The 72,089-nt window shown below is 41.4% G+C and overlaps 3 protein-coding genes across 5 annotated transcripts in view; 1 reads left to right on the top strand and 2 right to left on the bottom strand.

Moving 5' to 3' along the window:
- igsf5a (immunoglobulin superfamily, member 5a) overlaps positions 1–20,432 on the bottom strand; it is a 21,104-nt gene extending 672 nt beyond the window's left edge. Inside the window, exons 1-9 of one of the 3 annotated variants that reach the window (XM_088088686.1) lie at positions 20,307–20,432; positions 18,669–18,750; positions 14,613–14,927; positions 9,283–9,573; positions 7,777–7,896; positions 7,664–7,688; positions 7,417–7,532; positions 7,181–7,245; positions 1–5,042 (exon numbers count right to left, since the gene is read on the bottom strand). The exon at positions 1–5,042 is cut by the window's left edge and continues 672 nt beyond it. In XM_088088686.1, the coding sequence (XP_087944812.1) occupies positions 4,935–5,042; positions 7,181–7,245; positions 7,417–7,532; positions 7,664–7,688; positions 7,777–7,896; positions 9,283–9,573; positions 14,613–14,927; positions 18,669–18,750; positions 20,307–20,333 (1,149 nt within the window). In that variant the 5' untranslated portion in view covers positions 20,334–20,432 and the 3' untranslated portion in view covers positions 1–4,934. The remainder of the gene's footprint in view (positions 5,043–7,180; positions 7,246–7,416; positions 7,533–7,663; positions 7,689–7,776; positions 7,897–9,282; positions 9,574–14,612; positions 14,928–18,668; positions 18,751–20,306) is intronic. The other 2 variants (XM_088088687.1, XM_088088688.1) reach the window with 2 other exon arrangements.
- Positions 20,433–44,770: 24,338 nt separating this feature from the next.
- hmgn1b (high mobility group nucleosome binding domain 1b) lies at positions 44,771–49,132 on the top strand. Its single transcript, XM_042499685.2, has 6 exons — positions 44,771–44,955; positions 46,389–46,406; positions 46,569–46,601; positions 47,168–47,209; positions 47,305–47,412; positions 48,125–49,132. The coding sequence occupies exons 1-6, from the start codon at positions 44,938–44,940 to the stop codon at positions 48,170–48,172; spliced, it is 267 nt and encodes an 88-aa protein (XP_042355619.1). The 5' UTR covers positions 44,771–44,937; the 3' UTR covers positions 48,173–49,132.
- A 1,303-nt stretch (positions 49,133–50,435) lies between these two features.
- slc37a4b (solute carrier family 37 member 4b) lies at positions 50,436–71,333 on the bottom strand. Its single transcript, XM_042500042.2, has 10 exons — positions 71,198–71,333; positions 66,180–66,635; positions 63,385–63,617; positions 59,739–59,985; positions 52,872–53,024; positions 52,702–52,787; positions 52,494–52,607; positions 52,329–52,394; positions 52,077–52,215; positions 50,436–51,988 (listed from the first exon to the last, which is right to left on the bottom strand). Exons 2-10 carry the CDS (start codon positions 66,325–66,327, stop codon positions 51,822–51,824), a joined length of 1,353 nt encoding a protein of 450 aa, XP_042355976.1. The 5' UTR covers positions 66,328–66,635; positions 71,198–71,333; the 3' UTR covers positions 50,436–51,821.
- Positions 71,334–72,089: the final 756 nt, after the last annotated feature.

The following is a 72,089-nucleotide window of genomic DNA, read 5'->3' as shown; positions in this document are numbered from 1 at the left end:
GTGCTGCCAAATGATGCTGAAAATGTCAAGTAACCAGTATAAATGTATGCACCCATGCAGGACTGGAGCAGTTTGCAGCTGGCATTGCTTTTATTTTATCTGTTGAGTTTAAGGATTTCTTCTCTCCTCTGAAATTATTTTATTGAGTGAATGACAGAAAGTCCTCAGTGATCTCTTCTAGAAATCACCACGTCCTGGGCAAGAACATCCAATGGGGATTCTGGGAAACCAAATGCACGGAGCCCTCCCAAAAAATTTAAATCACAATAAGTATATTTTTGTCTTCTTCAAATCAAGTCATGTATCCATATATTTTTTTAAACCTAAACAGAATGATGTAATTGTTCATATGAAGTAGTCCATGTTACATTTGGCTAATAGTCTCAGGGAGCCAGGCAGGCTGCAGGAGTTCCAAAATTAATGAATCAAGTAGCAGAAATGGGTGCAACCAAAGAAGGCAACAACAATAAAGAGTTCAGAGGGAGGCATTTATTTAATTCAATAAAATTCAGTTTTATTTTCAATGCCTGTTATGACAAACTGCAATTTCAGTCAGAGGGCTTCACAGCATATGTGATCCGTTTAAATGTGGTTTAAGAAGAAATTAAATCGATCCTAAATCCTGCTACAGTTTTTTGGCATTGAAGGAGGAGTTGAGGAGTCTAATAGCCTGGGGAAAGAAGCTGCTCTGTCGTCTGGTGGTTCTGCAGTGGATATTTCTATATCTTTTTCCAGATGTCAGCAGGGTGAACAGACTGTGGCTGGGGTGGCTGCTGTCTTTCAGTATCCTGTGGGCTCTGTGCAGACACCTCACTTCACCAAGGTTCAGTGATGTTCTAGGCAGTTTTAATTATCCACTATAGAGCCTTCCTGTCCTGGGCTGTGCACAAATCATGCCAGATTGTGATGTTTCCAGTCAGTATGCTTTCTTTTGCTCCTCTGTAGAAGTTAACCAGGATCCCGCTCTGGAATTTAGCCTTCCTAAGTTTCCGTAGTTTAATGATAGAAATATTACTATTATTAAATGTAGTTTATGATAGGATGTCCGCTGTCAAGAGGTGGTAAAGACGACTCTCAAGCCTAGCCTGCCTGTAAATAAGGGGGGGGGTGCAAAGGCCTCAACCTTTAAACTACATCAGCAATATACTAAGTGGCTAATATCATAGTCAATACAATGTTTTTACATGATAAATCATTAAATCATTGTAATCATCAATACATGTTTAAAGCTGTCATCAGATGGTACAGTGGAGAGGCCCGCACCATCTGACATCAGGGGTCAGATCAGGGTCAGATGAGCAGCAGAGTACAGAGCTGCATATGCACACTTAACTTAAGAAAGAACACAACAATGGGAGGAGCTGGGGGGCAATGGCCACATTTCTGCTAGCATAAAAACCACTCCCCGGCACAGTGTTTGAGCTCGAGTGGGGATACAGGTCTCAAATGAAACTAGATGATCTAAGACATCAATTGCTACCAACCAAGCTTTCTTTTCGTGAAGAAGGCGAAATAACACTCATAGATTACGCTAAAGACTGGCAATGGAAAAAGAGGTATTGTAATTTTTTGAATGATGTATTTGAATATTTCTGTAATGTTAGTCCCCATGGTAGCCATTTCACTGTAGTAATGCCCCCCATATACATAATTTAGATTTTGTCACTTAATTTTACTGATAACAAAAAAAGGGTGAGAATTAAGATGCTGTGCAACATCTTTCTTTCAACACTCATGTCCTGGCTTGGTTTGGTTTGGTTTGGTTTGGTTTTGCCCATCAGCCAAGCACAGTAGGAATTTGTGTCTCCATTACAACCGGGCTTCCTGCTAGAAGGTGTGTCTTTAACTGATGACTGCTTGTCTTTCGGTTCCATCACAGCACTGAGACTGCACTCATAAAGGTAATCTGATGACATCCGCCTTAACATCAATTCCAGCAAAGTCTCTATTTTAGTGCTACTGGATCTAAGTGCTGCCTTTGACACAGTGGACCACACATTTTATTAGAAAGACTAGAAAACTGGGTCGGACTCTCTGGCACTGTCCTTTAATGGTTCAAGTCATATCTTCATGACAGGAAGTACTTTGTCTCAATAGGGAACTGTAAGTCAGAGAAGATGACTATGACATGTGGGGTCAGGCCAGGTTATGCAAAATAACAAAGAAGCCTATCACAATTATGCAGATGACACACAAATATACATATCACTTTCACCAGGTGATTATGAACCTGCAGAACATCTGTGTCACTGTATTGAGCAAATCGGTGATTGGATGCATCAAAATTTTCTCCAGCTCAATAGAGATAAGACCAATATCATTGTCTTTGGGCCATGTAAAAAAAGGCAGAGTGTCTGCTCTCACCTTGAATCCCTCTCTCTCATAACTCAGAGTCAAGCAAAAAACCCCGGGGTTATCCTGGACTCTGATTTAAATTTCCACAGTCACATCAAATCAGTAACTTCATCTGCCTACTATCATTTAAAAAACATTGCCAGAGTCAGAGGAATAATGTCACAGCAAGACCTTGAAAGCCTCACCCACACCTTTATTTCTAGTAGGTTAGATTACTGCAATGGTCTGTATGTAGGCCTTCCATAACAAGCTGTTCAGCAACTTCAGCTTATTCACAATGCTGCGAGAGTCCTGACAAAAACTAGGACTACATGACCACATTACTCCAGTCCTAAAATCCTTACACTGGCTCCCTGTCACTCAGAGAATTGACTTTAAAATCTTACTGCTTATCTACAAATCAACCTGTGGCTCAGCGCCAAAATATATCTCTGACATGCTTGTGACTTATGAACCCTCAAGGACCCTCAGAACATCAGGCGCCGGCCTACTGAGCGTCCCAAGAATCAGAACTAAACATGGTGAAGCAGCATTTTGTTATTATGCAGCATAAACTCCCAGATAAGGTTCATCAAGCCCAGACTTTTAAGGCAAAGCTAAAAACATTCATTTTTCACACTGCCTACTCCACCTGCTGACTACCAACTTATTATTAAACTTGATTTTAAATCATTTTAAATGATCTTTTTATCTTTGCACCTCTGCACTTTTTTTTAGTAATTGATTTCAACTTTTTATCTTATCTCTTTCTCTTTTATTGTAAATCTGTATCTTTTATTATGTTTTTATATTTTATTACTCTGTAAAACACTTTGAGTTGCCCTGTGTATGAGATGTGCTATACAAATAAAGCTGCCTTGCCTTGCCTTGTCTTAAGTGATGCTTGTGTAAAAGCAGCAGGCTGATCCACAGCTAAAGGTTCTTCATTATTTTTGCTCCATCACACAGCAGGCAGGTAAAGATTTGACCTGGGGGGTGTTCCAGAAAGGGGGTTCAACAAACTGAGTCTAACCATGAACTTTGAGTTGATTTACTCTGAGATGAGAAACTCTGAGTAATCGGTTCCAGAACAGCTGATCTAAAGTAGTTCAACTCTGAGTCCAGCACATGCACGACCTCAATTAAAAAACCAAGCCAGTGACTATTTCAACATGTAGTGATTTAAACCCCCAACAGAATGCTGTTTTAACACATATATGTCCTCTCGCCTAATATCCTGCTGAGTAAATTTGATGACAACATTTGATGTTGATATAAAGCTCACACTGTGAACACAATATTAGCTTTCTTTATGGGACTGAGAATTACTATGATGATTGTGTATTAGATTATGGTGCATACAAATGTGGGGATCATACTTTTATTCAGCGAACTGATATTTGATTTTTTTTATTGTGTTTAGCTACTGTCCTATTAGTATTTTTATCCATACTGGAGTCATTGATTTGTAGACTAAAATTGTGGTATTGTGTATATAAAGTTTCAATAAAATACTAATTATAAAAAAATAACATTTGAGTTTTACTCAGCCAACAGAAAGGCGGTGTGTGAGATTAGATATGTATGGCCAAAGAATGATATTAAGATGAATGATTGAGTGTAAGAAAAAACTGCACCATTATAACAAATATTCATTGGGGAATGAGAGCTGATCCAATCAAGATCTGAAAATCCTCTCCCGATGTAAGGCACTGCATAATAATTCTGCTTTGATATCTATTGGATTGAAAAATACGGACAATCCGTGTCCGACAGCTTGCTTCAGGTGGGAGGAGACAGGTAGAAACTCTGCTTCTTATAGAAAACCTGTCAGCGAGCAGGTCATGTTCACAGAGTCAGTTACCATCGTGATTGACTTAACTCTCTTTCTGGAACAGATAACACAGAGTTTCCCCTCATCTCAGGGTTAACACACTCAGAGTTTTCACATGACCTGCTTTCTGGAATAACCCCCCAGTTGGAGGTGAGCTGTGCGTTTGGCACAGTAGGAGTGTCTTGTCTGCAGGTCTTCATCTACCATCGCCCAGAAAAATTTAGAAATTTAGAAAATTTTCTATAGATTTTTCACAATAGAAGTCCCCCATTATTTTGTTGTGTAAAAGCTTTTATTGTAAAGGAGCAAAATAAGGAAACACTGGGTTTTCATCAGCAGTAAATACAGCTGAAAGCCAACGAGACAGTTAAATAAAGCAGAGATCTACAGTAGCTAAACTACCTCTGTGACTGATTGACTTCAGATTCAATTAGAAGCTACAGAAGTACTGAGAGCTGGACACACAGAGACTTTCAAAAACTTCTTTCTCTCTTCTCACTTGCACAGAGGGGAGAGGAGTCTCACCGCTTGGTTCAGGGGGAGAAGGGGGGTTGCCAAGGGTTGGCATCAGTCCACACTACGTCACTGCTACCTGCTTGGAGGTGGTCAGGCACCCCTCAGGCCCTACTCCAGAAAGGGTTAATCCCTGGCACAGCCCAGCATGGTTTGGCATTTTAAAGCTGAAGAAGGAAATGCAAATTGGCACAGCATGGTTTGACTCGGCAGCCCAAAGTGACAGTAAAAAAGGGCCTGTCATTATCTGTCATTACACAATGGTGACATGTCTGTGCTTCCTGAGGCCTGATTCATCCACAGTGTGGTAGGCACTGTTGTAGTCGTCTCCTGCTCGGTTACTGTTCACAACATCAGGCATCTAAAAATCAAAAGCAAAATGCATTTGACATTTACCATGTGCTTGTAATGCTTTTCAAAGATAGCCAGGACTTGCACTTTAAAAACAGTGTGGACTCATATGTTGCCATTCTCCTCCTCCTTGCTGTTTCCAAACATAGCTCATCATCAACACAAACTGTAAATATATTGCTCCACTGAGCAGCCGATCATCTTTGAATTACTAGCCTTTAGTTGTTAGTTAGTTAATGAGTTACCTTGTTACTTAATTAAATTACTTGAATAATCAATGAATTATATGTAGCATGCCTGATCAATGCCATATAAAATGATTGGCAAAACAAATAAGCAAATTCACATGGCTAGTAATTTATTTTTTACATTTGGAACAGCCATGCAGAGTGATGTGTAAGAACCACCACCTCTCACATCTCTGAAAGGCATGTACGGCATACAGCAAGAGCTGTGAGCAATGATGACTTCTGGTTTATACATGTACATATATATATACATTGCATGTTTGACTTTGCAGAGGTGAACACTGCATGCCCACTGTGTGTCAGCAAATGTAACAAATATCAATGGGGGGTCAGTCTCAAACACGACAGCTGCCTGGAAACTATGTCCTGCTGTGGACAGGGCAGCACCCTTTTTTTTCTAAATGTGCATGTTTATGTTTTTTTCTTGTCATTGGTCTACAAACAGATCACAGCTCTGTCCGTCAGCTGCATCTCAAGCCACTGTTGGGTCCAAGATCGCTAACACTGTTAACGATACTTATTCAGGAGTGCTTACTTTAGATAATGTTTCGTATAATTGTCAGAAGGAGGCACCATTTGGCAGATTAGCATAAATGTGGTCATTTATCGGTACTTGATCATTTGTTTGTCAATAAACTAAGTTAGCATTTGCACTTTGTTTAGCTAACGTTTGCCAGGTATATTCCTGTTGAGGCGTCTTACATTAATTTGGACCGTAAACATTATTAAGTAATAAGTCTCACAAAGGTGCAAAAACAACAGAAAAAAGACATGGATTCATGTTCTCATCCACATATTGCAGCTTTGCAGTGGACCTCTGTATCCTTCTGTATCAGCTCTTTATGCTCCAGGATGTCACTACCATGATGTCAACAACATGATGGGATAATGCTGCAAGTGGTAATGAGACAAAAACAGCACATGGAAACCAATGCTAAATGCACATGCTAGCATGGATAGTTATGATTAGGGGAAGGACGCACAGGGGTAGGTGTAGAAAAAAAAACATCACATTCAGTTGGGAAGCAAAAACCAGACTTCCACATCAAACTCTATTTTAAAATTCTCGTCAGTCCTGTTCAATATCTAGTGGTGAGATGGACTTGCGTATGCAGATCTGATGTTAAAATGTTACAGTGCGCTGTTTTTTAGTTTTTAGATAATTTTACACTGCAGATCACAATTTTTCACTTGAAGCATTCCATCTTTGCAAGGGCAGAGTGTAGTTGCCCTTGCAAGTGTTACGTTGAGCCCTGTGACAAGAAAAAAAAACGTTTTGGTGGACACAACAGTGCGCTGTTGGAGATTTAGATTTAGTTTATCTAGAGATAACGTGTAGATTTTTTACCACATCAACCAGTAGACTGGTTGAAGACAAAGTAGAATTTCAGTCAACCAAGATTTTTGTGTTGGTTGATTTCAGCCCTAATCTCTACATTTCTAAATTTGACTGTCACAAAATGTGTCCGTCTCTACAGTTCTTATTTTTTGTCTGCCCCTTGTTCCCTGCAATACTTCCCCAGGCCCCTTCATTTCCATCCATCCACCAGATGCCCTCAGACTCACCCACCTGTCCCAGGCACCTGACTCTCTCTGGCACCTGCTCACCTGTTTCCACTCTTCCTCATCAGCCCTGCAGTACTAATCACTGCACTTGCATTCTTGTAGCATTAAATTAAATGTTTCATCAACTATAGGATGGTCCCAACAGAATAACTTGTAATCAGTTCAGCATTCCTCTGACCTCTTATCTAGTGCCAAATGCTTATGTGCTCAATACTTTGGTCGTAAGAAAAAATCTTGCCATCATGCCCTAATGGGATGTACACCCCTACATGTCAACATTTCACTGCTACTACTGCTTATCAAGGAGTTCTACTAAACAACATCACAATCCTACCTCAGAAACCTTGGTGCCATTTGCCTGGGAAGGGTAACTCTCATTGAGTTCACTGGGAGTGACACCTGAAACAGAAAAGGGAGATTGTAGAGGGGAGTTTGATTTTATGTCACCAGCAGATAATGGCTTATGGTTTATCTACATGGCCTAGCATGGTAGCATGGTGACAAAGTGCCAGTATGTTGCCATGCCAGAGTGCCAATAAAGATTTTTAAAGCTTGTGTGTGCTTACGTACATATGCACTTTTCAGTCTTACTTGTTTGACCCTCTGGCATATATCCCGCGTTCACCTGACCCTGTGTCAGTCCAGCTGCACTGACACTACTTATTTGGCTCTGTGTCCTCACTCTCCTTCCACACACAAGCATGAATGAGAAAAGAGGATTTTACTGTATGTTGGAATATGTAGAAGCACATGTTGTTATGTAGAGGTCAAATGGTCAGGTAGTGACAAATTGTTTATCATTTTGGTGGTCTCTTACCTCATTTCATCTTGGTAGTTGGGTTCTTAAGAGGATTGGAAGGTAACAAAAGTTTAATTTCATTTATGTAGACCAGTGTAAGCTGTTGTAGACTGATATGATGAGGGCCTTACGTTTCTCTTTTCTGCGTTTGTAGCAGAAGATAATTCCAATGATGAGCAAAACCAGCAGAGCACAACCTCCTATGGACACAACCACGGCTATCAGCACGGTCCAGTCAGGAGGCTTGGTAACTGTTGAAGAAGGGACATCCAGCAGAGTTTATTATTGTAACACAAATTGAAAATATTGAAAACACCCAAATGGGAAAAGCAAGCACCATATTCACTTTATGTAAAAGGAGTCAATCAATTTAAGTCAATTTTATTTTTAATTTTATTCAGACAGGACCACAGAAATGGCAAAACCAAGACCAAAATGAGGGAGGGCCTGAAAATCAAGGCGAGCTAGATATCATTGCAGCAACAGGATCTAGGAAAACTAGGAAACAAGGGAGCATGAATGCTTCGAAGAGGCAACAGAGTTAGTGTAATGCAGTAAAAGACATGAGCCTTCACAGATGGAGGGAGCAAGGAAAAAGGAGCTCAGTGTATCCTCAAGAGTCCCCCAGCAGATTAAACCTATGTCAGCCTAATTAGGGGCCGGTCCAGGCAACCTGAGCCAGTCCTAATTATAAGGTTTTTCAAAGAGGAAGCTCTTAAGTCTACCCTTAAAATGGAGACGGTGTCTGTCTGCCTGACAGAAGGCCTCTCAAGATGACCTGTTCTACCTCTGAGCCACAGCTGTAATTGTAATGCCATTCCCTGTGAAACTGGTACTGGGGGCAAACAACCAGCTACAGTACAGCAGCTAAAAACACTGGGATAACCTGCCAGGGCCCTATCTGCTACCAGACCCTTCATAAATGGAAGGGTTTTTTTCCCCATTAAAATTAGTTTTTTGGGGAAGCTTTTCCTATCTGCTCTGACGGTCCAAAGAAGCAGGGAAGTCACATACCGTAAAGGCAAACTGTGATTTGTAATAATGGGCTATATTAAAAAAATTAATTTGACTGCTGGCCTTCCAATAAACATAGCAGCAGCTGATATTGTATCACTGCATTCAATCCTTCCATCTTTACACAGAGATTGAGCTATAGGGCCCCTACATGGTCTCTTATTTATGCCTCTTTTGCCCACAGAACTAAATGGCAGCAGCATCATGACACTCCAGTGTGTGATTGTAGACTGTATTGGGATTGCAGAACCAATAAAGGCGTGGAAGGCGTGACATGTAATGTAACATTATTGTCTGCCTCTAGTTTGACATATAAGATTCTAGTCATTTTCTAAACATTCTAAACATATTTGTGACCAAATGCATACAAAAGTAATGACACAACACCCCATGGTATAGCAGTAGAATTGGTCTTGATTCTGTCGCCAATGGTCAACCAAAGAACCCCATTTTGACATCCTACACTTGCATTTAATTGGCAACAAACACATCAGCTAAACTGCTGACTTAATCTCACAAGGAATAGCTCACAAGACAGGAAACTGGGAGAAGACTTACAAATACCAAAAAAATACATACAAAGACAGACAGACATACAAAATAAAATAAAGTTGTGTTCTTACCAACCACCAAGAACACAGAGCTGGATTGTGGACTTGTTAGTGTCTGCACAGTTGCTTGACACTCTACTGTGGTGTTGCTGACTGCCTGAAACTTCAAGACACTGGTGGAGTTGAAGGTATCCCCATCAGTCATGTTGGTGGTGGTGTACAGGCTGCTGGCCACAGCTTGACCATTACGGGTCCAACTGATACTTGGTATGGGGAACCAAGCCGAAGTTACACACTGGAACTCCACCTGCTCATCCTGCTCTGCTGTCACATTTCCTCCCATGATGCTGACCGTACCACTTTCTGAGAAATAGAGACAGGCACAGAGGAGAGTCAGGAGTACAGCAAGCTTTAATAATTCTGACCCAGTGGTCAGCTTAGAGCTTAAAGGTATAGGGCTGAAAAACAAGATTGAAGAAAAATAAGGGGAAAATAAATCATCTTAAATTATATACATCACACTACACAGATCACTTTCATGTCAGCATTCCTGAAATCAAGTTAACCAATGAGTCAATACAACATTTTTAAAAACGAGCAGTGTTTGCCATCGAACTTTCAGTGTCCCTAATTACAGTAATTTTGTTTAAAGAAAAGCAATCAGTGTGCTCAGCTGGCAGGTGTGTAAAGTGGATTTATGTCTGTAATCATGGAGGAACTCAGTTCAACTAAAACACAAGAAACTTGTGCTCCAGAAAAGGATAATCACTCAGTGAAGAATCTAGGGTCACTAATCAGCAATTATGGCTTAAATATAAAGGCCAGACAGCAGTAATAGAATAGTCAGAGAGGAGTGAAGACTAACACGTCCTTGGGGTCATCAGGTGGGAACCTCCTTTCATCAGTGTTTTATGTAGTTGGTCCCACAACACCTTCAGGAGGCTAGGCAGTGAACTCTGGCGTCCCAAAGCCACTCCCCTAGTGTCAGTTCTCACTGCTCCTATGAAGCCCAAACAGCCCTGCCACCTTCAACAGACCCAGGCTCTGTTTATGCGAGCTCCAGGTAGTGGCAGTACCACATGGCTATCACAGATACAAGGCTAAGGCTAAGCTAAGCTAGCCCCGCTAGCTAGGCTAGTTATCACATGGCTATCACAGCCCAAACAGCAATGCCTACTTCAACAGACCCAGGCTCCGTTTATGCGAGCTCCCAGTAGTGACCATGCTACTTTCCCTAGCACATCATCACACTTGCTTTACAGTTTGAGTTTGTGCAAGCTTCAGGTAGTGACATTACCACACGGCTATCACAGATGCAAGACTACGCTGCTAGTTGGCTACCACAGATACAAAGCTAAGCTAAGCTAACACATAGCTACCCCCCAGGAGGCTAAGCTAAGCTAGCTAAGCTAGCTAGGCTGGCTATCACATGGCTATCACATACAAGACTCAAGCTAAGGGAAATAAGGATGAATTGGCAGAATCAGCAAACACACTTACTTGGGTGGCAGCATGGTCTCACACAGAGAGACTCAAACAGGCCACACCCACTTCTAAATACCCTCACACTTCCTGTATTTTCTCCTGAGCGGACTGATTGGTAGATCTTTCCACCTGATCTCAAGGAGTTGTCCGTTCAGTGGGTCCCCCTGCTGGTCCCCAATTTCCATTGTTTCTCCTAATCCAAATCCACTGACTGGATTTAACTGCCTCATCTGACATTTCCCCCACTGTCTTCCCCAAACACATCCCATCCCCCTACATCCCACTTCAACTGGGCAAAGCCTAGCTTTCCATCTTTTCTGCTCAGCTTCTGCCTGTAAGTCTGTGTACCTCAGTTTCTTCCTTTCTTAGGCTTCTTCTACTGAGGCTTCCCAAGGGACTTTTAGCTCAATGAGATAAACGATCCGTTGACTCACCGACCACAGCACTGATCCCTTGACTTACCGACCACAGCACTATGTCAGGCCTCAAATTAGTACAGACTATTTCCCGGGGAGTAACAAGCTTTCCTCCTAAATCTACCTGCATTTCCCAATCACAAGCTCCTTCCAGGTAACCACACCCCTGCCTCCTCCCTAATTTACTGCCACCATGTTTCTCCTCCTCACACACAAACTGGACATCTGGACTCCCTTTTTTAAAACCTCGTGAATTCACATGTCTTCTTCTCCCCTTTATACCTTCAGCTAAGCCTCTCAATACCTGATTATGTCGCCACGTATACCGGCTCTGTGATAAACTAATGTTGCAGCTTGACAAAATATGTCTTACTTACCCAGAGCTTCAAGTTCTGGGGGTTGGCAACATATCATATGTAGCCCCTATCAGGAATGTAATGCAGCTCTCCTCCATACTCCACGGGTCCCTCCAGCTAAGCTTCCTCCTCTCTACACTTTCCCAATTCAGCCACTGTCCCTGCTTACCCTGAGCCACTGCCTTAGCACCCCTTACAGTCTCCTCTTGCCTATCAGGACAGACCTACTCAAATATGTGCAGAGTCCAGAGTATGTAGGGAGATGTATCACATAATATTGCATATTTTATTAAATAATATATAATAAAAATTGAAGTTGTTCTACTGTGATGTTGTTGTTTTTTTTGTTTGTTTGTTTGATTGTTTTTTAAATCAAAATATCAACAAATAATCATCTTCAACCTGTCAGGAAAAAAAAAACAAAACTTTCCTTTATAAGTCAGCTTAAATATAAAAGGAGAGTCCTCTCAAAGTAAGTCAAGTCAAGTCAGTTTTATTTATAAAACCCATTATCACAAAACATGGTTTGCCTCAGAGGGCTTTACAGCATACGACATCCCTCTGGCCTTAGACCCTAACGGCACCTAAGGAAAAACTCCCAAAAAAAAAGAACCCCTGTAACAGAGGGGGGGGCGGGGAGGAAGAAACCTCAGGAACAGCAGCAGAGGATGATAAGAGATCCATCTTCCAGGACGGACAGACTTGGAATAGATGTTGTAAATAACAACTTAATTACAATTATGACAAAAAGGAAAGAGAAAGAGAGGGGAAGAGAGGGGGAGAGATGCACAGCAATAATGGAAACAAACGCATGTCATATTACATTAACAATGGTGTAAAAGTGTACTAAATGCACTCTATGATAATATTGTGGGTCCTGATAAGAGTTTCATGCGTATATTGATAGTGGAGGCATGGCTCATAATAATGGCAATTGAAGGTTGCGTCAAGCACGATCACAGCATCGGTGCAACCATGACCCACAACACAGGCGTAGTTTCAGACAGGACCACAGCAATGGCAAAACCAAGACCATGATCAGGGCGAGCCGGGGGTACAGTATCAGTGCAGCCACAGCATGACCATGAGTAAAGGCAGGGTCACAGCACCAGCACAGCTATCACCACGGTCAGGCGCAGCCAAGATTGCAGCCAGGATCCGGAAAAACTAGGAAACAAGGGAGCAGGAATGCTCCAGAGAGGCAACAGAGTTGGCGTAATGCAATAAACAGACATGAGTGTTTTCAAATGGAGGGAGCAAGAGACGTAAAAAGAAGCTCAGTGTATCATAGAAAGTCCCCTGGCAGATTAAACCTATGTCAGCCTTACTAGGGGCTGGTCCAGGTAACCTGAGCCAGCCCTAATTATAAGCTTTATCAAAGAGGAAGGTCTTAAGTCTACCCTTAAAAGTTGAGACAGTGTCTGCCTCCCTGACCGAAACTGGAAGATGGTTCCATAGTAGAGGAGCATGGTAGCTGAAGGCTCTGGTTCCTATCCTACTTTTGGAAACTTTGGGAACCACAAGTAACCCTGCATTTTCAGAGCGCAGTGATCTTGAGGGTTGGTAAGGAACTATGAGCTGTGACAGATAGGATGGAGCCTGACCATTTAGAGCTTTGTAAGTAAGGAGGAGGATTTTAAATTCAATCCTGGATTTTACAGGGAGCCAGTGCAAAGAAGCTAAAACAGGAGAAATATGAACACTTTTCTTGGTCCCCATCAGAACATGTGCAGCAGCGTTCTGCACCAGTTGGAGAGACCTAAGAGATTTGTTGGGGCAACCGAACAATAGGGAGTTACAGTAATCCAGCATAGCAAGTAACAAATGCATGTACTCATTTTTCGGCATCTGTTTGGGACAGGATATGTCTAATTTTTGCAATGTTACGCAAGCGAAAGAAAGCAGTCTTTGAAGTTTGTTTTAAATGGGAGGTAAAAGATAAATCTTGGTCAAATAAAACTCTGAGGTTCCTTACAAATGTGCTGGAGGCCAAGGTAATGCCATCTAGAGAAATTATATTGTTAGAAAGGGAGTTTCTGAGGTGTTTAGGGCCAAGAACAATAAGTTCAGTTTTGTCTGAATTCAACATCAAGAAATTACGGCTCATCCAGGCTTTTATGTCCTTAAGACATGTTTGAAGTCTAGATAACTGATCAGTTTCAGGCTTCATAGATAGATACAGTTGCGTATCATCAGCAGACCTTAGTATGCTCGAAAGGATTGATCATTGATGTGAACAAACTGGGATCAATCTGATAAAGATGATTTAAACCAGGTTAGTGCCGTTCCTTTAAGGGGAATTAAGTTTTCCAGTCTGTGCAGTAAGATTTGATGGTCAGTGGTGTCACATGCGGCACTGAGTTCTAATTAGATTAAAACAGAGACCAGACCTGAATCAGAAGCAATCAATAAGTAGTTACTAATTTTTGCTCTGTACTACTTAGATGCGGAAATCAAATTGGAGAGTCAGTGAAGGTAATTGGGGGGAAAATGGTCCAAATGGTCCAGGTCATGTTGCCTCATCCAAGCTACTTTACCTTACCTTGCGTCATAACACATCATAATTTCTTTGTCTTGGATTTAATTTCATAAATTTCATTTTTTTAGGACTATCCAGCAAACCAAAGAAAGGAAGTGACATAGATCACAGTGCATTTTGGGTAGACAACAATTAGGTTTGAACACTAAAGTAAAAACAAAAACCCCAAGACGGCATAAATTTGGTGTTGTTCCTTTGTTTTTTGTGGTGAACAAGCCAGCTGAAGGAGATGGAAGGTGTGAAATTTTTCGGCATTCCCCGCCCAATCAAACCAAGTCCCCCGAACTATCCTGGTGTGAAAGCGCCCTTAGTTTATCAATGTATTCCATGTTTCATCAAATGTGTTTGTCACAGTCACTACAACTCCTGTACTAGATACTGAGAGCGTTTTTGTAGTGTACATGTAGAGATATTGAGATGGATTTTAAACTCAGTACTGTGGTGCTGGGGTGAGGGTGAGGTATGTGCACATAACTCAGCAATCACTGAGACCCTGAACCCATTAGAGCTCGAAGGACAGCCACAAAACAGCATGTGTCTCCCAAACCCATCTTACCCAGAGTCATGACACAGATATAGCAACCTGATGGATGGTAATGACAATACCTTGTACATTAAGCTGTGCTGTCTTTGATCCATGCTCCCACAGCACGTCGCAAATGACCGGCCCGGACTCCCTGCGAGTGACGTTATGGATGGTGAACTCCACACAGCTGGTGTCACCACTGGAGCAGAATCTAGCAGAGAACTGCTTTGAGGATGCCGTCATGTTTCCAGAGAAAGGGAAAAAGAGAACCGGAGATCCTCTGACAGACCAGCTCATGACGTCCCATTTTCCTTGAACAGTGGCACTGAATTGTGCATCAGAATCTTGTAGCACTGTTAAATTCAGTGGCTCCAGCTGGAACTGTCCTGACACCACTAAATAATATAACACAAATGACATGTCAGGCAGGAATTAGTTCATCACATGAGAAATAGAAAAGAACCCTAACACTTAGGATCTAGTTACTATCTAGCTGTATTGAAAATGTTCATGTTCAATTTGAGGAGTACAGCCTATTGTAAATATACAGGGACAAAAGAGGTTTGGTGCTGCTGAGTATATTATTATAATGGTCTCACAAAACATTTAAATGAAGACATTAATTTTATTCACTCATAAATATTAGTGCCATCTTTATTTTATTGTAACTGTGATGGGATTGACAAAATAAATAGTGACGATGATCATTTAAAGTGATGTGATTGCTGGGATCATTTGTGGTTAATGGTAAATGGACTGCATTTCTGTAGCTCTCATAGCTTTTTTTCTTGTCTGAGCGACCGCTCAGTGCACATGAGCACCATTCACCCATTCACATGCACATTCATACACTGGTGGCTAGGGCTACCATGAAAGGTGCCACCTGCTCATCAGATAAACAAACACACACTCATACACATGGAACAGCCATCAGGAGCGATTTGGGGTTCAGTATCTTGCCCAAGGACACTGACATGTAGACTGCATGGGCCATGAATCAAATAACCATCTCTCCAATTACCTCTTTGTGCAGCCCACACTGACTTTCAGTAGTTGACTATAGGTTTCTGATAATCAGAATCAAAATCAGAATCAGAAAAGGATTTATTGCCAGGTAGGTTTTCAATTAGAAGAGATTTGGCTTGGTTTTTGATGCAAACATAAAACATGCAATAAACATATTAAGAGAAATAAAAAATGTATGGATAGTAATTTAGAAAAAAAGGTCAAGTACTGCAACACCACATTGCAAGTGTTCACATCAAAATAAGCTAGGCCTAATCATGCAATGGAACACAATCATGAGAAAATTAAAATAAATAGAAATATGTAAAATAAAACAAGGGTAACTGACTTAATCAGTCAGGCAACTTTTGATTCAGGACAAAGTAAAGAACTGCTGCATATTAGTCATACCGCTACTATTATCATACATACACATATGATTATTCATGTCACATATATACCATTATATGTTAAGATATAAATATAACATATCACCACCTTAGATTTGTAAGATTCTATTCTGAGCAGTTTTGTGATTTTGAGCTTTAAAGATTTTTCCATTCCAAACAGCAAATATGATACAGACCTTTTTCTTTTCTAAATATGTAAAGGTATTAAAATGCATGTAGCATAAAAAAGACACCTTGCATAATGCTAATAGTTTTACACAGAATAAGAATATATGACTAACTAAATTTTGACAAAAATGTCAGATTGAACCTTATAATTCAAAGATGATGATATACCTGCTGTGATATACTACTATTATGATTCATACTCTTTTATTATTGTTATAGTTGTTAATGTTATTATTGTCATCTGTTTCTTTCTCTGTGTCATTTTGTCATATGGATTACTGTAATTTTATTATGTTAAACTGTTCTGTACACAACATCTATTGCACTTGCACCTTTGTCCATTCTGGAAGAGGGATCCCTAGGTTTTATGTATTTATTTATTTAAACTGAAGTGAACTGAATGTTTTAAAAGCACATAGTGCTCTTTGTTCAAATCCGTTCTTGAGAGAAGTTTGAGTTTGCTCAAGGTACATACTGTAAATACAACAAAGGACATTAGTTCTGTTTCTTTTGTTGGTTTTTCGACAAGTGAAACTCAAACACAACATTAATCTGGATCAATCCTTCACATGTCAAGCTTTAAAGCTGTGATAGACTCTAAGCCTGTGTCCTTGGATGTTTCTTGCTATTGTTGCATCCTTTAAGAGTAAGCTGAAGGAAAACTGCTCTTCTGCCTCCCTCTGCCACCTGTGTCTACACTGAGCAGGACTGTTTACATTTTGATGAGAGTGACTGATTAGATTTGCAACACTTTTTTTAATATACTTTTTTTTTGCATACCATTTCCATACAGCTTTTCAGTTTGCAATATACCACAAATACATTTCCCAATCAAAATATACATCCAAAGACATAAATAACCAACATATCTGCCAAATACATAAATAAATAAATGGATAAATAAAAAAGGTGAAAAACAAGAAAGGGAAGAAAAGAAAATGGAGAAATGTAGACAATTCAACAGAAGCAATGATCACTGTATTCTAGCTGTACACGTTTTTATATATTAAATTGATTAAAATTAATGGTGTCGTTACACTTCCCCATCTTCCAAAATCCACCTTTTCACAAACACATTTTCCATATTCCTTATTTTGTGGGTCACTTTTTCCATAAATTTTACTTCTTGAATCATATTTTTTTCATTTCAATGAGTCTGGCGGGTTGAGTCTGGCAGGTTGAGCCACTTTTTAGTTATTTGTTTCAGTGCAGTGATTCTCAAGATTCTGAACATATCAACATCAACATCTTATTTGAAGATATCTATAAAAATGATTACTTGATATTTTATTATGTTTAGAGATATTTTCGAAAGATTCAACCTAATTTTCCTTGTACATTTGCCGGAATCTTACCAGTCCCCTCTGATTAATGGTGTTCCTCCTTATTGAGATGTGTTTCCTGTAAGAATATTATTCCACCCATTTTTTTCAAATTTTGTAAAAGTTTCTTTCTTTTAATTCCAGTTTAATTAGTATTTTGTGAAACTACTGTTAGCTCACTCATTTCATGCATGGTTTTGTTACTCTTCCTGTTTTTCTATATCTTTCTCTATCTTCTCACTTCAGTTTTTAAGTTGTGGTTAGCAGCAGGCATTCCTCTCCCAAATGTAAAAGAAAATTCCATTTTAGTTTTAACTAGCTTCTTTTTTAATATTTCACACTTATCACACTCTTGTCCATTACTGAAAATGAATAAATAAAGAAATAAAGAAAAATAAAATAAAATAAGAGGAGAGAAGCCTTAAAAAGCTAATACTAGAACAACAACAACAGGCGAATAACCAAATAAATCATCTCTGCCTTTTAAGTTTACATTCACTTCTCCTTTTAATCTCTCCTCAGAGCACTCCTCTCCCCTCTTCTCCTCTCCCCGCCCTCCCCCTTCACTAGTGCAGTCTTTAAAGTGTTTACTGTTCATAATCGCATGGCCTACCCCCCTCGTATTTGTCAGCTGTTGTTTTTGTTCAATGGATCATGTCTTTGCGGTTTTTTGCAACACTTTGATTCAGCTTTTATTCTTCAAGGCAGCACTGAGGGGAATAATGAAGAACTATTCCAGCACAAAAGCCAATTTAGAAAGCCGACTTAGAAAGTTACTCTGCTGGTAATTCACTCTCACTACAAGTCCCTGCTGATGAACAGCTTTGTCCCATTGTTGTGACTTGATTTGCAAAGTCATTTTTCGCATTAACCGACAAAAAAGGTGGGAAACAAATGTCAAGGAAAAACAATGTCTTTTCAAGTCAGTTAACATGTATTACATTGTACTGCTAAAGTCACATTAGTAGGTAGGGATCATTCTCATCTTTAAAGTCACAGTTTTTTTAAATTGCTAATATGGAGGCTCTGCAGGGGTACAATCAAATATATATGTTAAATTGTCAGAAATACTGTGTAGAAAAAAGCCATATTTCTGTGACTGTTTGGACAACAAGTTTCATAGATTACAAGAACCCAGAAAAATTATGCGCTTGTGTTTTTTTTTTTTAATACAATTCAGCAGGTTTGGACAGACCTTATATAATATATATTTGAAAAAATGAATGCTGACCTCCAGGTGCACACAGGAGTAAACAGATGTGGAAGAGATTAGGCCGCGATTTCTGGGAAACAGTCATGTTGGTGCTGTTAGCCTGAAAGACGAAAGAAAGACAGCTGTAAGAATTTTCAACAAGTCCACTCGGCCTGAAAAATGGTCAGAACAGGCTCAAAACAATAACTCCCAAAACAGAATTGACATATTTCTACGCACAGATTCTGGTTTAGATTCGGTCAGGGGATATCTAATGTTAGCACTTAATGGAAAGTAGAGGACTTGATAATGATTTTGCAGGTACAAGAATATAAAGGAGAGGTCTGTCAAGAGGTAGCCTGGTCTCACTGTAAGGACATCAAGATATATTACTTGGCTGCAGTAGCTGTAGCTGTCCTCAGCATGAAATACAGACAGGCAATGCACCCTTTAGTGTCTGTATGACATTAAGGGGAGTTGGTTGGCTCCAGCACACAAAGGACTTTGACCTGGGAGACTGGTGTTTGTGTCCCGTGTGAAACTAAAAGTTACCCTGGCCACTCTGAGACATAAGCATAATTTACACTGAATCCAATTACTCTCCCATTACCCACTTTATTCACCTACCTAGCTTCCTTTTATTCTTCTTTCTTTTTTTTTTGCTTTTTCCTCACACTCTTCCTCACACACAGGACCCCCCAAAAAAGTAGCAGGAAATCTGCTGTTGTCCTGACTTGCTCCAGACCTGTTGCTGTTTCTCTTCAATCTTTTTTTTAATTAACAATCCTGTTTTCTTCATTTGATTTTCTAACTTCCTATTCTGTACCCCCCCCCTTCTTTTTTTTTTTTTCCTGCCAGTACCATCCCACACACACAAACAGAGGCATGCATAATTAGAATAATGTAAACCATCCTTCTTTTGTCTCCCTGTTAGGCTAGCTTCCCTGTTTGTCTTGTATTGTGCTGTTTGTTTTCTTATTGGAAATGTTTGCTTTAATTTGTAAATGACTTAAAAAAAAAACAAAAAGAAAGAAAGAAACTAAAAGTTAATGTTAACTTATTTTGTCAGATCAACCATGATCTTTTCCCAACCCTAAACAGGTGCTGGTTTTGTCACGTTAACACAACCACAGAGCCATAGTGTCATGATCCAACATAAAAGGCTGCTGTCATTAAAGCTAAGTAGGATGAGTTACGATAAAATTAAGTTGTGCTGGAAGTTTAACCTCAAATAAATGGGTCAAAAGTAAAAAGTCCTTTATATCTCTGTCAACAGCGGACAGGGCATTACGGAAGTGTTAATGACGTCCTTATTTAGCAGCTTAGCTTGAATCAAGCTTAAAGGGAGAGAGTTCTTATTCCAGATAGATGCTGATTGATACAATTTCAAGGTTTATTTTAATTACTTTGAAATTGTTTAAATGAAATCAACAAGCTTGTTTTATGTTTCTGTTCTTTCACACACAGTCTTAGCTGACTAGAAGTTTTTATTATTCATTCACAAAAAATTAATGTATCACAAAAATTAGGCAAGCCTATGTTATCCAGTTTTAGCCCTTTATAATTGTTACTTCCTTTATGCAATGCCAAACTATTTAACATAGTATATGCTATCATCACGCTTTTATAGTTTTATACCTTGCTACTGATATCAAAAGATGCAACTCTCATAATCACCTTGGTGGACGAAATCTCTGCCTTCATTTCTAAGTATTCCACAAAAATAACAGCATCTTCAGTTAGACACACTTTCCTGCATAAGAGCCCCAGCTGCAGTGCGTGCAAAGCTTGATTAACTGAAACACCAAGTGAGCAGCAGGACTCCACCTTGGGCTGTGAAACACAAACAGGGAGCAAAGTTCAGGTCCATTGAAACTCAGCTCTTATCAGGTGTGTTTCTGCTGTGCGGCCATGGGCGGGAGACATTTACACCTGCTGGCAGAGCAGACACGTAAGCTGCTTGTCTTATCACAAGATGAATTCCATGGAATATGTTTGTGAGTTTTATTGTGTCATACTCTTGAGTGGTTGAAAAGGTTTCCTTTGTTGCTGTGAGGGTCCAAGGACTGAGGTATGTCATATGACTTGAATTGAATTGAATTGAATTGAATTGAACTGAACTGAATTGAATTGAATTGAATTTGCCTCAACAGACATACTGATTTAGTGACTGATTGAGGACAAAAACAGCAAAACTATGTCAAAACTGCCACATGACTGCAGTATATTCCAAGTCTCATGCAGACCCTTGCATTTTCACAGACACATTACTATTTTAAGGTGATCTAAGAGTGAAACTCTTTGCAGACTTCAAAGCCAGTCTTCAATAGAGTGTCCCAGAGATGATGTCTTTCTGTAAGCCAACCCAGAAACATCAAAAAGCCTATGGAATTTTTTCATTGGATTTTGGATCTCTGGAGAAAATTAGCTCTATGGTAAACAAACATTCATGATACTTACACATCTTGTTCAAAAAGACGATCTTCAAAAATGAATACCATTTATTTATATTTATGATTTTTAAAGCCTAAATGCAATTGTCAGATGTGAAAGGACTACAAACAAATTACACTATGGTCACACAACTTAACATCGTCACCACAGTGAAGCTGTAAAGCTGTGTTTGGCGTGATGACGCCCTGTAGCTCCATTTAACTACTTGTCAGCAACACAAAAGCTTCAAAGTTCACAGTGGGGTATTTGATAATGTATTTTAGGTCATAGAACAAAATGTGAAAGTCTCTTCCACTTGTGTTAACCCTTATTTCAGGTTTCTAACCAAAAACACATTTAAAAAAAAAACATTGACTTTGAGATGAGGGAACTGGAGGTGGTGAAATGTTAACTCATTTACATGTTTTAGGACTAATTTTTGGGGTTCTTTGTACTAAGGTTTACCAGCATTCCAAACATATGAAAAATCCCCACCTACAACTCCATTGAGTTTTGACTTTTTAATTCATTTTGAGTGGTAGACTGTTTACTTTGGGATCATTCCCACCAAAACCTTCTTTTACTCCCTGCTTAAATGTTGATCACAAACACACTCCTCTTCACTCAGAGAGGGAAAGCCAGTCTCCAGTTCATCCTCTGTCCCTGTATCATGTTGATGAAGGTGGAGGTTAGTTTGGGAAGAAGAGTTGAGGAATGAAGATGAAGAGTGGCCTAAAAATCTTGACGCGTGTTGGTCAAATGGCTGCAGTGAGTTCATCAGCGCAGGGTCATTTAAACACTGCCGTTATGCTGTTTGAATGAAGATGTAGATCTGAACCACTTTAAAGCAAAGTGACAAAACACTTTTCCTAAAAAGCTGACTGAGTGTTGTTTTTCATATATATCACTAGAGGCCACTGTTCATTACAAAGTGCTGTGCTTTTTTTTCTTGCAAAAATGTATATTTTAATGGATTACATAATGTTCTTCACAAACAGTCCAGCACCATATCATTCCAAGATTTTGTATAAAATAATAATAATAATAATAATCATTATCATCATCATCACAATAAATAGAAAGACACAAATCTGTGTGCATAATATAATTTAAAAATACATTTAGTGATTTTGTTTCATCGTAACAATAATAGTGAATTACCTGCAGAATGATAAGATTATTGATTTCTTTCCTGTGTCCAAGTAAAAATAAGATAACTTATGTTTGCCTGGTGCTCTGTATATACAGCTAATGATGACATTTTCACCCTATTCCCTGCAGATTTCATTTGTTATGTATTCAAGTAGGTTATCAACCACAGATGTCATACTATCCAGTACCATAAGTTCAATGATTTATCCACATGGCTACTCCTCCTCCACCCTTGTTTTGTCTGTTATTACACCATTAGTACCAAGGTTTAATTGGTGATGATAATTGATTATAACTGTCAGTGTTTTGGCTTACTTTGTTTATCTGTTTAACATTGTAAAAGCCATGTGTTCCTCTGTATTGGTATTCATTTGACTGTTGAATGTTGTATGTACCTCAACACTGTTGAAAATGAGGGTTCTTCCTCAATGTGTTTACCAAGTCTTTAAGTAAGATATATGATAAAGTGTAGTGGAGTCACATTATAGAGAAGCAGTAAGTGAAAATGCTTGGATAAAGAACAATTGCAATTACACATACAGCACATGATTAAATATACTTTGTTACTGTCCACAACTATCTGTATGTTTGAATTAGGTTCCAAAATGAATGTATAATTTTCCGTTTATTCCTGCTGTCTTAAAAATGTTTAAAATCCCATGACACTAGGCCTATTTGTTGTACAATTTAAATATGTAGCGGCAAATGAACTCTATGATATTTAACTACTTGCTTGTAGTTAGCATTTTCACATCCACTGAAGCCGGAGAACTAAATCGCAGCTAATGCATTTCATTAGACTCCTGACTAGCAGATATGATGCAGCAGAGAAGACAGAAATGTGATCTGTCTCTCCACTGCTCTGTTTAAAGACTCCTTTAGCCCACTGTCATTGTTTTATGAGGGCAGCAGTATAGTGTGAGCTGGAATGTCTTCAGGCACCGCTGGTATTGTACAGGCAAGCAGACAACCATAACAAACAGGAAGCATATAGTGGGGGAGGGTCAGCAGTCCCTCTGATCCCTTACATAAGGCCTGCAATGGAAGTCATTCAGAGGCCTCTTCTGCCACCAGAGCCAGAGGTCACCAGTCATAACTCATCATGCATTCCTGTCTTTGTGTCAGCTCTTTGACGTCTCAGGCATCCCATTGTTTCATTTTATTGTTTGTAATCACAGATTAGTTCCTTTCAATTGCCCCATTATCTAAGAAAATAAGATATAGCATACCATACAAAAGGGCATGGCTTCAGAGCATGCATTAATTATCATTGTGAGATTTGTTTTAGTTATATCTGCTGTTGGCTAATCAATGGTTACAGCCAGCTGAGGTTTGTTGTTACTGAGTTTATTAAGTGGTGTTGGGGCAAGCCTCTGCCCTCTCTCTCATGTAAAGTGTGTTGCAGGCTCAGCCCCCATTGACACTCCCCTCTTTAGACTGCAACACATTCCTTTGACTGCTGAGTGCCTGCAACTCAAGATGTTATTTTTAGGAACTGCATGTGACAACAGCGTCTGTGCAAATATATATATAACTTACTTACTATACTTATATATATATATATATATATATATATATATATATATGTGTGTGTGTGTGTGTGTGTGTGTGTGTGTGTGTGTGTGTGCGTGTGTGGGTGTGTATATGTATGTATGTATATAAGTATAACAGAATCAGAATCTAGTTTTATTGCCAAGTACATTTACTTTTTTTTATAATGTACTTTTTATTGGCATTTAGCATGACACACCATCTCTTACATTGGTTTCAAAAGCTTTGTACAACCTTTGTATGTGTCTAAAATGCCACATTTTTAGAAATTATAACAAAAATATAAAGGAACAATAAGAAATGTACAACACGTAGGGAGTGATCTGTTCTTTACCATGTCACTATATGTGTGTAAAAACAAAGTCTGGCCTGTGGGGTGTGACATAGTCAACCCATCTTTCCCAGCGTGACATGAATAATTCCAAATTATAATTGACATGCGCTATGATCTTCTCTATTTTGTAAATGTCCATTGTAATGTCCATCCATGTATTCAAGGTTGGGCTGTCCTGCAATAGCCATTTCCTTGTAAGGGCTTTTTTACCTGCTACCAGCAATATATTAAATAAATATTTGTCTCTTTCCATCCATTCTTGAGGTATAAGTCCAAAAAAAAAGAGTTTTACTCTCCAGGGGCAGCTGACATCTGAAAATGTCTTGTACAGCATTATGTCTTATCTTTTTCCAAACATTTTTAATAACAGGGCAATCTCATAGGACATGATAATGATCTGCATTTAGGTTTCCACATTTTCTCCAGCAGGCTGGTGAGTTATTGTCATAGTGGGATTTCTGGGATGGTGTAATGAAGAACCTTATCAGACATTTCCAACTGAACTCCATTCTTCATCAGATATGAGTACTCCCATTCTGATTTAACGTACATAGTTGAGTGATCTTTAAGGTTCAACAGCCCTTTATACAAACATGAGATAATTCCACCACCAATATTTGAACTGTATGCTTTGTTGAACAAGCTTATCAAGCTTACATTTGGTTCTGTTACAGGTTTCACCTTTCTAGTAACATAATGCCGAATCTGCAGGTACCGATAGAAATCTTGTTTTTCTAATAAAAATGTGTCTTTAAGTGTTTCAAAACTAAACAGTGTCCCATCTTCCATTATACTGAGTAGAACAGTTATTCCTTTAGAAATCCAATCTTTAAATCTGTTATCTAATTTATTTGGAGTAAAATCTGTGTCATATGCACACCATTTAAGAACTGTAATGTCATCCCCTAATTTATATTCTCTTATCACAGTTTTCCATATTTTAAGTGTTAATTTTACCCATGGATTTTCGATAATATTAATGTAGCCCTGTAGGTTGCTGTCAGCTATGATTGCCTGTAAGGGAGTAGAGGATATTTTCTCCTCAATATTTTTCCATTGGGCATCATATAATGGGTTACACCAATATATCATATATCTCAGTTGTGCTGCCCAATAATATTCTTTAAACGAGAGTAGACCCCATCCTCCCTTTTCTTTTGCTAGTTGTAAGGTTTTGAGGCAAATTCTAGGTCTTTTACCTTGCCATATGTACCTTGATAATATTCTATCCAATTCATTAAATTGTTTTTGGATAATTTCTATGGGTAAAGTCTGGAATAAATATAATATTCTTGGAAGTATGTTCATCTTGACAGATTCAATTCTGGAGCTGAGAATTAGAGAAAGGGATAAGGTTCCATCTTGTTATATCCTCCTTGATTCTTTTATGTATAGTTGAATAGTTATGCTCTAATAGCTCTGTAATATCTTTTGATAGTATAATGCCCAGATATTTGAGACACCTTGTTTGCCATATCAAAGGGTATCTACTTCTTACCTCATCTGGTGGACTGTAATTGTATGAAAGCAATTGTGTTTTATTCACGTTTATCTTATATCCTGATAATTGCCCATATTTTCCAAATGACTGCATTAATTTAGGTAGACAATTTGTTGGTTGTCCTAGGTAAATTAGAACATCGTCTGCGTAGCAGGCCAATTTATGTTCTGCCCCATGAATTGTGATACCATTTATTTCTTCATTTTGTCTTATGTATTGTGCTAATGGCTCCAAATATAATGCAAAAATGGTAATGGTGTCATGTTGCTTGAAAGTACTTTGTTAGTTAGTCAGCAGCCTAGTCTCATTTGTTTATATCCGTAACCATAGCAACCTTGAACTAGTGCATTCTGGGAAAACAGGAAATAGGAAGCGGCCATGCAGTGATCAGCCACATGTGATCTCTCAGCAGTCTTCACCTTTCTTTCCTCGCCTTTCTTTATCCCCTTTTGACTCAGGCAACGTCTTTTCACAATATGCTGAGTAAAACTTCATGGAAATGAACCATCGGTCTCCTGGAGTTTCTTCGGTGTGTTTAAGCTGAGTGGAACCTAGTCCATGACAGTGAAAAGACGGCAATACAGCTAACGAGGGACACAAAGATTGCCATTCTACGGAGCAACTCAATAACAAGAGATAAGCAGCTAACACCACAGCTTCGGGACAGCTTCACATTAGCTTTCTTCTCCTGATACTGAAAACGCAGTGAGTCCCTATGTCACAACGTAGCAACAGTAAAAAAGAAAATGAAGATAACCAGTCTGAGGCTGTACGCTCAAGGAGCAGTCGCTCATCTGGTTCATCGTCCAGCACAAAGATTAGCATGGCCATCGCCAAAGCAAAGGCAAAAGCCGAAGCAGCACAAGCTAGAGCGGCACATTCACAAAAGGAAATTGAACTTAAAGTAGAACAAGCACGTATTCAAGCCAATCTTGATGCGTTAAATGATGAAAAAGAAAAAGATGCTGCCATAGCAGAGGCTAATACTCTCGTGGCCAGTTTACAAGATATGGGCTTTGAAGTACGCAGTGAGGCTAACAGCCTGGTTCTCCAATCCGTCAAAGACGAGCGCGTCGCCGCCTACGTGTCGGCACAAGCCAGCCTATGCAGCAGGGGTTTATCAGTTGTAAGAGGGAGCGACAATGCTTCGCTAACACTTCATTCTCCACCTTCTCAACCAACCAATGTTATCCCTCATCCACTCAAGGCAAGTCAAACGCAAGCTGCTGCTCCCGCTGACATTAAGCCACACCAGGTTCCTCAGGCCTTTCAGACCAGTGGAGCACCGCCACAACAAAGGTTCAATCAGCCCCTTAACTCCTTTCCAGATCCTCAGCTTTGTGGAAGACGTCCGCAACAGAACTTCAAACAGGAACCTTCATCTCCTGCGCATCAGCCTGTTCACAGGACGTCTTATGAAGCTAGCCATGACCATTCTGCACCCACTGGAGACCTCATCAAATACCTTGCTCGCAACCGTCTGGTGACATCAGGCCTCACCACATACGATGACCAGCCAATGAACTATTGGGCCTGGAAATCATCATTTCTGAATGCTATCGCCAATTTAGACATGTCCGCCGCAGAAGAACTCGACCTCCTCACCAAGTATCTGGGGAGACAGTCGGCAGAACAAGACGTATAAGAACGGTCAACATCAGAAATCCAGCTACTGGACTGTACATGGCATGGGGGCGCCTCGATGAAATATACGGCTCACCAGAGGCCGTCGAACAAGCTCTGTTCAACAAACTAGAAAACTTTCCAAAGGTCACAACAAAGGATCCACAGAGACTCAGTGAGTTAGCCGATCTCTTGTCAGAGCTACAAGCCGCCAAGGAAGACGGCTACCTCACAGGCTTGTCGTACTTGGATACCTCTAGGGGAATTAGGCCTATCATTGAGAAACTCCCATACAACATACAAGAAAAGTGGCTTTACTTCGGTACAAGATACAAACAAGAACATGCTGTTAGTTTCCCACCTTTCTCTGTGTTGGTAGACTTCCTCTCCTCGGAAGCCAGAGCTCGCTCAGACCCAAGCTTCAACCTCCTCACACAAATTCCTGTAGAAAGAAAGAGTAAGTCGGAGAGGCCCACTAAGACATCTGTGTATGTTCACAAGACGCAGGTCTCAGGTGCTACTAAGGCTGAGTCTAGAGAAAGTACAGAACGAATCGATCCAAACAAACACTGCCCTCTGCATAAAAAGCCCCACCCTTTGAGGAAGTGCAGAGGTTTCCGTGAGAAGAGCATAAATGATCGCAAACAGCTTTTGAAAGAGCATTACATCTGCTTTCGTTGTTGCTCCTCCACAGAGCATCTTGCGAAGAACTGCACCGCAGAGATAAAATGTACAGAGTGTGAGAGCACCACTCATGTGACGGCACTTCACCCCTATCCACCTACCTGGAAATCTAAGTCGTCCCCTTTCACTTCAGAGGATGGCGGGGAGGAGGACAAAGCGGACGACCAGGAGGTCAAGTCGACGTGCACATAAGTATGTGGTGAAGGATTGAGCGCCAGAGCATGCGCAAAGATCTGCCTCGTCAGCGTGTTCCCGAACGGACGCAGGGAAGAGTCCAAGAGAATGTACGCCATACTGGATGAGCAGAGCAATCGCTCCCTGGCACGGTCAGAGTTCTTTGAGGTCTTCAAGATCTCTGGGGGCTCCTACTCGTATACACTCAAGACCTGTGCGGGGCGTACAGAGACGGCGGGGAGGAGAGCAAGCGGTTACACTGTGGAGCCAGTGGATAAGAAAGTAAGCATCCCTCTGCCTACACTCCTCGAGTGCAACCAAATCCCTAACACCCGCACCGAGATCCCTACGCCAGACGCAGCTTACCATCATGCCCACCTGAAGCACATCGCCGACAAGATTCCGCCTCTGGATCTGGACGCCCAAATACTCCTCCTACTGGGCAGGGACATCCTACGGGTCCACAAGGTCCGAGAGCAGATAAGTGGCCCAGGAGATGCACCGTTTGCTCAAAGGCTTGATCTCGGATGGGTCGTCGTCGGTGACGTGTGCCTTGGAGGTGCTCATAGACCACTCGAGGTGAGAAGTTACAAAACAGCCATCCTAGAGAATGGTCGCGCAAGTCATCTTCAGCCATGCAACAACCACATCATAGTGAAAGAGGTATTTGGGCAAGCACCTAAACATCAACATCTTCCAGCACCAACTTCCACCTGCGGCTCGATGACGCTCATTGGAGTCTGCTTGGGGCAGACCGTCTTCGCTCGTACTCCAAACGACCACAGACTCGCTCCATCCATGGAAGATTTGGAGTTTCTAAGGATAATGGAAGCTGGGTGCTATCAGGACGACTCCAAAAGCTGGGTCGCACCATTACCCTTCCGGTCGCCGAGACAGCGGCTGCCTAACAACAGGAAACAAGCGTTCAACCGTCTTGTCTCACTCCAGCGCTCATTGGAAAGACGACCACAGATGAAAGCTGACTTCCTAGAATTTATGGAGAAGATGTTCGAGAAGGCACACGCAGAAGTTGCCCTGCCATTACAGCCTGAACAAGAGTGTTGGTATCTGCCCCTGTTCGGTGTGTATCATCCGAGGAAGCCGGATAAGATCCGTGTAGTCTTCGACAGCAGCGCATCATGTGAGGGAGTATCGCTCAATGATGTTTTGCCCTGACCTTAATAATAGCCTGCTAGGTGTCCTTATGAGGTTCAGGAAGGAGCAGGTGGCGATCACCGCTGACATCGAACACATGTTCCACTGCTTTGTCGTGAAGGAGGACCACCGTGATTTTCTCCGCTTCCTGTGGTATAGGAACAACGACCCTACCTCTGACATCGTGGACTACAGGATGCGGGTCCACCTTTTCGCCCGCCGTTGCAGTGTACGGTTTGCGATGGGCAGCTAAGGAAGCCGAGGCTAACTATGGCAGCGACGCAAGAAGATTCGTCGACCGTGAGTTCTACGTCGACGACGCTTTAAAGTCCTTCAGCACAGAGGAAGAAGCCATCAGCGTCCTTGGGCGAGCGCAGAAGATGCTTGCAGCTTCTAACCTCAGGCTACACAAAATTGCTTCAAATCGACCTGCAGTCATCAAAGCATTCCCATCCGAAGATCGATCCAAGGATGTCAACAGCCTAGATCTCTTCATTGATGATTTGCCCATCCAACGCAGCCTTGGATTGTCCTGGGATATGTGTACAGACACCTTTATGTTTCAGATTGAAGACGACTACAAACCGTTCACCCGCAGAGGGGTACTCTCAACCGTGAACAGCCTCTACGATCCGCTGGGGTTCCTCGCACCCGTCACGGTTCATGGAAGACTGATACTCAGGGAACTTACGCAAGCAGAGGACTGGGACTCGCCTCTTCCCAAAGACATGGAGATCGAGTGGACTAGATGGAAACAGTCACTTCAAGATCTAGAGGGTCTCCAGATACCTCGTCCTTACACGTCTTTCTCCACCTCAGGCGCTCTGAGAACAGAACTCTGTGTCTTCGCAGACGCATCAGTCAAGGCAATAGCAGCTGTGGCCTACATCAAGGTGACAAGCCACCAAGAACAGACCGAGGTTGGCTTCGTCTTCGGGAAGGCGAAGTTGGCCCCTCAGCCTGGCTTGACTATCCCAAGACTCGAGCTCTGTGCGGCAGTACTCGCCGTTGAGATCGCCGAGATGGTAGTCACAGAGATGGACACAGTATTTGACAACATCACCTACTACACAGATAGTAAGGTTGTATTGGGGTACATCCATAACCAGTCAAGGAATTTTCTATGTCTACGTACACAACAGGATCCAGCGAATCCATCAATCACCTTGTTCTGGCCAGTGGAAGTACGTTCCAACGCACCTCAACCCAGCTGATATCGGGTCAAGAACTGTGACACCAGCTCTGCTTAGCAGCACAACTTGGCTCAAAGGACCAGCCTTTCTCCATGATGCATCTTTGCATTCAGCTGAGCTTCAAGAGACTTACAATCTTATTGACCCTGACACCGACTCTGAAGTTCGTCCTCAGGTGGTGACAAGCCTCACTCAGGTTACCAGAGACGTGATACACCCACAATGCTTTGAGCGTTTCTCCAAGTTCAGCACTCTCCTCACAGCCGTAGCGCACCTCATCCACATAGCTCGTTCCTTCGCCCACTCTACCCAAAGAGGATGTCAGGGGTGGCACATCTGTCGTCCTACAGAAGAAGAGCTACTGAAAGCCAAAGTGTGCATCGTGAAGAGCGTCCAGAATGAGTGCTACACAGAGGAGCTGAAATGCATCAACTTGGGAGCCAACATTCCATCCTCAAGCAGCCTGTGGAAATTGCACCCCACCTTGGACCAAGATCATCTCCTTAGAGTAGGAGGCCGGATTGGACAATCAGGTCTGAGCGTGAATGAGATTCACCCCATCATCATTCCTGGCCGCCATTATCTTGCAACCCTGCTTGTGTCACACTATCACGAAGCAGTGAAACACCAAGGGAGACATCTGACAGAAGGTGCCATTGGAGCAGCAGGGTTCTGGCTGGTGGGAGCTAAACGCTGCATCAGCAGTCTGCTTCACAGATGTATCACTTGTAGAAAGCTGAGGGGAAAGACCAAACATCAGCAGATGGCAGCCCTGCCAGCAGAACGGCTACAAGTAGCACCTCCTTTCACCTACGTAGGTGTCGACGTCTTTGGACCATGGGACATCGTCTCACGCCGCACGAGAGGAGGAGTCTCCAACTCTAAACGATGGGCTGTCATGTTCTCATGCATGTGTTCAAGGGCAGTTCACATCGAGGGGATTGAGACAATGAGTTCCAGCAGTTTTATCAACGCCTTGAGGAGGTTCTTTGCAGTCAGGGGCCCCGCGAAGCAGATCCGCTCTGACTGCGGAACTAACTTCATTGGCGCCTCCCGTGAGCTGGAGATGGACAAGGCTAATCCAGGCTTCAACAGTGTGGAAAAGTACCTGGACACACACAGCTGCACCTGGGTATTTAACCCGCCCCACGCGTCTCATATGGGCGGCACGTGGGAACGAATGATCGGCATCGCCCGCCGCATCTTGGACTGCATGCTGCTTGAGCAGAGGAAGTCTCACCTCACACATGAGGTTCTGACTACACTCATGGCCGAGGTAGCTGCGATCATGAATGCTAGACCACTCATCCCTGTGTCATCGGATCCGGAATCGCCTCTCATCCTCACCCCAGCAATGCTCCTGACCCTTAAGACAGGTGCTGCACCTCCCCCTCCACCGGGCAGCTTTGAGGAAGCGGATCTCGTCAGAGAGGAGTGGAAGCGGGTTCAGGGCCTCGCAGACATGTTTTGGAACAAGTGGAAACATGAATACCTCAAAACATTGCAGCTTCGGCACAAGTGGCAAGAAAAACGGCCAAGCCTCCAGGAAGGAGACATTGTTCTCCTGAAAGACAATCAGGCAAAGAGAAATCAATGGCCTATGGGCATCATCGCAAAAACCTTTCCAGGGGAAGATGGATTGGTTCGGAAAGTTGAAGTAGAGGTCGTCAAGGATGACACCAGGAAGACTTTCTCTCGACCTGTTACAGAAGTGGTTCTGCTTCTCTCTCCAAAGACTGATTCCGGTGAGTAATGTGGGTTCTTTAAAGACCCCAGGCGGGGAGTGTCATGTTGCTTGAAAGTACTTTGTTAGTTAGTCAGCAGCCTAGTCTCATTTGTTTATATCTGTAACCATAGCAACCTTGAACTAGTGCATTCTGGGAAAACAGGAAATAGGAAGCGGCCATGCAGTGATCAGCCACATGTGATCTCTCAGCAGTCTTCACCTTTCTTTCCTCGCCTTTCTTTATCCCCTTTTGGCTCAGGCAACGTCTTTTCACAATATGCCAAGTAAAACTTCATGGAAATGAACCATCGGTCTCCTGGAGTTTCTTCGGTGTGTTTAAGCTGAGTGGAACCTAGTCCATGACAAATGGTGACCATGCGCAGCCCTGTCTCGAACCCCTTTCCAGAGTAAAACTATTTGATAGGTACCCATTAACTTTTATTTTAGCAGTGGGCTTATTATACAGTGCCTGTATAGTTTTGATAATTGTATCATGCAGGCCAAATCTATGAAGAACTCGAGAAGAATAGCATGAAGAATTCACAGAGTCAAATGCCTTTTCCGCATCAACACTTATCACTGCTGCTTTAATCTCATTTTTTTGAATATGGTCTATTATGTGTAGTGTCCGTCTTATATTGTCTTGTCTTTGGCGCTGTTGGATAAAGCCTGTCTCGTCATTATGGAAGTGAATAATCTATAACCCACATTAAGGACAGATACTGGTCTGAATGATCCACATTCCATTTTATCCTTGCCTTCTTTTGGTATAGCCGATATTATTGCCTCCTTCCAGCTTGAAGGTGTTTGTGCTTTTTTTAAAACCCAATTCATCATAGGGAGAATAATAGGTGTTAGTTCCTCTTTGAACTCCTTATACCACTCTGCCGTATAGCCATCTGATCCTGGAGACTTATTTAATTTGAGTTTACTGATTGCAGTTTTTAGTTCACTGTCAGTTATATCATCAGTCATTACTTTATTTTGTTCCTCATTCAATGTGGGCAGATTTAGGGAATCCAGGACGCTGTCAATTTTATTAAGGCTACCCCCTGGAACTTCTGAATACAGATTTTTGTAGAATACTTCAAAGGCTTCCAGAATTTCACTCAATTTGCTTTTTATAACATTTGTTTTTGGATCTTTAATCCTGTGGATTGTGTTTTCTGCTATTTTTTTTTAAGTTTACAAGACAGTATTTTCATAGATTTAGATCCACTTTCATAGTGCCTCTGTTTAAGAAACATGAGGTTTTTCTTGATTTCTTGTGTAGCCAGATTATTAATTTTGTCCCTAATATTCTTTATTCCTTCCAATGTCTTCTGCGTCATTTTCAGTTTATGTTTTCTTTCTAGTTCCTTCAATTTGTTTTGTAGATCCTCTAATGTTTTGTTTCTTATTTTTTTCTTATAAGAAGATATTGCTATAATTTTCCTCCTTAGAACAGCCTTTAAAGCATCCCACAAAATAGGGGGTGAAACCTCTCCATTATCACTGAGTTCCAAGTATAACCCAATCTCCTTCTTAATTTGTTCCTTTAAAGTGGGATCATTAAGCAGGCTTGAGTTTAGTTTCCACATAGTATTTTTGAGTTGCCTGTTTAAATCGACAGACAGGTATATGGGCGCATGGTCACTTACATCTATTGTACCAATTCCACAGGCATTTATTTTATCTTTATCTTTTTCAAATGTTATGAAATAGTCTATCCTCGTGTACAGCAAATGAGCAGCAGAGTAATAAGTATAATCTCTTCTATTAGGATAAAAGTCCCTCCATATGTCAATTAGGGCTACCTCTTCAAAAAGTATGTTAATTTTCTTATGAAGAGACTTTTTACTGTGGGATTTTTTATTAGATGAATCCAACTCAGGTTGTAGATGTATATTTAAATCTCCCCCACAGACAAGCAGGTCTTTTGTTTCTGTTACCATTATGTTAATAACTTTCTGGTAGAAACTAATATCACTTTCAGGCGGTGCGTATACGTTCAACAATGTGACCGGATTATCCTCTATACTTCCCCTTATTAAAATAAATCTACCCTCCTTATCTCTCAGATATTTTTTCAATATGTAATTTATTTGAGATGAGAATAGCAACTCCCCTTTTCGTCCAGATTTATATGAGGAGAAAAAGATATTAGTAAAACCCATTCTTCTTAATTTTTCATGTTCTTTTGGTCCTAAATGGGTCTCCTGCAGGTACACAATATGGGCTTGTTCTTTCTTCATTTTAAATAAAATTTTGCTGCGTTTTATTGGGTTCAGCAGTCCATTCACATTAAAAGAAATGAATTTTACTTTGCCACTATCCATTTGTAAACTGTGTCACTGAAAGAACAAAATAGGACATGATAGATCTACTCCCAGAACAGATAAGAACAAAAAAACATACGAACAAACAAAAAAGTGATCCCAAGGTAGGGGTCTACCGTGGATGACCCTGGTCTAAGCTAGAGAGTGCATCTAGCTGTGGGGGAAAGCCTCTCTCACCTGTGGGTTGAGGGCCCCCAATGCAGCAGCCTAAATAATAACAGTCTCTGTCCATCATTCAGAAAAACACTTCTCTGTGCTTTCCTCCTATGTATACATTCTCATTCAGAGAGGTAAAGGGGTCCATGTAATAAGCAGACAAGTAAACCATTATCATGATAATAATTATAAAAGAAAGGAAAGAGAAAATAAAACTCAATGTGTGTTAAACCTGTTGTTCAGCACACCGGCGTTTTCTGAGCCATTCTGAGTCAAATCTCTTCTGAAGGGGGCGAGGACTGTCTCCTGAAAGCCTGAAGTTTGTCTCGGATGTCCTTCACTCACTCCTCGTCTGATCCCCGTGGCCTGGGTTCTCCCACTATCTCCCACGCGCAACGGGACAGTTGCTCAGCGAGGCTCTCTGTCGGCGTAATGACTCTGACGGCCAATCCTCCGTTCTTCATAACCTTGGTCGCCTCATCCACAGTCTGATAGACTCACGTTCCGTCATCATAAAACACCCATAGCTTTGGGGGGAAGGGAGTCTGGAAGCGGATCTTGTTCTGTTTTAACACCCGTTTCGCCTCAGTATATTCTTTCCGCTTCTGCATGATGGCTGTGGGGTAGTCTTGATCGAAGAAGATTAATCTTCCATTCAAAAACACCTGTTTCTTTCCCCAGGCTTTACGCAGGATCTCTTCTTTCACTGTGTAGCGTAGAAATCTGACTATTATTGATCGTGGCTTGTCTCCCGGGTCTCCGTTAGGTTTTGGGGCAAGCGACCGATGTGCCCACTCAATGTGAAGCTCCATAGCAGGGGGAAGTTGAAGTGTTTCCCGTAATAATTTTTCTACGAAGCTCACCATAGAGGACCCCTCCGCTCCTTCGGGTACATTATATATCCTCATGTTATCCCAACTAGATCTCCCTTCCTGGTCGAGTATCTTGTTTTCTTGCTGATTTATCACTTTTATCATCTTAATTAGCACATGTTCCACGTTTTGAACACGATCCTCCATCTCTTCGATTCGTGTCTCTGCCTCCGCTATCTTTTCATTAACGCAGGTGAGTTCACTCTTAACGTTGGTCGTTTAGCTGTTGTTTTGTGTCCTTGCGAAAGTCCTGTATCTCCTCCAAAACTCTGGCTAAGCTCACCTCGTCTTCCTGATGCGTGCTAACACTACCGTTAGCTTCGCCATCTTCTACCTGGTTAGGTGAGCTTTTCTCCGTGTTCCCTTGTCGTTCAGTCGGGGTTTTTTTTGTTTCCCTCTCGCTGCCCCTCGTGTTTAATCAATTTTTCTCGTTGTATTTGACACGCTAACAGGGAAGGTTAGAAACAAATTCGGAAGAGCTGTTATCTTAGGCTGCCATTCAGTCTGATGATGTCACCGGAACCCCAAGTACATTACATATACAAGGAATGTGACTTGGTGTTTTGGTGCAAAATAATTAATAATTTCATTAATATCTAATAAACTCAGAAACATAAATAGCACATCAAGCAGTTGGCATATGTTGTGCTTTATTTGGTGTCCTCTCAGATAGTGTCCACTATGTTTTGCTGTGCTGCATGGGGACGATCCAGGCATGTAGAGAAAGGTACGCTGACTCGCAGATGAGGAAAATGTTGGTGAATAATGCCAGAAGTAGTCTTACACTCACCACAGATTACAACTACAAAAAATATGAGGTTATCATTTTCAAAAACTGCATTAGAACATTTTCCCCAAACAAAGAGCACACCATTAGGAAGCCTTGTATTTGGTTTAATAAAAAGTGCTGTCTTACAGGAGTCACCAGGCTCCATTGAATCCTGTGTAGCTCTTTTGCTGAAAGAGGGAGGGACCCTCAGACATACCTTTATAGGCCTGGGTGGGAAACCACTTTGGGAGATGAGGCGTGTTTGTTTCCTAACTTCAGTCACAGAACTTTGTTAGATGTGTAAAGTTTGTTCTTATCATAGTGAATTACTGGCTTGGAAATTAGCTTTTGCTGTGCTAACCTCAGCATTTGTCTACAGTGTTTCAAATGAAAGGCTTACAATTATTGATCCTTTTTTAATAATTTATTAGACTTTGATCCTTTGTCAGCCCACCCGTCCCTGTGTCCAAGCTTTTTCCTTTGTTTAAAAAGGTCTAGGCTACTTCATTGTTCTATGTCATCACACTACTGTGAATAGAAGAGAGTAATTTTAATACAAAGTGTAAACCACTGCATGTGAATGCATGAATTAGTCAGATCTGTGCTCCAAAGGAGAGCCTTCATTAGGCTGTGTAATATTGCCCTCTACTGGATTTATACGTTAATAAACTGCATTAAACTAGAGCCTTTTGCGTTTTTATAACCCGCTTCGAAATTCCTCCAGCACCCAGTGCTCCTAGTGTAAGTTACCAATATACAATAACAGGCTTACATATATAACAACATAATAACAAATAATATAATACAGTAGTGTAACAATTTCAGTATTAAGAGTAATTCCCGTTAAGCCTAGTGTGTTTCATTTTTCTAAATGATTTACCCTGTGATCTCATTTAGGTCTTTCAGCTTTCCTTCCTTTGCCATCAATGGAAAATCAGCTGAGCCGAAACATGATAAAGACAAATGGAGTTAACAGAATCACAAAGCCAAAAACACTCACCCTTAAATTACGTTTCTATTTACAGTAATGTTTTTACATTATTAGTCACAAATATGCACTCTTAATCCATATCAATACTAATATATCACAAAATAGCACTCTGCTATCAAGCACCATGTTATTTTTAACAAAGTTGAGCTGTAAAATAAACCACACAAGCCTTTTCTCCCCTTTAACTCCCCAATCTTAGATGAAATCATTAAAGAGCAGGACATTTTAAATTAACAGGCTGTTAGCGGCTAACGAAATGTGTTCAGTATACAGTACAGTGTACTAATGTTAGCTTACTCTGTAAAACGATTCTTTAGATGTCTTACCCTGTTAAGCCCATCACAAATGGTCTTCCTGCTGTAAGTCCATTGCCCCGCTAGCAATTAATGCTACTTCTGGGAACTATTGAGGCTCTCCATGAGCGAACGGAGATGACGCGACTCTCCTAAAGGGCTCTGGCCGTGACCACCCGATAAAACATCACAAGTGCACATCTCCAAGCTTGAACTGTCACGATACTGCAGACCACAACAAAACACCCGGTGATGGTGAGTTTAACATTGATTTGCTGTTGTATTCAGGAAACAGAGGGTCAGAATGAAAGACAGCAAGCAGGAGGAGGTCAGGAGGACAGAGCAGACAGGACCTTCTAGCAAAAAGGTGAGTTAGAAAGCAGACTGCAGTTAAAGATGTATGCCATCATACCACACATTTAGGAAATAGTACTTTCAGAACCTTGTGCACAACAACCATACCCTACTGTTATCAGGGTTCAAGCCAAGGACCCTGGGTGCTATAGAGTGCTCCTTCTGGGGCCTCCCTTGTTCTGCTGGGGGAGTTCAACGCTCACATTGGCAATGACAGTGAGACCTGGAGGGGCGTGATTGGGAGGAATGGCTCCCTGATCTGAACCCGAGTGGTGTTCTGTTATTGGAATTCTGTGCTCACCACAGATTGTCCATAACGAACACCATGTTCAAGCATAAGGGTGTCCATATGTTCACTTGGCATCAGGACACCCTAGGGGGAGTTCGATGATCGATTTTGTAGTCGTGTCATCGGACTTGCGGCCGCATGTCTTGGACAATGAGAAGAGAAGGGGGCGGCGCTGTCAAACAATCACCACCTGGTGGTGAGTTGGCCCCGATGGTGGGGGAGGATGCCAGTCAGACCTGGCAGACCCAAACACATTGTGAGGGTCTGCTGGGAACATCTGGCAGAGTCTCCCATCAGAAGGAGCTTCAACTTCCACCTCCGGGAGAACTTCGACCATGTCCAGGGGGAGGCAGGGGACATTGAGTTTGAGTGGGCCATGTTCTGTCCCTCCATTGTTGAGGCAGCTGATCGGTGCTAAGGCCGTAAGGTGGTGCCCAACGAGGCGGCAACACCTGAACCCGTCTGTGGACTCCGGCGGTGAGGGGTGCCGTCAAGCTGAAGAAGGAGTCCTATTGGGCCTTCTTGGCCTGTGGGACTCTGGAGACAGCAGACAGGTACCGGCAGGCCAAGCGGAGTGCAGCTACGGCGGTCGCCCAAACAAGGTGCAAGGAATACTTCGAAGACCTCCTCAATCCCACTGACACACCTTCCGGTGAGAGGGCAGGGCCTGTGGACTCCAGGGTGGGCTCTTCCATCTCTGGGGCTGAGGTTGCCGAGGTGGTCAAAAAGCTCCTCGGTGGCAGGGCCCGTGGGGGTGGATGAGATCCGCCTAGAGTTCCTTAGGGCCCTGGATGTTGTGGGGCTGTCATGGTTGACACGACTCTGCAACATTGCGTGGACATCGGGGGCAGTGTCTCTGGACTGGCAGACCAGGGTGGTGGTGCCTCTTTTTAAGAAGGGGGACCGGAGGGTGTGTTCCAACTATAGGGGGATCACACTCCTCAGCCTCCCCAGTAAGGTCTATTCAGGGGTACTGGAGAGGAGGATCTGCCGGGAAGTCAAACCTCAGATTCAGGAGGAGTAATGCAGTTTTCGTCCTCGTCGTGGAACTGTGGACGAGCTCTGGACCCTTGACAGGATCCTTGAGGGTGCATTGGAGTTTGCCCAACCAGTCCACATGTGCTTTGTGGACTTGGAGAAGGCATTCGACTGTGTCCCTCGGGGAGTCCTGTGGGGGGTTCTTCGGGAATATGGTGTTTCGTACCCCCTGATACAGGCCGTCCGTTTCCTGTATGACGGGTGCCAGAGCATGGTCTGCATTGCCGGCAGTAAGTCGGACTTTTATCTTATGAGCCCTCTCGTACACTCGGGTCTTCTGGCAGCAGCCTTTTAATAGTTTTTTTTTAATTTATTTTATCGTGGAAGGGGCTCAGAATCTGGAGACCAGAACTGGGCCAACGAGTTAAATTTGTTTTTCAACAGATTTGACTCCACCACTTCACCCTCCCCCACCCACCAAAGCCCTGACCGGTCTGGGCATTCACACCTCCGCCACCCCCCTCCCCGTGTCACCTCAGACACCAACAGCCCCCCTCACACCATGTCACCCCCTCCACCCCTACCAGACAGATCCACACACTCCACCCCCGTCCACACTCAGCAGGAGCCACACCACAGCTCCACCCCCCGCCTCTCCATTACTGCTGACCAGGTGAGGAGGGAGCTCAGGAGGACAAAGTCAAGGAAAGCCACTGGCCCTGATGGCATCAACTCCAGACTGCTTAAAGACTGTGCAGATCAACTCTGTGGAATTATTCTGCATATCTTTAACCTGAGCCTCAGTCTGGAGAAGGTGCCACTCCTCTGGAAAACTTCCTGTGTGGTCCCTGTTCCAAAGACCTCGCACCCCAGGGAGCCCAACCACTTCAGGCCAGTGGCTTTAACCTCTCACCTGATGAAGACCATGGAGAGGATTGTTCTCACCCACCTCCGGCACCTGGTGAGCAGCGCGATAGACCCCCTGCAGTTCGCGTACAGGCCGGGCATCGATGTGGACGACGCCGTCATCTACCTGCTGCACTGGTCACTTTCGCACCTGGAGGGCCCCGGGAGCACTGTGAGAGTCATGTTCTTTGACTTCTCCAGTGCTTTCAACACCATCCAGCCTGCACTGCTCAGGGGAAAGCTGGAGGGAGCCGGGGTCGACCGTCAACTGGCTGCATGGACCATCGACTACCTCACCAACAGACCGCAGTATGTGAGGCTCAGCGACTGTGTGTCGAATGTGGTAGTCTGCAGCACGGGGGCTCCACAGGGTACAGTGCTCTCCCCGTTCCTGTTTACATTGTACACATCAGACTTCACCCACAACACTGACAGCTGCCACATCCAGAAGTTCTCCGATGACACAGCCATCGTTGGATGTGTGTCAGAGGGGGACGAGCTGGAGTACAGGGAGGTCATCACCTCCTTTGTCTGCTGGTGCGAACGGAACCACCTGAGCATCAACGCCAGCAAGACAAAGGAGGTGGTGATTGACTTCAGGAGGAAACCACCTCAGCCTGTACCGGTGAACATCCAGGGCCTGGACATTGAGATCGTGGAGAAGTACAGGTACCTGGGTGTTCACCTCAACAACAAACTGGACTGGGCACACAATACAGATGTCCTGTACAGGAAGGGCCAGAGTCGTCTCCACCTGTTGAGGAGACTGAGGTCCTTTGATGTGAGCAGGACTCTGTTAAGGACATTTTATGACTCGGTGGTGGCATCAGCCATCTCCTATGCTGTGGTCTGCTGGGGCAGTGGAAGCACAGAGCGGGACAGGAAGAGGCTGAACAAGCTGGTCAGGAGGGCCGGCTCAGTCTTGGACTGTCCCCTGGACTCCATCGAGGAGGTGGGTGAGAGGAGGATGTTGGCCAAGCTGACATCCATCATGGACAACCCCTCTCACCCCCTTCATGAGACTGTGGGAGACCTGTGCAGCTCCTTCAGCAGCAGACTGCGGTACCCACGCTGCAGGAAGGAACGCTACCGCAGGTCCTTCCTTCCATCGGCCATTAGGCTATACAACACCAGCCTGAGCCAACAATAACCTGGACTCACTACAATAATAAGTTGCATTCTCTGACTTTTGTATTTACAACCTGTACATTTTTTGTTTTTCTTGATACATGCCTATTTTTGCACTATTGTATATTTCATATTTTATATTTTGTATATATTGATATTTTTATATTTTTTTTTCTGTACATACGGCTGCTGTGACAAGTTAATTTCCCACAAGTGGGATAAATAAACGTGTCTAAGTCTAAGTCTTATTTTAGAATTTTTTTAATTTATTTTACATTATTTTATTTATATTTATTTTGTATAGTGTTTTATAAATTAAGGCCCTTTTGAGATTAAAGTTTGTTTGTCTGTTTGTCTGTCACAGTGTGTCAAGCCAAATGGGCATATTTTAGGCTTCAGCCTCTTCTGTGCAGGGTTAATGCCACTTTTTATAGTGTACCTTTCCAGTTTGTGAAACAAAATGATGTCACCCAGGTCTCTTATTGGTCACTCTTGTGACTCTTGTCAGTCTGGGACAATGATTGGCTTAGAGCCACATGATCGTATATCCACCCCACCTTTGTTGATACACCATTGGCTGATATGTTTGAATGTATAAGATTGGGTTTTTTTTTAATTTTTATTTAATTAAATGCTGTTTGTAATGTGTTTCATAATGACCCTGGTGCAGGCCGTAAGCCAAAACACATTGCTGTTATAATATAGTTGTTCTAAATACTACAAGTGTTGCTGGAGTTTCTATGCCTTTGATTCAACTCACTTCTCCATGCATCTTGGAAGTAGGTGAAGTTGCTCAGGAAAACCTCACTCTGCTTGCACAGATTGAAGTGAGGCAAAGTTGTATGCTTCCTTAATATTAGTTTACAAGTTAATGGCTATTTGACACTGAAATGACGCCACACGTTGTGGACAAGTTGCAGTCAAGGTGTGTAAGAGGCGTTAAGACTATGCACTGTGTGTTGTTTCATCTCGTTTGGCAAATTCTGACACCTCCGTGCAGTGAATAAATACAGGTGTGCTGCCTTTCACCTTTTGGGGGGTATTTTTTCTTCTTTAGTCACAGATATCGTGATATATCATGAATAAATTGTCTTGAAAAAAATTTGACAACATGTAGTGATGGAAAAGATGGGGACTCTATGTTGTTGCTGTTGATGCTGAATGGTTATCTTATTTATTTTTGACTGGATTTTTGACAGTGGAAACACTACTGAGAAAAAAATAGGAGAAAAGACAAACATTGAGAAGTCAGTTCTGTTTATTTTTTTATTTTTTATTTTTTAGGCATGGTCATTTAATTTCTCTACTCTGGGACAGATAGGGAGCTGGAGACAGAGATTGGTAATATGTCCCTTGAACAGGCTACCCTCATTTCTTTGATTAGCCTGCAGTGTCTGTTCTACTTAATTTAAAAAAAAGTTTTATCAACATTGCTGTTTTTTCATTATTTTGCACTGCCCTGCACAAAAACGTAGCTTACTTACTTACTTTGTACTTTGAGTAATTTATTAAACAGGTAATTGTTTTACTTTTATTTGAGTAGGTTTCTTAAATGATAATGTCCACTTTTGTGGTACACCCCTCTGGTATAAACATATGGGATCTAATCACAAGTGGGAAGCTCTCTGTCTGTCCACACCTGGCATTTGACTACATCTCACATTGAAAAATTGGTACAAATCAGACCAGGTTGAGGAGGATTTTTTTTTTTAAATGTCTAGATTTTTGGGTTTTTTAATCTAAATAGGGGGTGCCCAGTAGTACACCTGGTAGAGTGGGCCCCATGTACAGGGCTGTGTCCATGCTGCAGCGGCCACACGTTTGACCTAACCTGTGGCCCTGCATGTCATCCCCTCCCTCTGTCCTCCTTTCATGCATAAGTGGTCTTACATGCAGTAAAGACATAAGCAAAAAAAAAAAATCTAAACTTTGTTGTGGCGCCCTCTACTGACTTTCAAAAATGTTAAACATGCTTTTTTATTATTATTCCAATATATCCATTAGTTTTGTGATGGCTCTATAAAGGATTAATAGTCCAATTTGTCATGCCACACCCATTCTTTCCTCTTTGTGGCACCCCCTGGTGGTTTTGGATGAAAGTTTAAGGTTATGTTGCTCTTACATAAAGCCTGAAGGTTTTTCCTGTGAGTCTTGTAATGATTGGCTAAACAGTAATGGAATTAGTTCTATTTACATGCTGAGCTACACCCTCTATAAAGTATCATGGTCATTATCTTCAAAACCCAATGGGAACACAACAAGCTTTCGATATTGTTTGATAAGCTTCTTCAAACAATAATTTTAAAAAAAGTTTGGTACAAATCAGACCTATGATTTAAGAGAAGATGTCAAATGTGTGTGTGTGTGTTTTGTTTTGGGGTTTTTTTTGTTTTATTAAATTGGGAGAAAATCCAGTCAGGGGACCCTTTACAGTTCTTGAGGCTTTTTTTGTGGAGCGCATTGAGCTGCACTTGTGTGTGAAATCTTGAGTTATTCCGACTTATAATTCAGGTACTTGGCCTTTCCGAAAAAGAATTTTTTGGGTCTACTACAGCGCCCCCATCAGGACAGCTTGCATCATATTTGTTGTTGTTTCTTCCAGTCATTGGTGAAATTCTCGTGTGTGGGATTCACCATTCACAGGAATCTGCAAAACATTCATCCTGAAAAAAAAAATAAAGTCACAAAAACAAAAGGGTTTCAGCACTTCTGGCTTGGACTCCTCATAAACTGACACAAAGTCAGTAGGGTCCTTGGCTTGAACCCTGATAAATTATATCATGTTCAATAAACAGTAAACAAACTACAACAATAACCAACACAGTGCTCAGTATTGTAGTTTTCTTGGAGCAGAGTAAAAATACGAGGGGACCCTCTGGAGGAAGTGTCTCTTGTTTAATCAGGGGAAATGAGTGAATGTCTTCATGCTGAAATGTCTGAAATGACTTGAACACAACGTTGGAGCGCCACCGCTGTTGTTCCCACTGGCATCATGTTTGGACTGCACACTCACAATGGAGCGAGTGGACGGTCACAACACTGCAAGGAGGTTGCACAAGAGCGCACATGGGCTGGGAGCTGTACCCTCACGTATCCTGTCGCCATCTTCCCAAGCTAAAATACAAAAGACTTGGCTAGGGGAGCACACACACCTCTCTCAACCTGCAGCCTCTACAAAAGCCACATTTGCTTTTATCACCCGCGTGAAAGGTGCCGAATGCCTCAGCTTTCTATAGACATACATACAATTGTTAAACAGGTCAAAATATAGCATTTGGTTTTAAATGACAGCATTTATATCGAGGGAGGAGGCAGATTTAATGGCTCTTCTGCCTTGTTGCAGCAGATGCTTGCACTCAGAGACAAATGGCTCGTCACGTTTCTTGACTGACGTGTGACGCAGCCACACAGGTTGAGGGTAGATTTGAAATGGTGCCGCTTGATCCCGAGCCGCCCAATCAGCGGATAGCGAGGGCGGGACTTTCCCCCGTCAATCATGCACAAATTCTAACGGTTTGAATAGGCAGAGAGGGACGGGGAGGGGAAGGTGGGGGGGATCCAATCCGGTTTCAGCTAGTTCTTCTTCCAATGGAACATTAGCGTCTCGCTGCGCTGTATTAGACTGTACTGACACAGCTTTATCCACAACACAGACACCACTCTATTTTCTAGTCCACTCACAACATTTAGTTTTTTTCTTTACCTAAAACACCCCACACAAAGCAGCCATGCCTAAAAGGAGCCATGTGAGTACACCGACATCTTTGATGCATTCAGTAATCCAGTATTTAACCCCAGCTACACTTTGTTCAACGTGCTTGTTAAAGCTCGCCGGCAGGTAGTTAAAATGTTGCTTCATGTTGCTTTAGTGTCCGGCTGAGTGTCAGCGGTGTTGCAGCCTGCACAGAGACTTTGGCTGCTGTGTGAGCTATGTTTTGATTTTCCACAGTGGCCGAGTCTTCGTCTCATTTCTCTGCCGTAGTGATTATCAATGTGTGCTGTTTTTTTTTTTTTTTTTTTACTGCAGAATGATGACATGCACGATTGCAATTGTATAAAGATACTTTTATTTGCAGTGTGAGACGAAGCGGGGTAATTTTCTGTCAATGGATCGCTTTTCTGCAGAGAAAGTTGGTGGCATATTGATTGTTTCCTCTGGGGGTCGTCACGCCGGATTCTAAAGTTTCTCTGAGAGAAAATAGGACCGACGTCGAATAGTATAGCAGTGTGTCCTCAGCGGGTTTTATGTTAATGTTGTTATTTAACTGTGCGCACTAATCTTGTTTACGGCCCTCTTTTGGAACAACTACGCCTATAAAACGATGTTGTGATGATATCAGGACGGCTCCATTTCATAAACCTGCGTGCTTTTTGTGAATGCATGGCCGCCTTTCTTCCCACCAGTGAGCGTGCACTGGTTAGAGGCGTCCTGTGTGTGTGGATTGTGGCTCAGGCCAGTCGCAGGTTATGCAACGAGCCTCCGTCAGCAGCTGCTCTTGTTGCTGGGCTTCCAGTAGATTCTGCTCCAGAGACGGACAGACAGCCGCGGAGCATCTCGGAGTGCCGCTGTTCAAACTGATGGCGGGAACGCTCAGCACAGTGCTCGGGTTTCTCTCTCCTTCTAATCCCATCTGCTCCCGATGAATGGATGTGTATTCAGGAGGCGGAGTCTTGCACGAGACAATTCAATCAGTTGCAGGCGCTCGGAGAGCACGCGAGCATGACGCTGTTTGAAGCGCATGATGCCTGTGCTGTTATGGTAACACTTAGTCAAGCAAGTCAAGGGACACGTCACTTCTAGGTTTATTGTCTGTAGGCAAAATTCCTTCAGAATTAATTTTTGATGTATGGCTAAGCAGTCTGATATAATGACTGACAACGTGCGGATCAACAAATGAGTCTGACTCTTATGGTTTTTATGAGGACTCTTTTCAGGTTATGAGCTTCATTGTTCAAGATTTTAGAGGCTTTCTCAGCCAATCACAGCGCTTGGTGTAAACTGAATCATGTATGTAGCTGTGTGTGCTGCCATAGGCTTATGCTCCTTATGGAAACGCCCACTTTTGAGTTACATAACGAATACTTAAAACCCCTGACCCACTCCCCAGCTCACCACAGGCACTTTAAAATGCAGATAAGTTCTTTAACCTGATTTTCTTTCTGCTTTTCTGTCCTGCAGAACGCAGGAGATCCAGAGGTAAGGAATATTTGAACCTATTTTCAACAGTATTGTGTCTTTTTCATTTTTAAAGTAATGAAACTGTTAGTGTGTGATCCAGCAGGGGTCAGTAACAGCTCATCAGTGAGAGCCTCTGGCTGAAGTGTTCACAGTAAGCACCCTGTGTGTTTTCTCTCTCAGGTACCCAAGAGAAGATCGACAAGGTTGCAAGATGTAAGTAAGAGTCCCGACTGATAGTCGCTGCTTACTGCATTCTTAGTGCTGAGCTGTGGTGCAGTGTAACTAAGTACATTTACTCAAGTGCTGTGCTTTAGGGAACTGCACTTTTTTATTTATTTATGTATTTTATCATTTGTATATTGGGGGTGTTATTATTATTATTATTTTTACTAATTTTCTAAAATTTGATTATTTTCAGATTTATCTTCCATTTTTTATAATTTTGACCCTTTTTTGGGGGGGGGGGTGTCTTTCTATTTATTTTTTTAAAAAATAATTTCAAGGTTTAAGGTGTTGTTTTTGTTTTCTTCAAAATTTCCAAAAAAAAACATTTTTGTGTGCATGTGTGTTTGTTTTTTCATTTCTCCGCATTTACTTTTAATAATTTACCTTTTCCTGATTATACTTACTACTGCTTACTTTTACTTAGGTGACATTTCTAGTGCAAGACTTTTACTTGTAACAGAATATTTTCAGTGTGGCATTAATACTTCTACTTAAGTAAAGGAGCTGAATACTTCCTCCAGCACTGGTGCTAATCATGCTTTTTGTCCCCACAGAGACCTGCACCTGCAAAGGCAGAGGCCAAACCCAAGCCAAAGGTGAGACATCGTTTTGAATTCTCCTGATTAGCTTCATGTATGAGACTCTTAACTGTTGAAAGGGTGACTGATGTGTTTGATGCATCTGTTTGTAGAAGGGACCTGCTAAGCCGAAGAAAGCCAAGGAGGTGGAGAAGGCCAAGCCTGAAGAGAAGGCTCCAGAGGCCCCTGCTGAGAATGGCGAAGCCAAAGCTGAGGAAGAGGTAAGGCTCATGGCATCGCATATAAATATGAAAACAAAGCTTATCTCCTTGGTGAATAACCCTTTGAAACCTCAGTAAATTGGCTTGATTTCTCTTTTTTAAAAAAAACAAACATGGGAAGATGGTAATGAGCGACTTGAGATGAAATGACCCAAAAATAGCAAGAAATTAGTAAAAAAAACAAACAAACAAGGAAATGGCCTTAAAGTGCTCAAAAAATTAAATAATTCAGGTAATTGGCTTAACCACTTTCAAAAACATGGGGAAAAGGTTATAATTAACAATAGAAGAAATTACACACTAAAAATGGCAATATATTAATAAAAAGTACAAGAAAAATAGGGGGAAAACCCTTACAGCAACAAGAGTTTAAAAAAACAAGGTAATTACCTGGAGAAGTGCTAAAATGCTTAATGAGTCTATAACATACATTTTTAAACATGTAATTGTGATAAATAATGTTTATTTCCTTTTTTCCTCACCTTTTTCCCTAGCTTTTTTTAAATATATTTTTCCAAATCTACTAATTTTGTGCAAGTCAAGGGGTTACTCATTACCTTTCTCCATGTTTTTAAAAGAAATGGCCCCAGTTTTCTCAGGGTTCAAAGGTTATGTGAAAAGCTGCAAAGGCATTTGAAAACAACACAAGAAAAATGATGTTGCTCCAGGTTTCAAAGGGTTAAACTTTGACACTGTAAAATTTGTTTTCCAGGGACCAGCTACAGACGCAGCTGAACAAAACGATGAAGCAGCAGAATAACATCTCCTACTCCACATCTTTTACCAGTGCTCCCTGTACCTCTTTTCTTGTACAATTCAGGGGAATATTTTTATCAACTATTTTCTAAATACAGGTTTTTTAGTAGTTTGATTGTAGAGAACACTTTTTTTTAAGGAAAGAAAAAAGTCAATTTCGAGACGGGAATTTTCGTCACATCCCACAATTTTGCATCGCCATAGAAATTGCGATCATTGTTGTTACTGTCAGTGGACTTCATTTCAGTTTTAAATGTGAAAGAGGGGAGGCTGCAGGACAAGTTACCGTGACAACACACAAGCACGACATTGACATGAGCTGGGCAACAACAGGAGGAGCTTGCCTGCGTGGATTACATTCCATATGTTTTTAAAGGGACAGTGTATGTAATCTGTGCTGGGGTGGGGACGGACAAAGTCACAGGGCAACTCATTGTTTTATTGTTTATAATAAAGAACAGTGTTTTAGAATGTTTGTAAACTTTGTTGCTATATGTTAACTCTTGTACTCATGCAGTTTTCTTAATGAATCTGATCAATAAAGCTAAAATCCCCAGTACTGGAGCTGTCCTTATCAGAACTGTGCATTACGTGTGTTGGTTGTGTCTCTGTTCTGTGATAGCATCAAAATCAGTTTGTATAGCTGCTGTGAAAAGGGTTTTCAATCTTTCTATATTCAGTGTGTAATGGTACATTGTTAGGATAATAAAAATGGAATTTGTTTTCTTAGCCAAGCTAATGACGTGTGCAACCGTAAAAACCATCTGTTTGGATTGGCTTCTTAAAGACCAAAAGACAAACTGTACATTTATTTGAGATGTCAAATGCATACCAGCAGTAGCAATATTCATGTAGGTTTTAGATATCTGTATCAAGTACAAGTGTGCAGTTTCTTTTGATTTGTTTATAGATGTACCTGTGTAATGATTGTTATCAACAAACCAATAAAACTTGGTTGATAGTTGTTACGCTGTTTCATTCCAAAAAGTTGGTCAGTTATTAAAGTTGCAGAGACATGACTGTTAAAACAACTGAATGAAAGGACACCGTTTGAAGGTGTTTAATCAGAGGAAAAACATTAAAGCGGATGAACAAATCTTGCCAGTGATGCTTTGTATATACAAACACACACACACACACGTCTTATTGTATCAGGTATTTACAGTAATTAAGTATCAAAAGTAATTTTCTCATGCACTTAAATGTCAAAAGTGAATTTACAAGTAGAAGCTGTTAATAACAAGCTAGCAGTGAGAATTTTGAAAATAATAAAGTTTAATCTTTTGTTACATACACTGCAGAAAAAAAATGAAGCCTACATTATGCTTAAAGAAAAACAAGGTCTTCATAACTTTAGGACTTAAAAAACTTCTTCCCTCCCATCTTTCATTTGCCCATCTCTCCCTTCCTCCCTCTTCTCTTCCCAGGTTCCTTCTCTGTTTTGTAGTGCATAACTAAAATGCTTATGGGGAAATGTGTGAATGAAAATAAAGATTTTATTCAGGAAATGTAGGGCAGAAAAAGTTAGTTGATGGAAATAAGATAAAAGAAAACTCAAGTAAAGAACAGATACATCCAGAAATACTGAAGTACTGTAAGTATTATAACTTTGCAACATAACACTACTGGGTCTAAATTAAATATCAGCTCAATCTTTAATGTTTTTATTTTGATCCAGGAATAACAGAAAATGTGCCTTCAAGGTGAAAAGGACAAGTTCAAAGATTAGCTGTAGTGCAGTCCACAGTGTGACGCTTATTAGAGGACCAAGATGGCAACACAAAGGCATAAATACAGGAGAAGCAGCGTGTGATATTTAACTCCTGTAAATCATTTAGAATGTCCCTGTCACATGTGAAGCCAATTCTTATAATAATGCCTTTCAGAGTGAGAGAACAGTTTCAGCACCACGGACAGCTTCTCAGCACCTGCTGGTTAATCAGCTGGTTCAGCTTCACTTCTCATGATTCATTCACGGCATTGTCCACACTGTTATATCATGCTTCCTTGTTGGTAAACAAACCGCTGATGTTGTGCACCTATCTGCCAGTCTGTTTTTCCCGTTGCCGTAGAAACGTTCAAGTCCAACTAAAGCCATGTCCATGGTGATCGCTGCTGTCATATTCTGTCTGCTTATCTGTCTCTACAGATAATGAGAGATAAATGCATCTATAGCTTTTTATTGTGATTGAACTGTTTAGAGCTGATAGAAAGGCTGCAGGTGTTGCATTGAACTTCTGCTGGTTTACAGATCAACACAACCCAAACACAGTAAAGTTACATTTATTAGGTATCCTTAGATGTTTCAAGTCTATTGTACAATCCCAGTAATTGGTGTTGACAAAACAAAGGTTTCTGAGATAAGAAAGTTCACAGTATACAATCAAGTAGTTACTAGTGTAACAGCTGCACACATGGCAGTGGCAGTGACATAAACATCTGCAGCAAAGGTCTAACGTTAATCAATGCTTAAAAATATGTCTGATCACAAAAGCTGTCATGGCCTTAGAAATCTGCATCAAAGTGATATTCTGCATTATGTAGCATTCAGCTGTATAAAAATAACACACTCTCTTACTTAAGTGAAATAATGAGCCTATTACATTTTAACAAATATGTGAGGTATCAGTAAAATGACCAGGACACATGCTACAATATTTGTTCAAATACCTTGACCAATAATAGTCTAGAATATAGCAGTAAATCCTCATTAAGTTAAATAGAACTGACCTCCACCAAAGGCAAGTTATGCAAAGAGTAGCATGCATCCTTCATCTAAAAAAAGTCCTTCTAAAACTTAAGATCCATGTCCATGTTCTTTTTAGTATACAACTTTTATAAATCTTGAATTTCTCTACATGAAAACTGCTTATAGAATGAAGTGGAAGCACTCAAATGTTAGCATGCCATGAAGAATTATCATCTTTGCTCTAAGTGTGGTTGAATATGAGGTAAACTGTGTGTGTGTGTGTGTGTGTGTGTGTGTGTGTGTGTGCGTGCAAGCGCACGCGCACGCGCGTGTGTGCATCTGTGCATGGGTCGGTGCGTGCGTGTGAGTAACAAAACCTGATTGTGAATCTAAAGTGGCTGACTGACTCACCTTGAACATCTCCATAAGACCAATTAAAGTGAAAAAACAAGTGATTGAAGATCAGTCTGTGTGACAGTGATTTGTTTGATTAACCGTTTGAAACCTGGAGCAACATCACTTTTCTTGTGCTCGATAAGACACCTTTCACAAGTATTTAAACCTTTGAACCCTAAGCACATTGGTGTGATTTCTTTAAAAAAAATGGAGGAAAAAGACAACTAGCCACTTGGTCGGAGAGATTCCACAAATGGACAGATTTAGAAAATTTTTCTTCCTCTTCTAATTATCTTACTGATATTATTTTTTAAAACTAAATTTCTTCATTTGATTTTTAACTAATTTCTTGCAAACTGATGGGTCATTTCTTCTTTTGTTGCTCATTGCTTTCTTCCCATGTTTTTGAAATAAAAAAATCAAGCCAATTTGCTTAGGTTTCAAGGGGTTAAATTTGTGTTGTATTCATGTGCAGTATTCTGTTTACAGAGCTGTCATTAATATAAGTCCTCAGTCCATCTAGTCACAAAACAAGACGTCATGAGTTGGCTTATTTCAGGGAGATAAATTAGTCCATTTTCTCTGCGATACATCCCATTTTGGTGCGCATGTTGCGTACAAGGAAGAAACCAACGGTGGCGATGGCCATTATCACCTCGGCTACCCAGAAAGCCATGTCCCAGCTGTACTGTTTAGCAATAGTGCTGAAGGGAAGCCCTGCCATAAAAGCCCCCACTGCAACAATAGAAAGCTTGTTTAGTAACATGAATACGTCACACTCAAATCCTACAGTAAGTGATGGTCACGTGAATCTGCAGCTTACCATTAGCCATCAGAGCTACAACAGCATGAGAGGTTCCACAAAAATTGGAGGGAGCACTTTCACTTGCTATCACTCCGAACAAGGCGATTGGTCCGTAAGAAGAAAATCCAAACATTGCACCAAGAAACAGAATCCAAATCTGTGAATGACAAGAAGAAAATGTGGAAAGAAAAATTGTGTCTCAAAAGCTTTACCAAGATTCAGCACAGCAAATGTTGACAGTAATGGAGCCCAGAAAGGTTTTAAGCATACCTCTTTTTCTGATACACCGATGAGAACAGAGACAGGATGAATGACTTGGACCCAAAGAGGAGCCTCCTGAGCAAGTACATTGAACTCTTGTGATATTTTTAACACAGGCAGCATGTTCATTTCAAGCATCTTACACAGTGATAAAAGAAATTATGTTGCAATTACCTTCGGAATTTCAGGTGTGATAGTGACTCTGAAGAGGTACATGGACACATACATACCAGCCATCATCAGAATAAGCAGGCTGTGGCGAGGGTTGCCGTGGGTGCCCAGGCCTTGCTGGAGGAAGTCAAAGACAGGATGTTTTTAACACTGATTCCCAACCCAAGGATTTCAGTCATTTGTGCCAAATACATCTCTCCCTGTCACCTACCTGAGCTACAGCTCTGTCAGAGAGGAAACCTGCTGCAAGGCTGCCCACAAAACCTCCCACCTCCAAGGCACTGGTGTAGGTGCTGCCTGGAAGCATCACAGTTGCAGTCAGCACCCACAACCACTTACATGAAGTGAACATCAGTGAGAAGCAAACATTCAAATGCATACCCATGAGAACAGTCTGGCCTTTTTCCTGCATGAGGAACAGCTGTCCCCAGTCAGTGGCAGCTGTCTTCACTCCGAACACCACCAAGTAGCCCAGAGACAGCACCCACAGGAAAGGAGACAGGATGAACTCCCTCAACGTGCTCTCGTTGTTGCCTGATGAGTTCAAGTTCAGACAGAGAGCCACATTCACATGCTCTAATAAGCTACACATCAGCAATAGCTCCATATAGATGCAGTGCAGCAGGGATACTCAACTCAGCTTGCTTTGTTTTTGGGACACTTTTGCAAATTGACAGAAAGCTAGGGGCTAGTCACAGCAGCTCCATAAATTATTGTTGGATTTTAGAACATTTCTAGAATTTTAGAATGTTATAGGATTTTAGTGGATTTTAAAGGATTTTAGGACATTTCTAGAATTTTAGGATGTTTCTCTGACTTTAAGATGTTTCAAGGATTTTAGGATATTTTTCAGATTTTAGGACATTTCTTGGATTTTAGAATGTTTTTAAGATTTTAGATTTCTAGAATTTTCAAACGTTTCTCAGATTTTAGGACATTTCTCAGATTTTAGGACATTACTATTATTTTAGGATGTTTCTTGAATTTTAGGACATTTCTCGGATTTTAGGATTTTAGAACAATTTCTAATCAATTTTCAATAAATTCTATTTATAAAGCCCATCCATCCATCCATCCATTTTCTACCGCTTATCAGGGGTCAGGTCGCGGGGCAGCAGCCTCAGCAGGGAAGCAGCCTCAGCAGGGAAGCCCAGACTTCCCTCTCCCCGACCACTTTGTCCAGCTCTTCCCGGGGGATCCCGAGGCTGAGTCTCTCCAGCGTGTCCTCACCCTATCTCTAAAGGAGAGCTCAGCCACCCTATACAGGAAGCTCATTTCGACCGCTTGTACCCGTGATCTTGTTCTTTCGGTCACTACCCAAGGCTCGTGACCATAGATGAGGGCAGGAACGAAGATCGAGCAGTAAATGGAGAGCTTTGCCTTTCGGCTCAGCTCCCTCTTCACCACGACAGATCGGTGCAGAGTCCACATTACTGCAGACGCCCCACCAATCCGCCTGTCGATCTCCTGCTCCATCCTTCCCTTACTCATGAACGAGACCCTGAGGTACTTAAACTCCTTCACTTGGGGCAGGATCTCTTCCCCGATCTGGAGAGGGCACTCCACCCTTTTCTGGCTGAGAACCATGGCCTCGGATATGGAAGTGCTGATTCTTGTCCCCGCCACTTCACACTCAGCTGCGAATCGATCCAGTGAGAGCTCAAGGTCATGGCCTGATCAAGCCAACAAGACCACATCATCTGCAAAAAGCAGTGACCCAATCCTGAGGTCACCAAACCGGACCCCCTCAACACCATGGCTGTGCCTACAAATTCTGTCCATAAAAGTTATGAACAGAATCGGTGACAAAGGGCAGCCCTGGCGGAGTCCAACCCTCACTGGAAACAAATTCGACTTACTGCCGGTTGCATGGTTTGCCTCAGAGGGCTTTACAGTGTACGACATCCCTCTGCCAAGACATGTGGCCGCAAGTCCGATGACACGACTACAAAGTCGATCATCGAACTGCGGCCTAGGGTGTCCTGATGCCAAGTGCACATATGGACACCCTTATGCTTGAACATGGTGTTTGTTATGGACAATCTGTGGCAAGCACAGAAGTCCAATAACAAAACACGGGTTCAGATCGCGGGGCCATTCCTCCATCCCGCTCCTCCAAGTCTCACTGTCGCTGCCAACGTGAGCATTGAAGCCCCCCAGGGGGGCAGTGACCCGCGTCCTGGCGAGGGAAACTTTGGGCCATTTATTTCTTTCATCATAAGGGGTCTGGCTTTTCCTGACTGAACAGGAAGTTCAGCAGCACATTGACTGCCTTCCTGCGCACAGCGTACACAGGGCCCAGGATGAAGCTCCCCACACAGAAGGACTCCCCAAACTTCCCACATAAACCCTTAAAGAAACACAGAACACCAATGACTTTTTGACAGTAAAGAAAAACATGACTAACAGTTTCTGACACTCCGCAAAAAGGACACCCATCACCCACCCCTGGAGCTGCCCGGGCCAGGAAATGATCATTGGCCAGTGCCCCGTGAAGGATCCTCCACTGCAGGTCCCCTGACCTCTTAGGAAGTGGCTGCTTGTAAAAGACCCTACATCTGAACCTCACAGTGATGTCCTCACCCAGCACCCCCCTCTACTGATCCTGACTGATGCCCTGCAACAACCTGATGTTCCTGACCTTCACACACACCATGTAAAAGGCCCTGCCACTGGCCTGGCCAAACTGCCCCAAACGTCCAGCCTCCATTCTCTGCTGACACCTACAGAGCAGGAAACTCCGACACCTCCTCCCCCTGTGGCACCACTGCACCGTTTCTCACAGAGTCCGGCAGAACCCCCAGCACCTCCCCAACAAACCCCTCCATCAGTCTCAGGGAGCTCAGTCACCTCGCTCAGGTGACAGCTTTGTGATGCCCCCTCTCATTAGCTGCAGTCTTAAGGTGGAGGAATGCACCAATTGCAGTGGGAACAAAGCGCAACCAAGGCCCACGACACAGTCGCAGCCTCAGACAGGACCACAGTGACGTCACAACAAGACAAAGACCACGATCAAGGTGAGCCAGAGGTACAGCATCAGTGCAGTCACAGCACGAGCACGGCCAAGGGCAGGGTCGCAGCATCAGCACAGCTATAACCATGATCCAGGTGCAGCCAAGACCTAAGTGATTTGTTGGGGCAACCAAATAATAGGGAAATTTGACCAATTTTAAATTAAATTTAAAATTTAAATTAAATTAAATTATTTAATTATATTAAATTTAAATTTAATCAATTCCCGAAATATTTTTCAGGACTAAAATAGTTGTGAACATCATGCTCGTCTCTACAGCTTTTAAAGCCTTTCTGTTTGTTTTTAAGTTTGTGTGTAAAGCAAATGATAATCTGTCAGACGTATGTGAAAAGTTTGTTTTTGATTTGGTTGCCTTTCACAGAGAAAGCCTGTTTTTCCATAAATCTGCCATGTGACACACTTCAAATGAGTCAACCAATATGACTGCATTGTTTTCAGGATGTGTAAGGTGGTAGAAGTGATGAGTACATGTTCCCCGGCCTCTACAGCTTTGGCAATGAAAGAACCATTCAGAGTGATCTCTGAATGCACTGTGAGATGTTTTCCACTTTCTTTAGACCGCCAGGTGATACTAACTCCGTCCTGATAGTATTCAATACTTAATAATAGGGAGGTACAGCAATCCAGCCTAGAGGTGACAAATGCATGTACTAATTTTTCAGTATCTGACTGGGACAGGATATGTCTAATTTTTGCGATGTTACGCAAGTGAAAAAAAGCAGTCCTTGAAGTTTGTTTTATATGGGAGGCAAAAGATAAATCTTGATCAAATAAAATTCAGAGGTTCCTTACAGATGTGCCAGAGGCCAAGGTAATGCCATCTAGAGAAATTACATCGTTAGAAAGGGAGTTTCTGAGGTATTTTGGGCCAAGAACATAACTTCAGTTTTGTCTGAATTCAACATCAAGAAATTACGGCTCATTCAGGCTTTTATGTCCTTAAGACATGATTGAAGTCTAGATAGCTGATCAGTTTCATCTGGTTTCATAGATAGATATAATTGTGTATCGTCAGCATATCAATGGAAATTTATAGTGTTAGTGTTTTTGACATGCATCTGTTTCTATTATTGCCCCCCCACCCCACCCTCTCTCTTTCTCTTTCCTTTTTTGCCATGATTGTATTTCATTTGCTATTTACGACATCTATTGCTCGTCTGTCCGTCCTGGAAGAGGGATCCCTCACTATCCTCTACCGCTCTTCCTGAGGTTTCTTCCTCTTTTTTTTCCCCGTTACAGGGGTTCTTTTTGGGGAGTTTTTCCTTGGGTGATGTGAGGGTCTAAGGGCAGAGGGATGTCGTACACTGTAAAGCCCTCTGAGGCAAACCATGTTTTGTGATAATGGGCTATATAAATAAAACTGACTTGACTTGACTAGTTCTAATAATGTTGCCTAGAGGAAGCATATATAAAGTAAAAAGGATTGGTCCTAGCACAGAACCTTGTGGCACTCCGAAGCAGACCTTAGTATGCACGGAGAATTAAAAGGATTAAAAGGATTAAAACAGAGACCAGACCTGAATCAGAAGCAATCAATTCATGTCATTATTAATTTTTACTTGTGCCGTCACTATATACTATGATGAAGTCTAAAGCCTGACTGAAAGTCCTCGAATAAACTATTATCTTGAAGAAAGTCACAGAGTTGATGAGCAACCACTTTCTCAAAGATTTTAGAAATAAAGGGGAGATTGGATATTGGTCTATAGTTAGCTAAAATCTCAGGATCGAGAGTGGGCTTCTTTAGAAGAGGTTTAATGTCAGCTACTTTAAAGGACTGTGGTAGATAGCCCGTTAATAAAGATGCATTGATTATATCTAATAAATAATTGTCTAATAAGGGTAAAGCTTCCTCAAGTAGTCTAGTTGGGATGGGGTCTAACAGGCATGTTGATGGCTTAGATGCAGAAATCAGAGTAGAGAGTTGGTGAATGTCAATGGGCGAAAAATGGTCCAAATAAATTCCAGGCCTTGCTGCCATATCCAAGCTGGGGGTCAGGGAGTCTGGGGTCAGGTCAGTTAAGGGCAAGAGCTGATGGATTCTATCTCGAATAGTTAGATTTTTATCATTAAAAAAACTCATCATTACTGAGGGCCAAAGGAATACAAGGCTCTATAGAGCTGTGACTCTAAATCCTTGCTACAGTGTTGAAAAGAAACCTGGGATTGTTTATATTTTCCTCATTTAACGATGAGTAATAGTTTGCTCTGGAATAGTGGATTGCCTTTCTAAACGTATTAAGACTATCCTGCCAGACAGGCCTGCCAAACGGGACTTTTCCAGGTTAGTTGATTGCCAATTTTTTCAAATTTTCACAATATTTGTTTTATTTTGCGGGTCTGGGGTTTAAACCATGGAGCTATTTTTCTTTGTTTCATTATTTTCTTCTAAAAGGTACAACAGAGTCAAGAGCTGATTGCAGTGAGCCAGTAGCACTATCAACAAGACAATCAATTTGAGAATGACTAATGTAGTAAAAGTGTTCTCAGTCACATTGAGACATGGTAATGAGTTCAATGCAGAAGGAATCGATTCCTGAAATTTAGCCACTGCACCATCGGACAGACATCTAGTATAGTAACTCTTGCTGAGAGGCGCGCAATCGAGTAACAAAAAATCGACAGTTATTAAATAATGGTCTGACAGAGCGGGATTCTCAGGGAAGACTATTAAATCTTCAATTCCGATGTTGTACGCAGGGACAAGACCTAGGGTGTGGTTGAAGCAGTGGGTGGGTTTATGTATACACTGACTGAAGCCAATTGAATCCAATAGTGTGAAAAATGCAACACTGCATGCCATTATTTGGGGAGTTTTTCCATATTCACTGTGAGGGTATGAGGACAGAGGGATGTCATATGCTGTAAACCCCTTTGAGCAAACTGTGATTTGTGATAATGGGCTTTATAAATAAAACTGACTTGTCTTGACTTACTCGAAAGTGATCAGACAGGTGTCACTGGAATTCTGTTTCAGATCTGAAATAAACTGTACTTTGTTCCAGTCGGTCCCAGTGGGCCTGTTAGGTGTGTGAGCTCTTTGTGCTAAAAGAAATATTAGAACAATGTAAAAAATCCAAGGATCAAACAAAAATCTAAGATAAAAAAGTAAAATATATCTAACATTAGCATTAAAATGTGAAAGCGCATGTTTTTACTGTTGGAAAATTGTTGAATGTCATATATAATAAAACATTTGTAAGCAGACTATATAATTAAGAAATACTGTACATGCTCAGAGAAAGACGCTCTGGACAGAGTTCATCATCCTGGTGGTCTGAGATAAGAAGCTTTTTCTGAGTCCCTCTGTTATGGACTTGTGGCTACACAGATGTGAGAGTATGGAAGCAGAAATAATCCATGTCAATAAGCAGAGATCTGGGCAGCATTTCCAAAAACTATTTTCACCCAACCTAATTTAATTCTGTTGGAAGGACAGAATTTTTGGAGTCTCTGAAAACTGCAGATTTAATTACTGCCAAAGGATGTGTGATTGGCTCTAGGGCTGCAGTTTAAACTTTTAACTTTTATCAAAATTAACTGTGTCATATTTTCTGAACTGTCACTCTTTTCTGACAGTAGTACATGAGACTGTGGATGTATTAAGAGACCTGGATACAGCATTAGCAGCAAGGCCCCATTCATTCCTATGAAAGCTGCTCAGAGGCGCACGAAGCAAAAACTGCTCTATTTCTAGCCTTATCTTACAGTCTAATCATTTCAGCTGTAATAAATATAATTTGATAGATATATCTTTCCCCTGATTGTGTGAGTCTAATTCTCCCAGCTCCTGAATGTGTGTTCATTTTGTACTTTCATCTGTTTCAAACTGTGACATTGTATTGTCACTCTCACTTATTTGTTGATTACACAGAAATAAAGCATTTGGGCTTAGCCATGTATCTGCACTTGTGCAAGCCGTGGGGTGTTCTCATCCATCCAGTGTGTCACAGAGAGCTCTGACAAACCTCCACACACTGCAGTTTTTACAGGCTCTTGGGTGGTGTGGCAGTTACCACAAGTTTGTCATACATACTCATCAAAAAAATCCCAAGTGTGGGTGTTGGGGCACACCCATTGTTGAGATGTTATCACCAAAAGGGAGTTAACATGGCAGCCTGTGATTGACATGCTTTGAGTTAACCATCTTCAGGTACACAGGAAGTGACTTCTCACCCTCCTGTAATCCACCGCTCACTGCTGTCTTTACTCACCTCCCTTTGCCCCCTTACTGGCAGCCACCTCGATGCTGGGCAGGCCCACATTCTTTGGTTCATTCTTCACAAACACCACACAAATAATTGAGAAGCAAGCACAGAAAATGCCTGACATAGTCAGGATAGTCCTCCAGTTGTAGTACTGCAGAAGCACAGTGACCAGGATTGGCCCCAGACTCCCAGCCAGGTTCATACTGCAGGACAGCACGGACCACCATGTTCCAAACTGGGAGGGCTCAAACCACTGATTGAAAAGAGACACAGGAGAAAAGAAAGCGCAAAAGAGTAAACATCTCCAATATCCTACAATACCATTTATTTTAATATCATATGCTTGTTTACCATGGTCATATGTTGTATATGTTTATGGTTACTTTCCATGTTCCACTATCCTGAAGCAGCCCACAGGTCACGCTCCATTTCATTGTATTATCTTTCAGAAGAAAAGGAGGAAAAGAAAAAATAGCAGCCACACTACAAAAGACTCACCCCGTAATAAACACACTCTTGCATTTACACCTTTTTTATACGATCAACACTGCTCAGATTCTTCTTATATTTCACTGCTGCTGGAGAAATGGCATTAGACGCACATGCCTTCATGATGTAATACAGCTGAAGGCAACTATGAACATTTCTGACACAGCATTCCCCAACAGAGTGACCAGTAACTTGAGAATCCACTGGGCAAACTCTTTAAGCCCCTCAACCTTTTTTAACACCATGTTGATCCACAGTGTGTGATAGCCAGTCAGTTGTGGAACAGAAGCTGCAGAGAACTGGACAAAATTTGGAACTATAAAAGATTACTCACTAAAGAAGAAAAAAAAAACATGTAGTCAAAAAGGTCTTTCTTTTGTAAAGATCTACTGGAGATCTTCTATAAATAGTTTCTGCTGTAATCTGATCCCCTCTAGCACACTGCACGTATTCCAAAGCCCATTTATTCTTCACCCTTTGAACACTCTTCAGGCAGCCTCTTACAAGCCTCCAGTTGTCTCTGAGCATAAAATCACTGAGTGTGTTCTGGCTTGCTTAAAGACTACCTGCTATTAAAGTCCATTCAGCAGGCCTTTATGATCCAAAATCTCTTCATTAATGTGAGACTGCAGACTGAGGAAACCCTGTAAATTGTCAAACTACCACCACTGCCAATATCATCACTTTGGACTCAGTCACTAGGCAGGTTTCCATTAACCCTCAAATTGCACAAATTGAAATTGTATATATAAAATATGTCTGATGGAAACAAGTCAATTAAAAAAAAAAAAAAATGCTTTTCCACAATGCGTGAGGTGGTATTTCAGGCAATTCAAAAAAGCCATATTTCACAAAACTCCAATGGAAACATTTTTTGGCTCTTGTAGGTCACATGATGCTATGGCTATGTGCTTGTCAGTAGGAACTGGCTCCCTCATGATGCAGCAGGAGCTACAAGAGATGTTACTGCATCACATAACAGGTCATCCTGAAGTTTTAAATCCATAATTCTTCTGTGAAATCATGGACTATCATCTCCCAGAAATCCCTCATACGTGGCCACTCCCACATATAAGGGGCTCTTTGTTCCATTATCGCTCCATAAAACGCCTATGTGGCCTTCAATTGGAAATAATGACGGCTAGTGTGGTGGCTGCGATAGAAATAAAGCTGCTAATGTTTTGAACAACCATCACCATGCTTCTTGGAATGTTATCACCAGAGGAAAAGTTGCAGAACATCACTCAATTGAAACGCAGTCATCTCACAATTGTGTTTTATCAACAATTCAAAAATATCACTTAAGTTTTGCACAAATCTGTAATGGAAACCCTCCTCGTGTCTCATACAGGCTTACATCTCCTCAAAGTAGACAAAGCTACCTCTGGCCGAAAGGTCAGCACCGACTGACAGCACAAACAGGATTCCTCCAAACACCTCTAAGTAAGAGACAGGAGCCCTTTCTTTCTCACAGCACAGAGAGAAACACTGACAACACGTCTGGTAGCGGGTGGCTCCTGCTGCAGAGTTACACCAAGCAACAGCCTCCAGGGATGAGAAATGAAGCTAACGTAGAAGTGCCAAAAACCGCAGTTCCTCTAATGACCACTTGAGACTGGCTCCAAAACACAGTCAGTCCCCACAGACCCCAATGTTAAAATGCCAAACTTTACAGCAGAAATTAACAAGTTTAAAGTTACAAATTACAGCTTTGAACTCCGCCCTTAAATATGCGCAGCTTAAGTCTTAATAAAATGTAAACAGATGAGTTATAAAAAGAAATTCACCCCCTGTACAGTTATCATGAATAATGAAATTATATAGAGAGTATAGTTATAGAGACCGAAACTGTTTTTGCACCAGGCTAAACATGTTCATTCCTGCTGTAAAGTTGGGCATTTAACATTTCCATGAGGTATCCACATGAAAAGATCCTAGATTTCCCAGCAGAACATTGCATTGTAACAAGATGATCAATATTATCTCAAAGGTCAGTGGTTTCAATATTTTAGCTGATCTGTGTATATTGTAACATCCCTAAATGAGCAGGCAATGAGATGTTAGTCAGTTTTCTTGTGGCCTCTTTATTTCACCCTGAACACAGGTTACTGTAGGCCGTAACCAACGCCAACACAAAACAGTAGCCTCCCTCTCCTAACTCTGCACCAGCCAATCGCTCAGCTTTCCACATCCGGGACTTGCTGCCCCTTCTTCCTCCCCAAAGAACACATCCCTCCCTTAGCTCCCAGACAGTTACAGGTGTGCTAACTCCCGCGACTCACTGTCACGGGAAGCTGACATGACAGACAGGCTTCAAAGCGTCAGAGCTGAGAACATATGCTTGCTTCACTGACCTCTGGAAATCTCAGTGCTTCATCAACAGTCATCTTATCTGACTACTGTCTCTAAACAATAACAGATCTAAGTTCTCAGTGGTTGGAAATATTTTTGTTACTTGAATGTGGTCAGAAGGAAAGATGAAGAACATCACTAGTCTACATAGTGGTACTACGACTCTTTCCACTGCAAGAAACACAACCCCAAACCTCCTAAAACACCTATACTACGACTGACAGCACAGCAAGGTGAAGCTTGCCTCCTCGGCTGCTGAGCATGGCTGCAGCCCTGCACTGATTTAACAACCCAAACTGGACTTTCATGGTGGACAGCTGCTAAAAGAGACAGAGAACTAATGAAGCATGTGGCTGGATGTACTATTGCCTGTTTCCAGGACTGGCTTTCTGTGTTTCAGATGGGAATATGCTGCATTCCACTGCAAGTCGGAAGTCGATAATTCTGTGTCAGTTTTTCTGACTTCGGATCTAAATGCGTGCCAGTGCATCTACTCCGGAAAACATGGACGCCTGCAGGAAACTCATGTTTGTTTGGCTAGCTTCTTCATATCAGAAGCATTTACTGAGGACCCACATGAGCTACCACAGCACCATCAGTGAAGAGAAATGTTGTATGCTGTAAGTCTATGTCTTCCTATCTATAGTAGTGTAACGCATTACTGTTGGAGTAATAAGTAACAGGATTATTTTTCAAAAGTGTAATGAATAATACATTTTTTGAATCCCATTGTGGTGTTAAGAGTGTGATCTGAACATGACACTGAATGAGGGATATGTGTTGCATGCTGTGGCAGACAGGTTAGTGTTACCTTGCGCAGCACTTTCCCACAAGGGGGCCAGCCACAGCCTTGTCCCAGGCCGTTGATGAACCACAGCAGAGCAAACATGGGGACAGTGGAGGACCAGGAGAAGACTATGTTGATGCCCCCCACCAAGAAGAGGCCGATGGAGAAGAGCCAGCGGGCACTGATCTGATCCGAGAGCACGCCGCTGATGAACTTACTGATGGCGTAGGCCATGGTCTGACTGCTGGTGATGAGACCTGCAGAGACACCATAAAGGTTACGCTCAGAAAAATGTACGGACTGTATCTAAAGGAACACAGTCTGGGGCTTTGTACTGATGCAGGTAACCACAGTTGGATGACAACTGAGATTTATGTCACTGCCAAAAATATGAAATTAATCTGTAAATATTCTCTCCCTCTGCTTGTGTGATGCTCACCCTCAGTAGTGGTACATAAAGAGACTTCTCTACAATAAAATATGATGACACTCTTGACATGAACCCATCATCAACCATGTGTAAAGATAGACAGAGGGTGAGGATCATCTTTTCGGGATGGCCAGTTCGTTAGTCTGTCATGATGTCTGTCAGTTTCCTACTTTAGTCAACATGGAAATTGTGATACAGATATTCATAGTCCCCTCACAATAAATCCTACTGACTTAAATGATATCCTGACTTCTTCAGCTCACCATGAGGCTGACATCTGTGGTTCAGGGTGAAATCTATCTACTACGACTATGAGATGAATGGCCATTAAATGTCACTTAGAAATGTATGCTCTCCTCAGGAAGAACTGTAATAAGTTTGGTGATCCACCCACTTCCCATCTGTAATTTAATTGTTATTTCCGAATCTAACGCACATCTGTCCGTCCTGGAAGGAGAAGTCACTCTTCCTGAGGTTTCTACCCTTTTTTCCACTCGTTACAGGTTTTTTTTTTTAGAGAGTTCTTCCTTAGTCGTTGTGAGGGTCTAAGGGTTTGCCCTCTGAGGCAAACTGTGATTTGTGATAATGGGCTTTATTAATAAAACTGATTTGACTTGACTAGCACCATCATCCACAGTGCAATACAATCACAATTGGGGACAGCGGTCAGCTTTTTATCTAAGGCATAAAGGGACCCCAGCAGAGTGCATGCTTCAGCAAAGTCTTCAGCACAGTCTGTAGATGATGATGAATCAAGTCAATTACAGTACCTGACAGGGCACAGACCAGTAACAAAACATTCACAGTCAAACCCACACACAAACAACAACATCAGACTATCATTTCTTTAACACAGACCCAAACAATGCTGTACCACAACCAAACACACTATCAACATGCCAAAGAAGGAGGCAGATGTGTTACTAATACACAGAATCTAGGCCCGTGCCTGTCTTACATCTTTCTTAGGGCCCACTTTAATATTACACACACTCATAGCACTCTGCACACAAAATGCGCTTTTCAAAGTCAAGCTTTAAAAATATTATACATTAACATGATTTTCTACTTTCATTGAATTGATTTTTTTCACCAAAATCATGTATCATGTATTTACTTTTTCTTTTTCTACGGAAGTCTGTTATTACAGATAAAATCTGACTGATACTGTACACTGGCTACCTGACACTCAGAGAATTGATTTTAAAGTCCTACTGCTGGAGTATAAATCATTGTGTGGCTCGCACCCAAATATATATCTGACATGCTTGTGACATATGAACTGCCAAAGGCCCTCAGGTCATCAGGGGCCGGCCTACTGACCGTCCCAAGAGTCTGAACTAAACATGGTGAAGCAGCGTTTTCTTTTCATGCAGCACAGACCTGGAATAACCTCCCAGATGATTGATGAGGACTCTGACCACTTTCAAGTCAAAGCTAAAAACTTTACTTTTTACACACTGCCTACTCCACCCACTAATGACTGCTTACTTATTTTTTTGTTTTATCTTTGCACCTTTTGTCTGCATTTTTGCAATTTTAATGGTGATTCTCAAAAATAAAGTTTTCAATTTGAAATGTGCTGTACAATTAAAGCTGTCATGCCTTGCCCTGACGTTTGGATGGTCAGGAGCTGGGCTGATATTTCAGCCTTCAAGTAACAGACGTTCACACTGGAAATAGGTCCTCAGTCCTGACTATTGTAAATCTGTGAAGGTAAAGTGTATCAAACTAGTTAGATAGCTAGCTACTTACATAACCTACAGCGCCTCCATTAGCTTGTGTGACACGAGCCTCTGCAATGAAGGAAGTGGCAGACATGACGACTTACATCAAGGCTAAGAAATGGTCTGGTCCACTTTAGCAGCATCTGAATTCGTTTAACAAGATTCTTCTTGACATTCATTTGGGAAATATATTGTAATTTTACAATTACAGATAAGAGGAATACATCAAAGCTTCAACCTCATAAACCTGATGTTTTTACCCCTTTTGGGGAGGTCCATGTCTTAATTAGATAGATCAGACCCAATTCCCAGTCTCCTTTGCCCTGGTAATTCAAACTATGCCTTGAAAATTGGCTTGTAATTAGTAGATTCTTTGGGTTAGATGCTGCTGTTTTGGCTTGTGCTAACCAGGCAGATATTAAAATGACCACTAACTGGGAGGACAACAGATCACACAGCTGTCCTTTAGTGCTGGATCTAACCTGTGTAACTACAGCAACAAAACGTTTGATGATCTGACCTTGTACAGAGTAAGAGCTCCTGCACTAGACCCCTTCAGCTACCACCACAAATACAATCTGATTGCATTGCACACCTAAGGGCTTATCGGAAATATTGCTTAAACAAACAAACAAAAATTAATAAATTTGCTATTGTCTCACCGAGGTCGTCTTTGTCCAGATCAATCTCCTCCATCACAGAGGGCATGACGAAGGAGAATGTCTTCCTGTTAAAGAAGTACAGCGCGTAGCCGATGAACATGCAGAAGAAGATGGTTGCACGATAGTAGCCGTACCCTGCAGCCCCCATGGTTGCACTCAATCAAAACAAACCACACAACTTCAGGGGTGATGAGGAAACACAATAATTATTATCTAAGGGTCTTTTCTTTGGCAGAGTCTAGTATTCAGGTTCTCTGGCATCTAGATTAAAGCCAATCAAGTTGAGAACTGCACTGGGACAATGGAGATAAGCCACAAGACGTAGCATTGGTTGGGCAGCACTGATCAAAGATGTTCCATGGGAGTACGCCTCTTCTCGCAGGCTGGAAGCTCTGTCTGTCTGTGAGGCTGCTGCTTGTGGAAGTGAAGACTGATGAAGGACACGTCACAGCTGACCTGAAAATTAAAGCACAGTTATAAATAATAGGAGTAATTATGACTGATTATTTTAGAACTGTAGATGATTAGCACATATTGAAATGGACACTTAGTTTGAATTGGCTAAATGGCAGATAGATACAGTGGCCCTGAGATCTTAACACACTGCAAATTAAGACTAGATATACTGGCATGTGGTTGTATGCCTCCACGCACCAGTTAAAGATACACTTACAGTTCACATCCATGTCTGTGAAAACATGGATGCTTCACACACATCTTCCCCCAAGCAGCACACAAGATCTCCACAATCAGGACAGTTTACTGGCCAGTGTCACAAATTCAGTATGAAATGACCAAATATCTCTCATTCTGTTCTTGAGATATGATGTCCAGTAATGGCCAGAAAAGTCTTTATGATGTCATAGTGAAGTTGACCTTTAACCTCTTGGATATAAATGTCATCACTTCATCATTTTATCCTATGAGATATTTGTGTGAAATTTTAGCGTATGCATTCCAATTCCAAATTCATATGAATGGCCAAAAACATGTTTTATGAGTTCACAGTGACCTTGACTTTTGACTTTCAACTACTTAATTCCCGGCCACCACCACTTAAAAATAAAACATTTTGGAAAAAACAAATGCAATATGATCATCTCACATCTTCATCACATTACATTAATGCAATGACTACAGATGTCCATCGCGGCGCGGTTGCAGGGCCCGACTGGAAGCAGAGGTGCAAAATAGCCTAAACTTCACCACTTCCTAGACTCCAGTAAAATTTAATCTTCCTCAGAGAATCCCTCCAGTCCGAAGAGCGTCGGGGTCAGGCGTTGTCCTGATAAATAAAAATAATAAATTTATCAGGTCTGAAAATATTGCTGCTCAACCTCAAGAGACGAGAGGGGCCGAGAGGAGCAGCAGAGACCAGGAGAGACGAGGAGTCCAGGCAAAGAATAGATGAATGATATTTATACAAATTGTACAAACGGTAAAGAAAATATAATCCTTTTTATGTTTTGGCCACAGACAGTCATTATAATCATACAGATTTTGCCACGGTGGTGTTTTGAAGTGGTAAATTTTTGCGCGGTGGCAGCTGCATCTTGGTTGCTTGGCAACTATCATATCTGTCAAAAGTTAAACTTCGAGAGCGGCTGCGAAAGTTTCGTCTTCATTGGAAAGTGATTCTTACGATATGATATGATATGACAAAGAGGAAGTGAAAACGCCGACATTCATCAGAGACGGATCATCCAGATCCACTCCGGCTGATGGTGAGCTCTGCTCCGCAGCTGACGTGAGGGACAAACAGTAGGGGAGACTGAGGACAGCTGTAACACTGTCTCTTTGAGGGCCCATATCAAGCTGAAAATGTGTTATTGCTCTCAAATTTTGACACCAAGTGCTGTGACGGAGGCTTTAACAAGTAGCAATGTTTATAACTTTGTTTTGGTTTTTTTTTGCAAAACAAAATGGCATAAACAAAATAATAAAACAAAATAACAAGAATGAAGAAGACATGCAGAGCAGGGAGTGACAGAAAACCCACTGGGCTTATTTGGAGCCTCCATCTAAATAATGCCAAAATTTTACTAGATATGGAATTCTGGCCCTTCTTGTGTTAACATCAGTTTTTATTCATCTTCCCAGATCTAATAAACACAATAAACACAGAGCCTGCGGTTTTGACCCACAATGGCTGAAAGAATTCACCTGGCTCAGACACAAAAAGGAGGGAATGAGGAAGAACAGGAGGCTGAAATGTTCTTCCTCTGGCTGTGAACTGTGTTCATAAAAACTAACTTTAAGGCAACTGCCCTGTGATGGGGTCACATGTTGGTGATGTTTAAAGTCTTAGTTTGTGTTGTGAACAATTTTTCTTTTTTCCTTTAAGTTCACATTTTTGGTTCTTTCAGTGTAAATTAGTATGTTTCTACTTTTGTATATTTTATCTAAAGAACTACTAAAACACATTCAAATAAAATATACTAACTGAAAGGATGCATTTTGCCATCTTTTTAAGTTGTTATAAATGGATTAGCTGATAAGTACCTGAAACGGTGGTTAATTGGCATGAATCTAATATGTTATGAAACTGAAAAATCTAAACAATTTCAATACCGCCCTATTTGGAGCCAGGAAAAATCCCTGGGAGAGAGAGAGGGGATGACATGCAGCAAGGGGCCAAGGCCGGAATCAAACCCACGAGGACATAGCCTCTATGCATGGGGCGCCCACTCTACCAAATGGGTGCCCCTTGACCACCACATTCTAATCAAATCATTGATAATGAGTGAATGTTTCTGTCAAATTTGAAGAAATTCCCTCAAGGTATTGTTAAGATATAATGTAAAAAGAATGAGACAAAGTCAAGGCCACAGTGACCTTGACCTTTGACCACCAAATCTAATCACTTAATCGTTGAGTCCAAATAAACATTTTTGCCAAATCTGAAGAAATTCCCTCAAGGTTTTCTTGAGATATCGTGTTCATAAGAATGAGACGCGGGAAGTCACAGTGACATATTATAGTCACATATTATTATGCTTCTCATCTGCTCATTCTGTTACCATAGTTTATGTTTTTTTTATACTTAAGAATTAAGTGTTTTTTAATGGAGTGTTTCAGTTAAAATTTCATATGATTGTACATGTATAACCTGAGTGACAATAAATATCTCAATTCTTGAATCCACTCAAATATAATGAGCATATTAACACAGAAGTTGTCTATCCAAAAAAAGGACCTTTTCAGCAAGATGATGTTTTAATTCAACAAAAAATTAAATTAAAACTTAAGAATGATGATATAGAAGATCTGTAGTCCAAACACCCTATGACAAGCATGCATACATTCAATAAATAAATATGAATGGACAAGAGGGAGAGAGTGGACAACCATTCTTGTAAGTGACAACCATTTCATTTCACATTTGTTACTGGATATTCCTTTTTTAAAATCTTAACTCTGTTCTTAGAAATGAGGTCATATTTTTCACGGAATTGTCCATGTTTATTTTTAACATGCATGAAACAACGTATGAGTACACAGGGTAAAGTTTCTGAGATAAGAATCATCATCGTCAGCATTATACAGCACTTTTTTAAGATCGATGTTACAAAGTGCCTCAAGAGGGCAGCAAAAACAAAAACAGACAAGTTTTATAATCTTTACTTTTTTTTAAAGAAAATTGATAAATAAAAACAGTTTGACATATATAGACCAATACAGTGAAGATGTGCTTTTAGTGGTCCATCCTCACAACATCATCACGGTGGAAACACGTCAATAACAGCCGCATTGGTATAATCAATGAGACCAGTGTAATCATCTTTTCCTAAGTCCTTATGAATTCTCCTTTACATCTTTCCTTAACCTCATGATGTTTTCCACTGAGGTCAATGAAGAGTGGTTAAAAAGGGGATTACTCTGACTATTCCACCGCAGCCTTCTTGTTGTAATAGTATCTGAATCAAGCAACCACCATGTTTAAATTAGCCAAAAAATGTACATTTATAATGCACAAACAGCAGCAGCAAGCACTGCACAATGTAATATATAATGTAATATTCAATGTGTAGACATTTGGTTCAATGTGTAGACATTTGGTTTTTAATAAGTAAACAGCACAAATGTTCCTCTAGTATCTGGAGATGTCTCTCTGGTGTAAGTGATGCTGTGTGATGGACAGCTGACCTGCAGCCACCTTGATACCTTGTTATTGCCTCTCATCTGTCACAAGTTGAAAATTCTGAAACATCAGCTCAGTTCACTCCAGTAGGCTGTCATATAGATGTCAAACTTGTTTGTTTTTTAGTAATTTAAATAAGATACATTGCATATTTTTTCCACATTTTATTGTAAATGTCTTCTATTCTTGTTTATGTTTCTTGTTTTTTTGCAATACTTCTTTTTCCCTGCAATTTTTTTTCTCTCACCGTATTTACGTCACACACAAATACACCAAAGTCCATTCCTTGTAAAGGGATGGGGTTTCTCTCGGGTAACCTGACCCTAACTCTGACTTGGGCATGTGGTTTGGAGGTCTTCGGTCAGCACCCCTGACTATCAGGTGTCCTACACGGAGAGAAGAAGACCGGCGTGGTTGTAGTCTTTTTTTAGAAATATAAAAGTTAGAGAGGAAGTCCGAGGACCTTATATGACCGCTGAGTATCGTTTCCAGTCAGAAGTCAACACAATATTAGCTGTGTCCTCACGTTACTGTAGCCTATACACACACTTTAACAAACTGTATGTAAATATTATAGCTGAGTGAGGCTGCACTGACAGAGGCTCGGAGCACACTGACTTTACTGATGGCAATGGACTGAAAAACTCCCTCAACAGGACCAGCGATGGTCCAAATCCTCCCGTTAGTGAACGTTAAGCTGCTGCTGCTGAACTGATTTGTGTCGGTTCGTGTCTCTGAGTGAGACAGTGAGACTCAGTCTGCATGTGAGCAAATACGGACAGAGTGAGACACAACGATGCTCGGCTCTGTCCCTGTCTACAGCAGTTTACCGTCTCTGTCCTCCGCTCGAAGAGGAAATGCCTGGAAAGCTGCTTACCTCCCAGCACCGTCCCTCTTGCTGATCGGCTGATCCCAAGGACAGCGCGCGTTCAAGAATCTGCAGCTTTTGAGCGCGTCACCGTGACACAATACGTAGGCGCTACGTAGGCTCTACGTAGAGACTAAGCCATAGGCTTCGCAAGCGACCTCCGCCGCTGAGTGGAGTGGTGTGTGTCTGCTCAGGATTTGATTTTGACCTCATATCAGAGTGAGTTCAAAATCTCATGAAAGTGGACTTTGCATTCATTAGGGTGTTAATTACCAAAAAAGTATTATTTTCAAACAATGTAGGTCTTTTGTAAGTGCTTTTAGGGGGAATCATATTAGACACCTGAAAAATATCATACCATATGACATTATTTAATTCTCAAAATATTATTTCAGCCTATTGAAACTTTGTAAATTAATTATAGCAACATAATAAATAAGCATAATGCAAGGCAGTAATTATTATATTTAAATGTAAATAAGAATAATAAGAATAGCCTATGTGCTTTGGTTCTAGTACCAGTAACATGTTGTATATGTGTTGAAATAATAAATAAATCAATAATCAATAAATACTCAATAAATAACTACATAAAAGAAATTACAAACCAATTCAATCAGAATAATAAACAATAAAGCAATATGTGATAATGAAAAACAACAATTAAAAATATACAAAAAAAAGTAAAAATTCACTTTCTAACCAAAATGATAATGCACTGATTTTGAAATTCTGGGCCGATACTGATACCAAGGTTTAAAACACCAATTTGGCTGACAGCAGACACTGATTTTTTTATATTGTTGTTTATATTATTTATTTATTTATTATTTTTTATTCTTCTTTTGTGCCAGGGAAAACACAGCAATCTATGCTACAAAAAATAACTGATATATATACA

The sequence above is a fragment of the Plectropomus leopardus genome, chromosome 15 (assembly GCF_026936395.1).
Source record: "Plectropomus leopardus strain MGB_pleo_1.0 chromosome 15, ASM2693639v1, whole genome shotgun sequence".
Classification (NCBI taxonomy): domain Eukaryota; kingdom Metazoa; phylum Chordata; class Actinopteri; order Perciformes; family Serranidae; genus Plectropomus; species Plectropomus leopardus.
The sequence above is the reverse complement of the archived record's forward strand: the minus strand, read 5'-3'. Positions and strand labels throughout refer to the sequence as shown.

Bases quoted from the DNA above. Each gene is read 5' to 3' on its own strand.
- slc37a4b (XM_042500042.2), bottom strand. From the start codon at position 66,327: ATGGGGGCTGCAGGGTACGGCTACTATCGTGCAACCATCTTCTTCTGC. The intron at 63,618-66,179 runs GTGAGACAATAG...GTGTCTCTGCAG, and splicing joins TCTGGACAAAGACGACCTCG to GTCTCATCACCAGCAGTCAG. The intron at 53,025-59,738 runs GTGAGTAAAGAC...TGAACTCATCAG, and splicing joins CAGTAAGGGGGCAAAGGGAG to GCAACAACGAGAGCACGTTG.
- hmgn1b (XM_042499685.2), top strand. The intron at 46,602-47,167 runs GTAAGTAAGAGT...TTGTCCCCACAG, and splicing joins GATCGACAAGGTTGCAAGAT to AGACCTGCACCTGCAAAGGC. The intron at 47,210-47,304 runs GTGAGACATCGT...ATCTGTTTGTAG, and splicing joins AGGCCAAACCCAAGCCAAAG to AAGGGACCTGCTAAGCCGAA.